The 68301-nt window shown below is 45.0% G+C and overlaps 7 protein-coding genes, 1 long non-coding RNA gene and 1 pseudogene across 12 annotated transcripts; 7 read left to right on the top strand and 2 right to left on the bottom strand.

The window, feature by feature from the left end:
• Window positions 1–9198: 9198 nt before the first annotated feature.
• Window positions 9199–13361, top strand: LOC136453708 (AP2-like ethylene-responsive transcription factor AIL7). The gene is made up of 9 exons (XM_066454263.1): window positions 9199–9335; window positions 9445–10150; window positions 10431–10513; window positions 10680–10688; window positions 10813–10901; window positions 11045–11118; window positions 11249–11299; window positions 11423–11499; window positions 12056–13361. Exons 1-9 carry the CDS (start codon window positions 9200–9202, stop codon window positions 12940–12942), a joined length of 2112 nt encoding a protein of 703 aa, XP_066310360.1. The 5' UTR covers window position 9199; the 3' UTR covers window positions 12943–13361.
• A 1094-nt stretch (window positions 13362–14455) lies between these two features.
• LOC136453707 (extensin-like) lies at window positions 14456–16321 on the top strand. Its single transcript, XM_066454262.1, has 3 exons — window positions 14456–14684; window positions 14871–15854; window positions 16073–16321. Exons 1-2 carry the CDS (start codon window positions 14456–14458, stop codon window positions 15827–15829), a joined length of 1188 nt encoding a protein of 395 aa, XP_066310359.1. The 3' UTR covers window positions 15830–15854; window positions 16073–16321.
• Window positions 16322–19256: 2935 nt separating this feature from the next.
• On the top strand, window positions 19257–24592 carry LOC136450867 (uncharacterized protein At3g49140-like). The gene is made up of 13 exons (XM_066451511.1): window positions 19257–19592; window positions 20593–20701; window positions 20785–21010; window positions 21195–21297; window positions 21388–21452; window positions 22097–22216; window positions 22325–22420; window positions 23008–23164; window positions 23251–23313; window positions 23397–23506; window positions 23582–23734; window positions 24223–24318; window positions 24406–24592. The coding sequence occupies exons 2-13, from the start codon at window positions 20625–20627 to the stop codon at window positions 24502–24504; spliced, it is 1365 nt and encodes a 454-aa protein (XP_066307608.1). The 5' UTR covers window positions 19257–19592; window positions 20593–20624; the 3' UTR covers window positions 24505–24592.
• A 626-nt stretch (window positions 24593–25218) lies between these two features.
• Window positions 25219–29315, top strand: LOC136450866 (protein ENDOSPERM DEFECTIVE 1-like). The gene is made up of 6 exons (XM_066451510.1): window positions 25219–26697; window positions 26805–26924; window positions 28017–28133; window positions 28217–28306; window positions 28804–28911; window positions 29030–29315. Exons 1-6 carry the CDS (start codon window positions 25717–25719, stop codon window positions 29087–29089), a joined length of 1476 nt encoding a protein of 491 aa, XP_066307607.1. The 5' UTR covers window positions 25219–25716; the 3' UTR covers window positions 29090–29315.
• Window positions 29316–32654: 3339 nt separating this feature from the next.
• Window positions 32655–34498, bottom strand: LOC136455410 (uncharacterized; annotated as a pseudogene).
• LOC136453709 (probable methyltransferase PMT19) lies at window positions 34491–45486 on the top strand. Its single transcript, XM_066454264.1, has 7 exons — window positions 34491–35338; window positions 41430–41617; window positions 41723–41933; window positions 42183–42486; window positions 43713–44102; window positions 44210–44287; window positions 44455–45486. Exons 1-7 carry the CDS (start codon window positions 34849–34851, stop codon window positions 44666–44668), a joined length of 1875 nt encoding a protein of 624 aa, XP_066310361.1. The 5' UTR covers window positions 34491–34848; the 3' UTR covers window positions 44669–45486.
• A 1309-nt stretch (window positions 45487–46795) lies between these two features.
• On the top strand, window positions 46796–51307 carry LOC136453710 (PTI1-like tyrosine-protein kinase 1). 3 transcript variants are annotated; one of them, XM_066454267.1, is made up of 9 exons: window positions 46796–46979; window positions 47713–47828; window positions 47983–48233; window positions 48343–48469; window positions 48578–48851; window positions 49705–49837; window positions 50624–50710; window positions 50816–50962; window positions 51042–51307. In XM_066454267.1, exons 2-8 carry the CDS (start codon window positions 47738–47740, stop codon window positions 50942–50944), a joined length of 1092 nt encoding a protein of 363 aa, XP_066310364.1. In that variant the 5' UTR covers window positions 46796–46979; window positions 47713–47737; the 3' UTR covers window positions 50945–50962; window positions 51042–51307. The 3 variants fall into 3 exon arrangements, with proteins under 3 accessions (XP_066310364.1, XP_066310363.1, XP_066310362.1); XM_066454266.1 differs by having other exon boundaries at window positions 46797–46979; window positions 47708–47828; window positions 50816–50963; window positions 51053–51307; XM_066454265.1 differs by having other exon boundaries at window positions 46797–46979; window positions 47708–47828.
• Window positions 51308–51467: 160 nt separating this feature from the next.
• Window positions 51468–58456, bottom strand: LOC136453711 (CMP-sialic acid transporter 3-like). 3 transcript variants are annotated; one of them, XM_066454269.1, is made up of 16 exons: window positions 58302–58456; window positions 58012–58222; window positions 57285–57401; window positions 57020–57076; window positions 56587–56664; window positions 56387–56431; window positions 56016–56075; window positions 55692–55814; window positions 55070–55147; window positions 54881–54950; window positions 54315–54422; window positions 53739–53872; window positions 53585–53655; window positions 52532–52577; window positions 52393–52456; window positions 51468–51954 (listed from the first exon to the last, which is right to left on the bottom strand). In XM_066454269.1, exons 2-15 carry the CDS (start codon window positions 58168–58170, stop codon window positions 52406–52408), a joined length of 1197 nt encoding a protein of 398 aa, XP_066310366.1. In that variant the 5' UTR covers window positions 58171–58222; window positions 58302–58456; the 3' UTR covers window positions 51468–51954; window positions 52393–52405. The 3 variants fall into 3 exon arrangements, 2 of the variants coding, with proteins under 2 accessions (XP_066310366.1, XP_066310365.1); XM_066454268.1 differs by having other exon boundaries at window positions 52532–52580; XR_010759063.1 differs by lacking the exon at window positions 52532–52577 and having other exon boundaries at window positions 51468–51957; window positions 52393–52504.
• Window positions 58457–63933: 5477 nt separating this feature from the next.
• Window positions 63934–65655, top strand: LOC136453713 (uncharacterized). Its single transcript, XR_010759064.1, has 3 exons — window positions 63934–64056; window positions 65021–65153; window positions 65434–65655. It is a non-coding gene; the product is annotated as an uncharacterized lncRNA (long non-coding RNA).
• Window positions 65656–68301: the final 2646 nt, after the last annotated feature.

Raw genomic sequence — 68301 nt, forward strand, 5'->3', positions numbered from 1 at the left:
TGGTCGTACGGGGTCTGCCATCCGGGACCTGTTGGGATGACGAAACTGACACGCAGAGACCCCTACCTGGCGCGCCAACTGTCGGTGTTTCGGACCGGGGGGTCCTCAACCAACTAGTGAATTTGAACTGCGTTCTTCCAATTCCGGATGGTGATGCAAAGAGACACAAGGTTTATACTGGTTCAGGCAGTCAATGCCCTACGTCCAGTCTGAGAGATCGATCTTGTATTCCTTGCACCAAAGTGCTCGTAGTAGGGGGTTACAAGCTAGGAGAGAGAGGGAGCTAGTCCCAGGTCTCGGCAAGGTGTCGTGTGGGCCGTCTGAGCCGTTGCTCTCAGGCGGCTGTGATGTGTGCGTGTGTTATAATGTGTTCCTCCTTTTTTTAAGTGGCCCAAGTCCTCTCCTTTTATAGTTGAAGGGAGGGCATGGACAATACATGTGTTAACTATGCAACGTCGTGCCAACAGGGGCGGCATGTCCGAGCCCTGTGGCCTGTTCCTGTGGCGGCGTGGTCGTCGGAGTGGTCCGTCCTTGGAGCACTAGGGCAGCGTGGTAGTCCCATTCGATCCTGTGCGTCGTGGGAGCCCTAGGATTACCTTGGAGTTGGTGCGGCGGAGGACGTGCAAATCACTGTGGATGAACTGTGCGTGGGGCCGAGGCTTGATCGACGCCGAGGCCGCACCGCAATGGAGGGGTGTCGGTAGGCACGAACCCCAAGATAGCCGAGACCTTGGTGTACAGTGCCGAGGCCTCGAGTGGGCGGCTGATCCGGTGCGTCGGCTTGGAGGCGGTGATGACCCGGGCCAAGTTGTCTGTGCGATGTTGTTTTCGAGGCGGGGATCGCGGGACACAGTGTAGTGTGGGCGCTGATCGTGGGCACAGCGTCAGAACACAGTGGCCGGTAATCCCCGCCGTGCCCTGTCCCAGCCGGTATGGCGTTGATGCGACCTCAGGTCCCGTCGGCCATTCTGTGGCATCGAGCCATCGTCCGGCTGAGAGTGCGGGAGTGGTTGAAGTATTAATGAGACATGACGTGCTGTCGGGAAGGTCGGCCGAGGTGGGGGGGCGACGGGCCGCGGACGAACCGGCCTTGAGCGACACGGAGAATGAGGCCTCGCGCGAGACGGAGATCGGACTCCTTGCTGAGGCCTTCCGTGAGAGGCCTCGCGCGACACGGAGAATGCACCCCCTGCCGAGGCCTTCCGTGGGGAGCCTCGCGCAAGGCGGAGATTGCGTTCCCTGCCGAGGCCTCCTGTGGAGAGCCTCGCGCGAGGCGGAGATCGCGTCAGGACGCCAAGACCTCCTACGCGAGGCTCGAGGCGAAGCGGAGGGCCTGGTGGGCTCGGACGTGGCGGGTGAGGGGCCCACTGCTTACCTTCTTGCTTTGTTTCTTGATGGGACTTAAGTGACCTCTTTGATGTTCGCTCGGGGTACCCCGTTCTAAGGTACTCGACAATTATTGTTTCCCTTCCATGCATGATTGTTTCCTTCCATGCATGATTATTGTTTCCTTCCATGCATGTGGCCTTAGATGATCGATTTGTTTCCTTCAAAGCAGGCAGGGATTGCAAGCTTGGAGGAGGTCCCACCTGCCAGCGCCGCGGGATGACAGGCGTGGGCAGACGGACGAACAAAATCAAATGTCGCACCAAAAGATATCCACGCTTTGTTCTTTTTAGTTGTAGGAGATTAGTTAACTACTACTACGTGCATGCAGTGGTAACCCTTGGTTTGTTTGCATCTCAAACTACCTAATAAGCCAACTTGGAGGGACTAATTGTATGGTAGGCCGGCACACGGTTCAATGGAGTGATCCATCTGTGGATGCTTGACACTGCAAGTATATCGCAGCATGTACTACTAACTACATATATAAGTAATCCTTTCTTCTCGCTTGTTCCCTACTAGAGTCTATACTAAGTACGCACAGGGTTGGAGTACATGTTCCATGACTGAATATAATGTAGCACTACACAGTTTTAACAACACAAGTACACAACAAACACCCCACCAGCTATTTGGAATGTGTTAGAGGTTATCGAAGCTATATATAGTTGAGTTGAAACTCATCTCTTGGAGCTCAAGTGCTATGATTAGAGGCCGCTTTAGCTTACTCTAGGTTTAGGCAAAGTGTTTAGTAAAGTTTACAGACCTCCAAACTATTAGTGCTTGCCACCGATAGTTGTCCACCGGTGTTGTATAAGGAACGAGAGCTAGGGCGGGTCTCTCTCTATTCAAGGGTATTCAGCTAAATACCCTTTTTTTGTCAAAAAAAATTATACATATAATTTATATAGGCATATGTACAAGAAAAGGAAGGAAAACATAGCTAAAATAACAGGGTAGTCATGAATTGAGGACAAAGCAATGGCCTCCTGCTACTTTCTCATCCATCTCATTGACCCAACAACACCCAATGGCCCAACTTCTCCAGCTCCCAATCCGTAGTCTGCTTAGCGTCGACAACTCGACATAGAGTGTACCCCTCGGTGTATGCGTCCCAGTCTTCCATCACGACTCATGTACATGCATTCCAAACCCTAGGTCCACCCCGAGGCGGCAGATCGGTAGCTCTGCACTCGGCTTGCCCTGGGCAGTTGCCGCGCTGAGCACTTGCAAGCAATGGCTAGCGGCTAGGCGGGCAGCAATACAGTGCAAGGACTACGAATATATGAAATCTTGGTCAATTATGTCATATCTACTATATATTATATAGTTACAACTACGTGCATCATACATACTAACTATTAGGTTTTAGGTTGCCAATTTTTTTGGGCATCTTTTCATATTTTAAATAACCGAAACCAATCTAAATTTTTTTGGCCTACCACTGAACGAGAGGCCCACTGTAGTTTGGCTGAAGTTGTCTATAGTTAAGACTGCAGAGAGCAGTCAGGGAGAGGTCACATGGAGACTCACTTGCGTATGGGGAAGGCCCATGCGCTGTTCATGGAGTTACCTAACTGGAGCTTGTGGTCCTTGCGAGGGCAAGCGTGAGTGTAGGTGCGAAAAGTGACTGACAAGTAAATATTTATAGTTTTGCCGTGCGTTGTGATCGGATGTGGCCTAGCACGCGACGACATAAGATTTATACTAGTTCAGGCAATGTGCCCTACGTCCAGTTTCAGTCGGTCGGTGACTTTATTCTTGAGCCTAGGTGCTCAAAGTTTGATGTGGGGTTACAAACGAGTAAGAATAAGAAGGGGGTGTTAAAGGCCCGGTCGGACTCTGAACCGAATGGCAGAGAGTGACAGGTGCTCTAACGTGCGCTAAGTATTAGAGCGTATCCTCTATGCTGCTATCGAGTTCTAGAGCTATTGAGATGTTCGAGTCCTCAGGTCATTGAGTCCTTGAGTCGTCTAGCCTCTCTCAGAGAGCGCATCCCCTTTTATAATTGAAAGGGGTGGCCTTACAAGTCAGAGAGAAAAAGAGAGAATATATACGTGTGCTACCTAGTCTTGTTGCCCACGCTGTCGGGTACGAGACGGTCATCGACACCCACAATACTGTTTATGTTCAGACGCATTTGGCAGGCTCTACCATGTTCACCTGGTACGACAAACGTCGGCGCCTACAATATTGTTTGTGTTTTGACACATCCGGAAGGTTGTATAGTGCCCGTCTGGCATGACCTGGTGGCACTGTCCTGCACGTGCACAGGGCATGGTAGGGTATAGTCCTCGGTATTGGGGTTGACTTGAGCGCCTTACCTTATCTACTCCGCCAGATCCTCGGGCCCTCACCGAGCGGGCGTCCCCGGTCGGTTGTTCCTAGTCGGTCGGGAAAGAGCAGCGAGCAGAGGTCTGGCGTATCCTCAGTCGGAGTAGGACTACGGTACCGCCTTGGCCAGGCCTTCTGGTCGAGGACCAGATCGTTGTCTCGGCTTGTCATTATGTATCTGGGTCGGCCCAGGCATGCGTTGTTGCTGCGCCGCTAGCTAGGCCGGATTTTGCAGGGAAGCGGGTCTAATGGGGACCACGGGTTTATGAACCCGACAGTGAGCTTTCTCATACATTGGGAAAAACATCGACGCACGCTTAGGGATCAGAAAATGACAATGACTTCAAATTCACCCTCTAACCAATTCTTCGGATGACCCGGAGGATAGCCCACCCGAGTCCACTTTTGTATGAACCCAATGAGCTACAACTACATAAAGGGCACTCGAACTTGATACCTTAAGGCACTCAGATGCATAAAGTACTTGCCCCTCGACTATATAAGGAGGGATAACAATCCCGTAATAGTAATCCGAATAGATTCTCAACCCATAGACGCACATTTGTGATTTCTTATTCACAACCGATCCCATCACATGGCACACGAGGAATAAAAGCAACAACATACACTAGACATAGGACACCCCATGTAGGAACTAGCTTAAATCTTTCTGCCATGCGCTACCCCTATGATCTACTGCATGTGACATCAATTATAAGTCGGAGGTAAAATACGATAACACATTTACATTTCCGCTTTCACTTATTTCATACCTTTGTACCTTCTTAGTCTAATTTGTTAGGTTAGTTGAGATAGGATTGGAATCTAAGGTGCAAAGCTATTTTATGTTAGAGATAACAATACTTTAAAAAATACTTTAAAAAACCTAGTGCGCATCTAAATAGATATTGTTTAATTTTTAAAATTTGTGTGGCCTTGGTTTTTAAGCTAAGTGACCTGCTAGGGCCTGTTTGGTTTGTGCCTAATTTTACCATGCATGCACAATTACAACAATCAACCAAACACACGTTTAAAATATTGTGACACGCCTAATTTGCAGCATGGTAAGTTATGGTCATGAACCAAACAGACCCTAATTCAACTCCTTAGACGCCACGGTTCCTTTAGAATTGCGTTTCACGTACCCATACTCCACCACCTGAAGAAAATTCTTGTTGGATATATGGGCACACAACAAGAAAAACTTTCCAAAACTCTTCCACCCTCCACTATTTGTTCACCTTTTGTGTTGGTTTATAGTACGTGGAAGTTCATATGACACACTAGCAAGACGTGAGATCGAACAAAGTGGCGAGCACGTGGTTCATGTCTCCAAAGTCACCAAGGAGACAGACTTATCATCTACTAGTATTGCATTGCACATCCAAGAAGACGCACACGTGTGAGTGTCCATACTAGCCAGCGCCCAGCGGTCGACTTGCATTGAGTAGAAACAAAGCATGCATGCACATGCCAATGGACGCACACATGCACTTTATCGTTCCAAGAGAAGATTGGACAGCGATGGTGGACTGAGATCAGTGTGTGCACGTCAGAAGCGGCATAAAATCTCTCCATCTCTCTCTCTAGTGCACTCCATCAGTACCATTACCATATATACTATATACATCTCTGTTTCAGAATAACTGAAAAGGTTTTATAGTTTTATAATAAGTCAAATGTTTTAACTTCAATCAAGTTTATAAAGAGAACTATTAATATTTATAGCATTAAATATGTACTCATTTTAAAATGAGACAACTCATGACACTCATAACTTTGACCACTACTTTATGAAATTTTGGACTATGACACTGTATCAAATACCTATATTAAACATATTGTCGGGTTCATAGACCCGGGGTCTCCCAATGGACCCGCTTCCCTGCAATACTTGGCCCAGCAGGCGGCGCAGCGACAGCGCGCGTCTGGTCCGGCCTAGATACACAATGACAGGCCGAGACCACGATCCGGTCCCCGACCGGCACCTCCGGCCAGGAGACCTGGTCGGAGCCCCGACCGGAAGGCCTGGCCGTGGTGGGACCGCAGTCCGACTTTGACCCTGTTCCTCCGACCGAGGATATGCCGGACCTTTGTTCATCTCTCTTTCCCGACCGACATGGTCGGGGCCGACTGGGAACGACCGACCAGGACGCCTGCTCGGTGTGGGCCCGGGGAGCATGCGAAGCAGATAAGGTAAGATGCTCAAGTCAACCGCAATACCGAGGATCGTACCCTGCCATGCCCTGTGCATCTGTAGGACGGTGCCGTCAGGCCATGTCAGACGGACACTATACAACATGCCAGACACATCAGAGCACAAACAGTATTGTGGGCGCCGTCGTTTGCCGTCCCAGGCGAACACTGTGTAGCCTGCCAGGTACAGCAGGTCATGAACAGTAAGGTGGGCGATGGCGGCTTAAACAGTATGGCGGGCGATGGCATGCCGTACCGACGGCGTGGGCGACAAGACTAGGTAGCACCCATACACACTCTCTCTCTTTTCGTCTTTAACTTGTATGGCCATCCCCTTCATTTATAAAAAGGGACGTGCTCTTTCCTAAAAGGACACAACCTATACGCTCTCAACAACGGATAAGCTTGGACACACAGAGCATACACTCCAATACTTAGCACACGTCCATCACTCTCTTCCACTCGGATCAGAGTCCGACCGGGCCTCTAACACCCCCTTCTCATTCCTTACTCGTTTGTAACCCCACAGCAAACTTCGAGCACCTGGGCTCAGGAATAAAGTCACCGACCGACTGAAACTGGATGTAGGGCACGTTGCCTGAACCAGTATAAATCCTGTGTCATCGCGTGTTAGGCCACATCCGATCACAGCGCACGGCAAAACTATAAATATTTACTTGTCGATCACATTTCGCTCCGACACATATAGTTTTAAGCATTATCTCTTCCATGTATATTTATAATTCAATACCAGTATTCTATTGTGAAAAAAGATTAGGCAAATCTTTATGTGTTCATGTGCTTCGGAAACTAGACGGTATTTTGAAAGTATTTTTCAAAAATATGCCTGGAACCATATAAATGAAGACGCCATGTTTTTTGATAGAGGATCAGAGTAACTTTTCATCACTTATTGACAGGGCCATATCATCAGCAGTCTCAAAGCGTAGCTGGGGTGGCAAGGCCCGGTGGCTGGGACCTTGCCGGCCAGGGACCGAGCCCCAGTGGCTATGATTTTCTGGTGTCTCACCGGGGTTCGCCCCCAAATAACTCTGTTGCCTCTCGCGCGTGGAACCACAAAGGAAATGCGACGCACCTCGTCGTCTACGGATCCATGGACCCTGTGATCTCACAAAGGACGCGATCTTAGAATCTAGGTGTAGTTGTAGGATCTGTTTGTGTACTTATGGTGTGAGTGAGTGTGGTGTGTGTGGCGTTGGTGTGTGTCTGTTCACGAACAGATACTATAGATGAGAGGCGCAAAAAAAAAGTCTCAAATGGCCTGGTGAATATAGATCGTCGACATCCACACACTACCGAGGTACTCCGGTTAATTAACTGAACTGTGTGAAGCTAGGTTAATTAACTGAACTGTGTGAAGCTAGTTCATGAGTTTGATATTAACCAGCTTTTACCGCGTAAGTATGAACAGGTAACTGTAGTTACTTGTCCTCTATTAGTTTGAACCCTCTCCAGGTAGACCTCTCTAGCTTTGACGGTCAAAGTTTTAGGCCAGGGGAGGAGGGGAGGCCAGCGGTGCAGTTACCGAGATAAAAACACACGCGCCCTATCTTAACCTCCACTTCTCCTTCCCCCGTAAAGAGAGATTAAAAAAGGATTAGTTCTTCCGTACTAACCTGGCGTAGAGGAGAGAGAGAGAGAGAGAGAGAGAGCACTCTTGTTAAAATTCTCCCCTGGAGGATCCTATGCGAGGTTTTTAGGGTGTTTTTTGCTCACTTCTCTATGTGCGGCGTCTGAAGCTAGAAGATGGACTTGCCTGGGAACGCCAAGCTTTTCTATGGCCGGAAGACAAGGGTTCGTGTCCTCTTCTAGGATGCAGGTGGCACGTCCTCTCCGTCCACCATGCATGAACTTGATCCTCTTCTTTTCATCTTTTCTGCCTGTCGACCTTCATCTTTTGAAGCAAATTAAAGAGTAGTATTTCTTTTTTGAAGCATGCATGACAAGCAAGGATTGTCGTGCACCCCCTACAGTACTCCATTGAGAGTATGTGTGACTATTGATTGCATTGAAAGAATCATTCATATCTCATAGTATCATATATAATTGGATACAGACTAATTCATTTTACGATAGCTAGGGTTGGAATTCTGGTTTTAGCTAAATCGTGATCATGACTACTGTAGATTTTTGAAATGGCTGTGTATATCTTAGAATTACTACTGTTGATAAATGAAATATATTTAGGGTATAATAATTGTAGTACTAGTAGTTATCTTAGAATGATCACTATTTGCCCATGCATGTATGTTAACCCGTTTGTGTGCAATGTGTGTTTGTGTTAGAGGTGATGCGAGCCTAGGGCTTTTTGTGTAAAAACATGTCAGATATTCAGCTTCTGCAGGTGTCTGTGAATGGATTTAGGGTTACTGTTCATATGCTTATTTCAGCAGGCTTGAACAGTGTTTTAGCTCATATAGCCGGAACAACTTAATTATATATACCACTAGTTGGAGAAGCGTATCCATGCATATGTCAACTGGATGTGCATAAATGTCCAGCACTCATGTACTGTACCCGTGTGCGTGCATGTGCATGTGCATCCTTCATATATTTGAAAAAAAAATCATACCAGAACATCTGCTTACTCATGGAGATCCTAGACAAATAGAACAACTCTTAGATCTTGAGTCATTTCTTTTTTTTTCTTCCAAGAAGGATTCAATATCTTAATCGTTCTTAAGAGCAAGTTTCCAGTCAAATGACAGTGACAAGGTATACTATTATCGAGTAAAAGGTCGTGACTTTAGTAGTACATGTACATGCATGCGCAGATACATCATCAGGTACTCATATAGGCACACATCTAGACATGTTTTGAGGAAAATGAGACAAAGTATAGTGGAGACTTCCCCAGAAAGCAGAAGAAAAAAGTGGTTTCTGTTCAGCTAAATCATACTACAATGTTTTTTTATTAAAATACAGTACTCCATTTTTTTTTACTCAAAGAAACTTCCCCTACTTATATCATATACTCGATCCAATTTATATATAGATTATATATAGTAGTGTAGAGTATCTCGCCATCACATAGTAGTGCCACTAATCTTCTGGAGTGTGCTAGTTGTATAAATATCTACCGGTACCAGCACTGTTGCTTAATGCTTCAAAACACTCTGCTTGACTTCCCCTTCTCTTCCCTAACCTTTGCACTGTCCAAAATGGCTTCCTGATCTCCGCACTTCCCCCTATCAATCTAAGAAGAAACATAAGTCGAAACCATTAGGGGCAAGTAAATCGCTGCTCTTTCAGATAATCAACCATGGCTACTGTGAACAACTGGCTCGCTTTCTCCCTCTCCCCGCAGGAGCTGCCGCCCTCCCAGACGGACTCCACCCTCATCTCCGCCGCCACCACCGACGACGTCTCCGGCGATGTCTGCTTCAACATCCCCCAAGGTATGTGTCTATCGATCGATATATGTACATACATAAGCGAACATATATATCTGTAGTTTGTGGCCCGAATGCGTATTGAAGCTAGCATGAAATGTCGTCGTTCTTTCAGATTGGAGCATGAGGGGATCAGAGCTTTCGGCGCTCGTCGCCGAGCCGAAGCTGGAGGACTTCCTCGGCGGCATCTCCTTCTCCGAGCAGCATCACAAGGCCAACTGCAACATGATTCCCAGCACTAGCAGCACAGCTTGCTACGCGAGCTCAGGTGCTACCACCGGCTACCATCACCAGCTGTACCACCAACCCACCAGCTCCGCGCTCCACTTCGCGGACTCCGTCATGGTGGCCTCCTTGGCCGGCGTCCACGACGGCGGTGCCATGCTCAGCGCGGCCACCGCTAATGGTGGCGCTGGCGCTGCCAGTGCTAATGGTGGCGGCAGCATCGGGCTGTCCATGATCAAGAACTGGCTGCGGAGCCAACCAGCTCCCATGCAGCCGAGGGTGGCGGCGGCTGGGAGCGCGCAGGGGCTCTCTTTGTCCATGAACATGGCGGGGACGACGCAAGGCGCCGCTGTCATGCCACTTCTCGCTGGAGAGCGCGGCCGGGCGCCCGAGAGTGTGTCGACGTCGTCGGCACAGGGTGGAGCCGTCGTCACGGCCCCGAAGGAGGATAGCAGTGGCAGCGGTGTTGCCGGCGCCGGCGCCCTGGTTGCCGTGAGCACGGACACGGGTGGCAGCGGCGCGTCGGCTGACAACACGGCAAGGAAGACGGTGGACACGTTCGGGCAGCGCACGTCGATTTACCGTGGCGTGACAAGGTAAGGGTCCGGTATAAAATAAATCGTCACTTCGTTAGAGAACTAAACTAGCACAAATCTGTAATGAATCAAGTAATCATGAAATTTAGAAAAGCCATTAGTAATGCAAGGAGCTATCATGATAGATTTGATTGCATCTAGACAGTTCTGAATCAAATGAGTAAGGCAATGTGTAGCCTTTGATGATCTCGCTGATTATTAGGAGTGCCATTGTATTGGGCATGATTGTGGTATAGCAGTAGACAATTAACAAAAGGCTACCACTTTTGAATTATTTTAGGCATAGATGGACAGGGAGATATGAAGCACATCTGTGGGACAACAGTTGCAGAAGGGAAGGACAAACTCGCAAGGGTCGTCAAGGTACCAATATATTGCAATACACCGTATTTAAATATATATATGTTTTTCTGTAATTAAGTTTATACTTTCATCAATGTTGTTATTATTAACTGACATTACTTCGCATTATCATTTTTGGATTTGTCGTCATGATTTGTGGCATTGAAATCAACTCTTGAATCTACAGTCTATTTAGGTACGCGATTTCACTTGATTTGGGTCCAACTAATTAATTCAGTTTGTTTTCCCCTATAACCATCCTTTTTTCATCTGTATTCTCATCACCTCTCTTATTTTTTTCCATCTTGTACAACTGATAGGTGGCTATGATAAAGAGGAGAAAGCCGCTAGGGCTTATGATCTGGCTGCTCTTAAGTACTGGGGTCCCACAACAACAACAAATTTTCCAGTATGTATATGTAGAATGCAGTTTTACTTTACTGAAGATCATATTGTTGCTAAATGTGATCTGGAGTGAAGGTTCTGTATTTTTTTGTTAATTATGTACATTGCTGGAATTGTACTTAAAGGTATTTGTTTTTGTATTTCTAGGTGAGTAACTACGAAAAGGAGCTGGAAGATATGAAGCACATGACAAGGCAGGAGTTTGTAGCGTCTCTGAGAAGGTCGGTCTAACAGCATTGATTAATCAGTGCCAACTCTACTGAATAAACATCTACTCTGTTAATTGTTAAAGTTTGAGAAAGATCAACTGCATATTAATTAGATCTTATAGACCACTGTATATGAATGCAGGAAGAGCAGTGGTTTCTCCAGAGGTGCATCCATTTACAGGGGAGTGACTAGGTATGAATTCATATAATGGCGTCAACAAACACACATACACTTGTTGGATTGAGGAGGCAAGTAATGCATGTATGGATTGAAAATGTGTGACTGGTGTTTTACTTGAACTCTCTGTAATTATAGGCATCACCAACATGGAAGATGGCAAGCACGGATTGGACGAGTTGCAGGGAACAAGGATCTCTACTTGGGCACCTTCAGTAAGTATCAGAGATGTTTTTTTCATTGTATGTAGAGTACTCCCGTATATATATTCACCACACACAAGCAAATTACTGTCAACTAACAAGCTCAACGCAATGAGAATTGAAGCAAGTGTTACAGCTGATAGTACACATTTGTAGACCTGCTGCATATGGATGTTATATATGATGACTATTAAAAATGTGACCATTGCATCAAGTCATGCAAAGTTGCATTGCAGTAGTACATTACTTAGTGCATGCTCCTCAAGTGGCTTTTTCAAACCTGATCCCATGTCTGGTGCTATTGTTGCCTCCCATTCACCCCTGCATCAGGTCAAAATAGTACTATGCCTCAATAAGAAACAAACGAGCATGCACTGTCAGCAGCAGACTAATCAAGTTCCAGCATTTACTAATAAACTAATTAGGCTACAGCATCCAAAAGATTCTACCCATTAAGCTACAACTTGTTCATGCATGCATGCATATACCAGGATACCACCATGCTTGCACCATGTTCGTGCTTGGGATATTTGAGCTGAGCCGAGTGTGCAACCTTGTGTGGATGCAGGCACGCAGGAGGAGGCAGCGGAGGCATACGACATTGCGGCGATCAAGTTCCGCGGCCTCAACGCCGTCACCAACTTTGACATGAGTCGCTACGACGTGAAGAGCATCCTGGACAGCAGTGCGCTCCCCATCGGCAGCGCCGCCAAGCGCCTCAAGGAGGCCGAGGCCGCCGCGTCCGCGCAGCATCATGCGGGCGTGGTGAGCTACGACGTCGGCCGCATTGCGTCGCAGCTCGGCGACGGCGGCGCCCTGGCGGCTGCGTACGGCGCGCACTACCATGGCGCCTGGCCCACCATCGCGTTCCAGACGACCGCGGCCACGGGCCTGTACCACCCGTACGCGCAGCCGATGCGCGGGTGGTGCAAGCAGGAGCAGGACCACGCGGTGATCGCGTCGGCGCACAGCCTGCAGGAGCTCCACCACCTGAACCTTGGTGTCGCCGCCGGCGCGCACGACTTCTTCTCGGCGGGGCAGGTGGCTGCGATGCACGGCCTGGGTAGCATGGACAATGCATCACTCGAGCACAGCACCGGCTCCAACTCCGTCGTCTACAACGGGATTGGTGACAGCAACGGCAGCACCGTCGTCGTCGGCGGTGGCTACATGATGCCGATGAGCGCTGCCGCTGCGACGACCACCACGGCAATGGTGAGCCACGAGCAGGTGCATGCACGGGCACAGGGGGACAACGGCGAAGCCAAGCAGGCTGCACAGATGGGGCACGAGAGCTACCTGGTGAACGCGGAGAACTATGGTGGCGGGAGGATGTCTGCGGCCTGGGCGACTGTCTCAGCACCACCTGTGGCGACGGCGGCAAGCAGCAACGACAACATGGTCGACGTCGGGCATGGCGGCGCGCAGCTCTTCAGTGTCTGGAACGACACTTAAGCGACGTATGCCGGCCTGGCTCCGATCCGTCGAAAAACGTACACTGACATAAGTAACACTTAGGGTTCCTGATGGAGGTGACCAGTAAGTTGTTATTTGTCATATGCTTAAGTTCTTAATTTGTAGCTGGAAGGAAAGCTAGGGTTTCTTCTGAAGGGTGGGGTGATGGTTTGTGAAGAGTGCCATGGGGGTTTCTCCATGACGATACCTTCACTTGCTGACATTTTGGGGTTCAGGCTCAGAAGATGTTTACCAAGTAGTTGTATTAACCAAGCAATATTAAATTAGATGGGTAGAAAATGGAACCAGCAAGCCTGCTTGTAAATGGTAGCTAGGGTGGATGACCTGACATGAGGTGAAAACTGATGTGGCATCTTAATGGTCTAGCATTTCCATTCAAATGATCAAATTGAAGCAGGGAAATCAAGCAAAAGTTCTTTCATTATTTCATTTGCCTTTTCTGTTTCCCTTTCTGTCCATCGTCCATCGTCCGTCGTCCTTCATACTCTCCGATTGTTTTTGGGCTCAGTTCTCTCTCCTTTAGGATATAATTTTTTATGGGCCCAGTTTAATGCATTGTGCAGATTGGGCCCAACCTGTTCGCCTGAATTGACTTTGGCTCCCACCGACCAAACCAGGTGCACTTCCTTTCTTTTGGGCACCAAAAAAAGTCACCACCATATTCCAGCTGATTTCTTTGTTCTGTCGCGAAACCAGAGGACAGATTAAATAAAGAGCATGCAAATGAAACAAACGAGCAAGTAAACAATCATTTGTTAGTTAAACCTACTCTTGCACGGAGATGGAGCAGGACAGTTTTGTTAGACTGAACCATTCGAGCTGACCAAGAGCGGCACCCTTTTGGCTTGAGATTAGCCCCTATCCTGTGGTCAGTGGGCTATGTGTTTGAGCAGAGCAGTTGAAGCTACACACACCATGCTCCATGCATACCTTTGACAGGGATGAAAAAGTGAAGCAGTTTAGCTCCATCTCTAGTAACCTTTTTGTGTTCCCAGCTACAAATGCTGAATATCAAACATTTACATGTTCAATAACTGAAACTGCTGGAATTGAGTAGCTAGATGACCAAAGAAAATTTGCTCCGAGAAGAAGAGCATTGTAACGCAGCAGGTGCCTGAAGAAATGGCACCGCAACACACTTTCAGTGAGTTCTGGGGGTACAACAAGATGACTAGGACATCCTGACCAAATTCATTTTCATACGATGGCCTGCCATAGCATGTTTCTTCTAAATCCTGTCAGTTTTTTTTTCCTTGACGGAAACATGCACAGCAGTGAAAAAAAAAACATAGGCATCGATTTGGTATTCAATATACAGTGCAAATTTACAAGCAACTAGAACAGGATAATGTTGACCCACTTCACTCCATCGCCTACCTGCTCTCGATCCCTCAAACCTTGCAACCATGGCAACTATAAATAGCCATCCACATCTAAAGCCAAAACCATCCACATCCTCTCCTGCTCTCACTTGGCAAAGCACTATCCAGCTATGAAAATGAGCATGACAGGCCAGCCAAAGGGTCACCTATGGCTGGTCTTCACCATGTTGTTCGTCACTTCTGCAATGCACATCGAGGGAGCGGGCAACTTTGCACCACCTTCTCTTTCCATATCACCAACATATGATCCTGTTATTAAGGTGATTGGGAAGGTGTACTGCTACAGATGCTTCAATGAGGCACACCCAGACGAATCACATGGGAAGATGAACCTGGAAGGTGAAATTTTGTGCCTACCCCTGTTCTTATGATCTCATCATGCTAATGCAGTCAGCTTGGAAAAATATCAATGCCCCTGTTTGCTAGTAGTAATCTTCCTTAAACATCAATGCTGACCTTTAGCATACTATCCCTAAATGTCCTTCTGTGTTTCATATTTATCTGTTTACAATGATCTGGACGCAGGAGCCATGGTCAAGGTCACTTGTCAGGCAAATGACCAAGCACTAGTGGCATTTGGCTACACCAGAAGCAATGGCAAATACAGTGTGATCCTTAAGGGCTTGCCAATTAGCAACAACTATGGGGCTGACTCGTGTAAGGTTGAGCTCCATGGAGCACAAGGAGGATCAGACTGCAATGTGCCAATTGAGTTAAATTTGTCTGGGCTCAGTGTTTACTCCAAATCAAGCGAGGAGCTGGTTTTTAAAGCAAACCAGATAATGGCATTTGCATCAAAGAATACATTTGGCTGTTCGAAACCACAGACGCAACCACCAATGCATCCCTACAGTTCCCCACCACTCCCTTACCAGTATCCCTCGCCTCCGGCTACCCACAAGTCTCCACCATTGCATTATCAATATTCACCACCACCTGCTAACCAGCTTCCACCCCCAGCATACCAGTACCCATCACCTCCGCAAAACTACTATATTTCGCCACCACCTTACCAACAGTCCATGCTTCCGAATAGCTACCAAACTCCACCACCTCCACAAGGCACCAAGTCTCCAGTACAACCCCACAAGTATTTACCACCACCATACTACTACAACTCTCCACCACCACAACACCAATACAACCATGTGCCTCCACCACTACCTCCATACATCCAGAAGTCACCACTTGTACCATCATCACCAGCGTCTCCATACCACTATAACTCTCCACCTACATACCAGTATTCACCACCGCCATATAACTATCAATCTTCACCGCCACCTGCCCAGTATTCCCCACCATTACCTCCGAATGCTCCAAAACATCTACATCCAAATGTTCCCCATGCAAAATCTCCACCAGCATCTCCACAACCTCTTTACCAGTACAACACCCCACCACCTCCCAAGGATGTCATGCCATCGACGATGCCACCTCTGCACTCCTACCAATCCCCACCGCCAACGAATCAGCTATCTTGAGCATCAGCACTGGTGCTATTTAAGTGTAAGTTTCCTTTTGTAGTCAAATACACCATCTGAAACTTTACATAGATGATATTGTGCGTTGTCTTCAAAAATTAAATCACGGTTTTGTCAAGTTTGAACATTCTACATGACTTTTGCAAACTCAAAATACACAATACAATAAAGAAAGCAAAAAAAAAAAAATCTCAAGGTGTGGTCGTATGCCATGTTAACCATATGACTCTGGTTGCCTTTCAGGACCAGGCATGAGCAAATAAACGAAACAAGCTTGATGCCCATGTTGAGTCTCAAGAGGAAGGAGTGTCATAGCTGGAGCCTTCAGCTTCCGTCAGTACTCTATATGTAGAGTTTGTCCATTGCATTATCTAGAGTTGTTGCAGCTTTCATTTCTTGCCTATAGCTATTTCAGCAATGTAATCATAAGTTAAATGAGATTTCTTAATAACTCTATCAATCCAACATATGGTGTGTACTCGTTGCGGCTAAAAAAAAGACTTCTTGCTTATGCCCTTACTTGTCAGTTGTCAAGAAAATGGAACGAATCAGAAATTCAGAATTCACTTGTTCCTCTCTTTTTTAATCCGATAATTCACTTTGTTTTTGGTTTATACTGTAGCATCTAAACGAGGTTCAGAATCCAGAAGAGATATCTCCTCTGTACGAGAAGATTAAAAATGACTGACATTATTTACCCGCCATCAAAAATAAAATAAAATAAAAATCGTTGTAGATCAGCAACCCCTGGGCACACACCACACAGGCAACACAATCTTCACGAATCACGAAAAGCTTCAACACACTAAAATCGTTTCATCTTCTTCTTTTTCGCGCGAGAGAACAGAGAAGGAAAAAACAGCTCTCTGCATCGAACTTCGATGGTCAAGTGTGCAGCAGCACACGAAACTTTCAACAAAAAAAAAGTGTGCAGCACACCGATCAATGCGGCACCACTCCATATCCAGCACATGGACTCATGGAGACACGATCCGTCGCACCATTCTTCATGTGGACGATTCTCATCCTCGGCGGTTCAGGACTTCAGGTGTACCGGCACCAAAAACATGTTATCCGAACTCTGAAGAAAAAAAAAAACCTCCATGCGTCTCAGGAGTCAGGACTTGGAAAGCGTAACGCAGCGCATGGACCTGTAGAGCCCCATGTAAAAACTGTCGTGCCATCGGTCAGAGTGTTGTTGTCTTCACCTCGGCGAGTAGGCGAGGTATGCAGAGGCTCCGAGTGCTCGGCCATCGCTCTCCAGAAAAGGGTCCAAAGTGACGACTGAAAGAAAAGCGGCAAGCGGACGAACCAAAACTGGGTGAAAACAAACAGAAACATGTCGTCCGTTTTTCGTGAGCCGAAGCCGATCATGAGGCTGCGGTCGGCGTTGCTCGCAGGCCCTGCGGAACTTTTTTTTGATGCCAACGGAATCTGGGTGAGATATTCCCTGCCTGTGCACGCAAACGACCATCCAAATTTGTTCCAATCCAAACTGCCAGTCAGGTCTCAGGTACGAGCGCTACTCCTCATCTCTTGTCTTCTCCCTCGCCCAAATGCTATCCATACGTCTCCAATCCTTTTCACCTGCTGACGGCAGCCAGCGACGTTTCCCAAGCCCTCGTTTAGTTGGGCTCAAAACGTTGAACAATGAGGCTCAAAACGTTCGTCTCGCAAAGTACAACAAAACTGTGCAATTATCTGTCTGACCACACCATTTAAAATACAAGACCTATTCGTACTTTGGGTAGTGTTACAGGTAAAAGGTTCAATACCTATTCGGCATCTTCTCCAACAACAAAACTCAAAAGAGAATCATTTCTGCAAATGAGTTTCCAGGAGAGAGGATACCCATATTTAGGTTGTGTCTCTCAAATAACCCAAAATAAATTTTTCATATAGATACTCTATTGAAAGCTGATTTTAGATCTCTCACTATGCATTTTGAATTTGGATCGACCGTCTTAAGCCCTGTTTAGTTCCTCCTCAAACCCAAAATATTCTGGATTTTGGCCCAGCATTCTGGGAAATGGATCTAAACACCATACAGGATTTTTTGGAAAAATATACCCATTTTGAATTCTGGATTCTGGAGTCCAGAGATCAAAATAAGCCCAAATTTAGCCCAATTGCACGTGCTCTCGCACTCAACTGCTCGCCTGCTCGCTCGCAACTCCCCGGTCGCGAACGCTGTCTCCGGGCCGCCGCCGCCACGCTGCTTGCTCGCAACTCCCCGGCCGCGAACGCTCTCTCGCCCACTCTCTCGCACGCTGTCTCCTCTTCTTCTTCCTCTCCCCCTCTCCTTCTCCTCCCCCTCTCCACCTACACCCACTGGCGGCGCCGCTCAAGATCCGGCAGGGACGGGCGGGGCGGCTCCGAGGCCTGCGGGGACGGGCAGCGGGGCGGCTCCAGGGCAGGGCACGTTCGGTGGCGGGCCTGCTCCGGGGCAGCGCGTATCCGGCGACGCGGGGCCGGCTCCGGGGAGCGCCGGATCTGGCGGCGGGGCGGCTATGGGGCAGAACGAGGCCGGCGGCGCGGGGCCGTCAACGAGGCGGGGCGGATCTAGCGACGGGGCCGGCTCCGGCGGCGGTGTGGCGCGGGGGCAGCGGCGGGCGACGCTGTGGGCGCGCCGAATCGGGCGGCGGGGCAGCTACGTGGTGGAGCGGGAAGAAGCACGGAAGAAGAAGAAGCTGGTGCCTGGAAGAAGCAGCAGCTGGTGCCATCGACTGTGCCTGGAAGAAGAAGCAGCATGCATGGCAAATCTGTAATATTTGTGTTCCCATTCTTGATTTTGGGTGGAGCTAAACATGTGCATGAGATTTCTTGGATTTTGGATTTGGGGTTTCCAAAAAGTTGGAATTCTGGATTCTGGAAATTGGGAGAAACTAAACAGGGCCTTAGCCGTATATAGGGAGTGCATTGCAGTTCTCTACCACGTCTACGGCTCACGTACATTGGTCACTGCACGTGTTATCATTCAAAGTAGGAAGCGAACTGCAACCATCGTCATCATTTTTTTGGTTGTACATATGGGACCAGACTAAGGACCAATAATAAATGCGGAATTTACCTCGAGATCCAACTTCACCGACTCCAAAGAATAACCTTCACCCTGTTTACTCTACGACCCTTATAAATCGACTGATGTTATTTTGTTGTAAAAAAAAATACTATATCATGACCGGTAAGCATGCTACCATCAAACGAACATGGTGCTTACCATAGGGCTAGCACGCTCATACCGTCACACGGTACGGGAAGGAAAACCCCAAAAATGATGTGCTCGTGTGTTGGGCATGATTAAGCCAAACCATGTTTATGTTCATGTTAATTACAACATCTTCCCCTTATATTCAAGATATTTTTTAAAAAATAAAACGAAATTTGAGAGAAGAATCTGCAGCTCAGGAGCGCAGCAAACCCTGCGCTGTGCGTGCAGGAGCCAGGAGGCGCAAAAATTACCAAAAGGGCCCTTCACTACTGGGCTGGCGGCTAGTCTCTCGTCGGTCCCAACTCCCAAAGGGGGAAGAGGGGAAACCGGGCGCAGCGCAGGACACGGAGAGAGAACTCGCCAGCCTAGTCTGCGCGGTGATCCGTCTCCCCTGGGGTGTTCCGCCGTGTTGCGGGCTGCGGCAGAGACAGGAGGTTGCCGTTCTCGCCGCCGCACGCCGCACGCCACGGTTCTGCTCCGCTTGATCCTGCGGCGGTGCGGCCCTGTTTTCTTTTCCCCTGTCGTTTCAGGTGGCCAGCCTTGGTTTTGCCGGTGAGTGCCGCTGACCTCGCCCTTCCCCGTATCCAATTCGATTGCGCTTAGAATCACTGCTGCGACTACGAGGATTGGCGTCCCGGTGATGTCTGCTGTTTCCTTCTAAATGTCCATACTGATGCTTAGCTTGAAGAACATAGGAGACCTGTTCCGTGATCACCGCAGCATCTAATTCGTGTGCGATTGCTCACTGGATCATCTAGTCTTGATTGATTGGAGAATTTGGTTGAATCGCTTTGGTATTACTAGTTTGTTACAAGTGGCGTTTGCAGTGTTCTGTTAATTGCAACGGCTTCAGTTGGTAAAGTGCTCTGATCCACAGGGTCCCACCGTTAATACATGGTGCTGAGGAATTAGGCCGAGCGTGAGTATGAGTGGCAGTTTGCACATTCACAACTCACAAGTGTCTCGTTTCCCTCATGGGATTATTCCGGTTCATCTGACTAGAACTTCATTATGTTTGGCACTGTCCAGGGCATCTCTTTCCCTGTTTCACCCCTGATATGCACAATTGCAGTTGAGGGAAATAGTGATATGCCTAACTTCTTTGAAGGAAGATGTTCGTGAACACCCAAATTTTCTTCCATCTGGTCATCTGGATGCATTTTACCATGTTATGTGTTCTAATCCGCTGTATTTGATTGATAATCAACACAATAGTGCACCGGGCTCAATGTTGGAGTATTTGCTATGCTCCCTCCCTTTGCTAGATGAATTAGCCATTTGTTCTTTTTTCAGAAAAGGCAATTGACCCTTTGTTTTGTGATTTGTCACCATTTGTTTTGGTACCCTCTTCTGTAGCATTTTCTTTGAGAATACCAGTAACCTCTGTTTTGATCTGGTAAATAGACGCATATTTAAATTGTGTCAAGAGAAATACCATCCATGCGGAATCATCCATGTTATGTACATATTCCTCGAAACGAGTATTTACTAAGTACATGTGCCATCAGCATTTTCTTTTTTGGGCCTAACAATTATGTTATTCTTTTTGCAGAACTCATTCCGTGGCCTCTGCTGTAGTGTACAATGGCGGCAGGAGCCACCTTAAACTGGGTTAAAACCCCATTCGACACCCGGAGATTTCATGACCAATCTAGTTTAAGGTCCTTCCAATTCTCATTGTGAGCAGTTCCTCTCAATGGCTTTCTTGCATTTTGAAACTAACACCTGCAACCATTTCTTGCAGTTTCCGATGCCGATACCCTTTTGGATCAATTCAGCCCTGGTGGCTGCCAACTGATCAAGACTCATCCCTAATCAAAGTTCGTGTGGCTGCTGATTATTCAGACTCAATGCCAGATTCAAAGTACACGAGAGATCGGGGTTATCACCCTCTTGAAGAAGTTAAAGAACGTCCAAAGAAGAAGGACCTGTTGCTGACAGATGTCGAAACAGCTAGAACAGTAGTAGAGGTATGGTAACCTGGTGCAACTAAATACTACTTGTGTTTCTTATGCACCAAGCTATTTAATGTTTCATAGGTATGGTTATGGCCTGTAGTATAGAGCTCCTCAAACTAATCCAAATATATGTTGTAAAAACTTGCACAAATTCCTCCAGGCGTAGGTAACGTTTACAATCTTCCATCTTGTCTAGGCCAATAGCAAGGGGTTGCTTGTATTTCCTGCTAGGGTACACAATGAACCTCATGGACATGTTGCTTGGTCAGAGTTTCAATATGTTGTTGATGACTATGGAGGTAATGCCTTAATGCATAGGAAAAAAATATACAGTAGAGCCTTCACAGTGCTCATCTTGTGCAGCTAACCTGTTGGTAACTTATGTACAGACATTTTCTTTGAAGTACCTGACAGCGAGAACATCTTGGAAGATGATACTGCAAACAATCCTGTGGTAAGATGTGCTACTGTGCTCACCAGCACAATACTAGTTAAAAACTAGATAATAATAATTTGCTTTCCTTGTTAGTGGTTTAGTTTTCTCGTAGGTGGATATGTACTCCATCCATTCCAAATTATAGGTTTATTTTGGCTTTTTTTAGATACATGTTCTTACTTTCTATCTAGACAGACGGACAAGTTTACATAGCTCACATATTATTCCTTAGGGCTCAAGTTGGGTAGTCCTGATGAGTGACCTTGTATCCATTATGAATAAGGCTAAAATTTAAATTATTCTTCTCTCTACGAAAAGTTAAAGTCATCTACTCATAGCAGTCTAGACTCCATAGTCTATCTGCCAGGGATCATCTGGTATTTATGTTGCATGGTAGTTATTCCTTTAAGGGCCAATGTTCACAATATAGTATCATTTGTCCCTTTTTTTCTCTATCTATGTAGGTTAGCGCAGATGCATTCTATGGTCAGTAATGTGATGTTAATGGGTTGCCCTTGTTAAGTTTTTTCAGCTCGCAAGTTTAGTGCTGCAGTCAACATGCTATAAAACAGTGTTATTCTGAATTAAAAAAAATGGGCACCAGTGCTTGGATGGATGATTTACTTGCTTGAAATGATGATTTAATAATTGCACTATTGCAGACAGTTTTGATTGGAATGGATGGACCCATTATTGGAGAAAGTAGTGTGGCGATTACTGATTTTAGTGATTACATGGATGGTGAAAATTTAATGGACGTTCCTGATGAGCACCACACCAAGGTTTGCTAACAAGCTATCTTTCCTGCTTTCAGCAGGTGCTATGGGTCATTTTTGTTATTAGCAAGAAGCACTATCATTATTGATGTTTCCTTTGTGAAATGTCCCCAGATTGATACAGAAATAACTGATATTCTCATAGAGTGGGGGATGCCTGCAACAATGCGTGCAATACATCCAATTTACTTTGCCAAATGTTTGACAAAGGTAAGCGATAAATAGTTATTGAAGAGTGCAGACACCACAAACCAGCAGCCCTTGAAATAGTGAAAATGGTCAAGCTGATAAAGATGCTATTAACGATTCGTTGAATTCGCATTACATCATGCACGATTTGAATGCACTTTAGATTGCAGACTCCAGACCACTTGGGTTGCCACATATCAAGTTCTGAAAAAAAAGCAAAGTTAGAAAATCAAGATTGTCTCTCGTTAGCTTCAGAATATGGTATGTTTCAGCAGGGACAACAAATGTCAGTAAAACAAAAGAAAGAGCGGCAGCAGTTTGATGTCTTGCTCTGAGTATCCCTTTTCTCATCAATTAGTATTGGATAAAAACTCTGCTAAAAATGGAATATATTTAAAGAACATTGTGGCTTTTATATATATGTCAATCTGCACTTTTTTTATTTGTTTGAACTTTCATGTGCCGGTTTGTTGTAGAGTAAAAGCTTCACCAAAGCATGTCTCAAAGCATGAGTGGTCACAAGAGCACAGCCCTAAATGTGTCTCTCATCAAATCACTCGAGTTGCAGAGAACTAGGCAATCACGTTAGCTGCTCTTTTACTATACAGGCCATTCATAATAATAATGGGGAGAAGATGGATAGTCCATCAAATGGTCTCTCTATTGTAGGATATCTGAGACCTGCTTTCATAGAGGAAGAATCTTACTTGAGGAGCTTGTTTCATGGTGAATGCAACAGTGATGATTATTCATCTGACCGGAAAGGTACTCCCATAGCAAAATTGGATAAGAAGACGCTTCTTTCCTTCTCTCAAATCTTATTCGTCAATCCAATGCCATTTTGGATGTAGTAAATGAAACAGATGAATACAAAAGAGAAACTCGGCCAGTTTCTGGAATCAATCGCCTCATTGGTAATTTAGTTGGTTGAAATCTTGCATGTCAGCTATCCACTTTACTCCAATTTTTATTTGACTAGTATTAAGCAAATATTCAGATGGTGATAAATCAAGATTTGACTTCAATGATGCTGAAACTAGTACTGATTCAATGATCTACAAGCTGGAGATAATGACAATTGAACTGTTTTCCATGTATGGCAAGCAGGTAAGTATATCATATGACTACTTGTTCTCAGTATTGTGGCCATTACAGTTTCATATATTCTGTGGATCACTGCAGTTTATGATTGATCCACAAGATTTTCAAGATTCAGAACCAGATATCCTTGCAAATTCTGCTTCAGCGATTATAGAACGGATCAAAGAAAACAGTGACCAATGTGCAATGGCTCTCAGGTCGCTCTGTCGCAGGAAAAAGGGCCTTACTGTCGAGGTGTGTTTGTTACCACTGATGAGTTATTTTCACGTTCACAATCTCAAATTATCATTCCTATTCATGGAATGCTCTTATTTTAACCATATGTCCAAATTCAGTATTTCACTGTGAAAAGGGTATAGTCCATTTTTCAACCGCCAACTTTGGTGGTAGCTCGATTGTCAATCTTGAACTACGAAATCGAGTACCAAACACCCTTCGACTGTCAAAACTAGACAAATTTGGTCCTCTTCCTGGTTTCAAAGGTAGTTTTCTATTTTCTAAAAATAATAAAAATCTGGATCTATCTCTAAAAATTCATAACTAATTTATTTTAAATCAGAAAATATGAACCTAGTACCAATTTTTTTCCCCTAAAAATCTTATCTTGGAGGTTGAAAAATGCACTTTACCCTAATTAAGCATGATGTTCTCACTGTTGCATTGCCAATAGGACAAGCACTCCTTTAGCATAAGCTTTGTTTGCAATCTGATATGTTCTGTAGGAGGCAAGCTTGATTGGTGTTGACAGCCTTGGTATTGATGTAAGAGCCTTTTGTGGCTTGGAAGCTAGGACCGTTCGATTTTCATTCAATGCACAGGTTAGTTATTGGGCTTCATAAACTTTTAAAATTACCTCGTTTCTTTTAATGGAAGCTAGAACAATTCCTTGTAAACTTTGGTTTCAGGCGCTCTCTGAACGTTCAGCTGAAAAGAAGATCAGGCGAATGCTTTTCCCCCGTTACCAGCGTAAAAACGTGAAAACCTCTACTGAAGATGTGTCTTAATCAATCAACTGATTTTTCTTAGAGAGCATGTAAGCACCTGGTTGAAAGGCAAGGGTGTCAAGGGAATCAACCACAATATTAATGATTTGGTCTTATGCGAGTTTGCTAGGACATAGCGCACAACCTGTCGACTATGAGGATGACCAAAAGCATCAGAATACCTGATTGAGGTTTTGACCTCGCTGATGAAGGGTTGGCCATGCATGGTCTCTAACATGCTTCCAAGAATATAGTTTGGTTTCTGACAGATAATAAAAAACAAATAAGGTGCCAATTCGTGTAAAAGACGCACTGCAAGAGGAAACTGATTAGCTGACCAAGCTTTGTCAGCTACAAATTCCCAGTAATAACGAGCTGCGAGAGGAAAGGGCAGAGTAACAAGGTCTCGTTGGCCTGAATCAGTTCATCTTACCCCAACTTGTAACTACAGTAACTTTGTTGTCTCTTTCATGTCTAAATAAATGTTTTTTTTCGATCAATATGTCTGAATAAATGTAATGTAACGCAACTGTGATTATGTCGTTGGTGAACTATACAAAAACGAAAAATGATAAAGTTTCGAGTGCTTTTAGCTGTCAGAGCCTACTGTGCTCGACTGTACTCGTGTACTGTAAGAAAAACGCCGTGCAGCTTTTTTTTAGGTAAATTTACATAACAAAGAAACCCTATATGCAGGCCCTTACTTGAGCCACGTAGCTAAATATAAGTGCCTAGGCCAAAAACTTAGGTCCGCCCCTAATGGAGCCCCCAATTTAGGAGTCCGTGCGGCGCTCGTGGTGAAAGCTTGAAAATGTCAAGTGAGTCCCAATGGTCACTATCTATTAAGAGAATTTAGAGGCTTTGGTTTAGGGGTTTCTGCTGGAACAAATACAAAATAGAGAGCCAGCACCTAAATCGGAAATCGGGGTTCTGCTGGAGTTGTTCTCAGCCCATTAACCTGACTCCTTCCGCGCCGGACTGCAATCCGGCCCAAAGTAAAGCTATGTTTGGGCTTTTATGGGCCATGGTTTGGAAAACAAAGCTAACAACAGAGATTCGGTCCTTCCACATTTCCCGTGCATACCGTTAAGCCCCTCCTCGCCGGCCGGCGGCCGCAATTAAACCCGCTTCCACGAAACTAGCCGTTGTACCCGTCTCTCCCGAAAATCCATCCCGCTTGGCCGCTTCCCCTCGACGGCCACACCCCCTTCGCTCCGCTCCGATCTCTCCGGCATGGCCGCGGCCATGGCCCCGCCGTCGCAGAGCGCGGACCTGATGCCGCCGCCGCCGCCCCCTCCGCCCATCCCGCCGCCGACTGCGCCCCGTCCGCGCCGCCGAGCAAGGGAAGTCAGCTCCCGGTACCTCTCAACGCCAGTCCCCTCGACCCCGCGCCTCTCTACCGCCTCCGCGGCCTCCTCCACGCGGTCGCGCTCCCCGACGCCGTCGCCTCGTGGACGGCAGCGGGCGGCCACGCCCTTCGCCAACGAGAACCACCCGCCCCCGCCGCCGCCGCCCACGGGCACCGTCGCGCGCCGGCGTGCTGTCCAGAAGCTTTTCGAGGAAACCGGGGCCGGCAATCTGCGCGCCTCGGTGGGCTCCAACTCCTCCGCCGTATCCGCAGCTACTCCGCGGCAGCTCCCGCGCTCCACCAGCGGGCCGGCCGCGCCCACCGCGCGGAGGGGGTACCCGCGCCTTCCCACGCCCGCGCGTGCTGGCTCCTGCCCAGCCTCCGCCGCGGTGGAATCCGACACCGCCTCTTGCTGCTCTTCGTCTGATACGTCGTCCACGGCCACTGACTTGTCTGAGGCCGATCGGGCGCTCGGGATGGCCCCAGCCTTGTCGTGCGAGAGCCCGCCGCTGCTGGGCCCAGCGTCCTGCCGCGGGGGGCGTCTCTCGTCAGAGCTCCGCTCGTCGGTGCCGGAGTCGGGCGGGTCCTCGCGGACGTCCAACCCACTGTGCTACCGCTCGCTCAACTTGGCACTGTCGATCTCAACGGCGATGACTGGTAAGCTGACGGCGGCAGGGAGGCCACCACAGCCGCAAGGGCCGAAGGCAGCTGATCTGAAGAGGGCGGCCATCGTGGGGGGCAGGAAGGTCGCGGGGAAGCAGGAAGACGTGCACCAGCTGCGGTTGATGGACAATTCGTACCTCCAGTACAGGTTCCTCAACGCCCGGGCTGAGGCAGCAGGCAAGGCCAAGGCGGCGGCTGCAGAGGTGAGGGGTTGTTAATGCATCGGGCCAGCTGTCACGGGGGTGGCTATCTTGTTCTGGTTGATTAAGGTGCTGACGACGATTTGTTTTTTTTTTTGTTGGGTGCAAAGAAATCCTTGTACGGGCTCGAAGAGAGGATTGCCAGCCTCAGGGTATCTGTTGCTGAGAAGAGGGCAGAGATGGAGAGGATGAAAAGGGAGCATACATTGAGTTCAGTAGTAAATGCGCAGGTAAGGCGAAGCTGGGATTTTCTGAATTTTGAATTGCTGCTGTGTTCAGTGTGCATTTCTTCATAATAGGTGCTAACCAAATTGCTAGATTGTTGAATCTAAGCTACCTAAATTCTTCAATCAGATAAATTATAGGGGATGTTGGGTGTCCGTTTCATGTGAAGAGAGTTAGACACTGATGTGGGAACCTCGCTCTTCACTTAAACCAAAAAAGTTGAGACTTTGAGGAATGTCACTAAATGGATATGTTTGACTACTATATCAACTGAATTCAGAAGTAGAACAACATTATTTAAATCCAGAATAGGGTTAAGTGTCCAGAATTAAATCCAGTTTTCCCATTCCGAAGTTTGTTTAAAAAAAAAGAAAAGGAAAATGTATTACAGTTTGGCCTTGTTCGCTTCTCTTATAATCCGTCTTTTTCAGCTTGTTTTTTTAGCCGAAACAGTGTTTTTCTCTCACAACAAATCAGCCGGAACAGTGTTTCGGCTTGTTTTTTCAGCGAAGCGAACAGGGCCTTTGTGTGGTACTCTCCTTTTTCTTTTTGTTGTCTGTATAAAATAGACAAAATAGGTGAAGCTCTTGAAAGCCATGTATATTTTGATAGTCTGAGTTTATTTGTATCAAATCGGGTACCATGCTTTGATTTATATTTGTTTAGTGGGATATATGGTAAAAAGAATATATATATTGTCAATGTGAATTTTACATGTAACAGAATAGCGTTTAGTATTCAGAACTAAACCAGTTGTCCCATTTAGTTAGTATTTCTTATTTTTCAAAAGAAAATAGAAAATATATTACATGATTTGTGTGTTACTCTCCTTGTTTGATTTTCTGTATAGAATATACAAAATATATAGGTGAAGCTCTTGAAAGCTTATGTGTATTGTGACACTTGAGATTCTTTGTACCAAAGTGGTTATCATGCTTTGGTTTATATTTATTTGCTTATGATAGGTATATAATATATATATGGTCAATATGAATTTTGCATGTAACACCTTTCTGTTGCGTTACGCTAGAACAGAGATGTGAAACTTTCAGGTCTCGTATTTGATTAACTCTAAAAGAGAGATGTGAAACTTTCAGGTGCCATATTTGATTCAGTGGGGTGAGATTGAGGGGAGTCATGCAAGCTGCCTTAGAGGGGCAACAACAGCACTGTCTAACGCCTCGTTACGGCTACCAATCATTGGGAGTGTAAATGTAAGACTTCAATACTTCATTAGACATCAGTTCTGTCATTATGTGCATAAGGCCAAATATCATGTTGTTTGATATGCTTGCAGGCCAACTGCGAGGAACTTACAGAAGTCCTCAAGTCAGCAGCACAACTACTTGAACCGCTTTCACCTTGCATAGAAAATTTCCTACCAAAGGTGAGACTACAGGGATTTTTGAAAAACATATATACCAAAACAGTGTGATGCCTAGCTTTCTTTAGATGCTTCTGGGACATGTTCAATAACTAAAATCATTAAATATATCCGTAAATTCATTGTATCAGATATATAGTTTTAGATGAAATATAGTGAGAATATTTAAACCTTTCAACCTACCACCATATGATTTGCAATTTCTAAGCTATAACTCAAAATCAGATAGGGTGAATAAAATTGCAAATTTAATGAAATAGAAACTTAGTTCCTAGTGTAGTAGTGTTTCTTTTTAATTCATATACCTATCATCGCTTCTTGCCTTAACTAATATTGATGAAGTTTTGTGTTTAGAAATTTGCAAAGTTTTAGATAGATTCAGTGTTGTGGTGAATATGGTGTTCTCATTTGATTTGTTGTACTTATTTATTATGCAACAAAAAATATCCTGTCATGTAAATACTTATTTATGCAACAAGAAAATTTATATTACCATGTAGGTTGAACAAATCGACGATGTGGCCTCTAATCTGGCCCAGGTTATCGCTACTGAGAGAACCTTGATAGAGGAGTGCGGTAATCTCCTATACCAAGCACAGAACCTGCAGGTATGGATCTAAATTGATGATCATCTCACTTGAGTCAGCATATACCACTTTCCCTGGTTGGCATATGACTTTGCCACAAAATATCCAACTGATGCGATGACAAATTCCAATTGCATAGATGAGGGAGTCCAGCTTGAGGAGTCAAGTGATGCAACTGAAACAAAATGAAGCAAAGTAGAAGGAAGAGGGGGGAAAACACGCCGCCAGGTCGTTTGTTCAACACTTCAACTGAGTGAGCTAACTGTGCTCCACTGTTGGATGTCCAAGAGGACGGAAGTTGCCTGATCATATATACATCACCAAAGGCATAAGTGGATTCTACGAATGGCTGATTCTTTTCCAGTACATATGTTATGTAATTTTCTGTGGAAACATTTTTGCCGTCAAGCTATTGGAAAAACAGATACAAGCATAGTTTTACAAACGGAAATTTGTTGATTCTTTGTAGTTCGCGTGTTGCACAAATACCATTGCCTTTTTGTTAGTATCTGGGAAGAACCCAGGTCTGTGTTTGACGAAAAATATAAATATCAGCACACTCTTGTTAAGACGTGTCAGAAAAATATACATATTATTTTTGAAGAAAAAGACAGGAGCTCTGTCACTCAATTAAGTAGAGAAAAAGAGATTTGTGCACAACGGCACTAGGTGCCAAACACAGTGGTCATAGGACCAAACAGATAAAGCACCTGCCCCGTGCTAGTTTGGCTGCACACAAAAATTCATAGCCCTTAGTCTTTGCACTATGTTCTCTTTGGTCAAGGAGGCGACATGCCGCGCCGGCTTGAACGTGTTTTCGAAGATTCTCCTATTTCTCTCATTCCGTAGATTCCACATGATATAAATCACTACTCCGTTGAAGCGTCTGCGGTCTTGCTTCGGCACCCTTCTTGCCTCAAGCTCCCACCAATAGGCCAATGATGCCGGGTCCTGCTGTGGCCATTGCACCGAAATTTTTTCCCGACAACACCTGCTCCCACATGGCCTTTGCGAAGGGACATAGCAAGGATAGATGCAAACCTGTTTCCAAAGGGCCATTACACAATACACAACGGTCTTGGTGTGGTCGGTCTCTTTTTTGAAGATTATCAGCTGTTAGAATTTTGTTGTGGAGGAGGATCCAGGTGTGAATTTTGCACTTATTTTCCGCTCGTGCCTTCCAGATGAGTTCATGCTAGAATTTCCACCATGAACCACGGAACTATATCCTCTGAGCGGGTGGAGTAGTTGCCATCGGGCGTCCATTTTCAGGTAATCGTGTCTTGTACATCGGATTGTAGCTATACACCTTGTAATCTGGTCCATAAACTGACAAACTCCTAGATTTGTGTGGTTGTTGTGATACGCGTTTGCAATGACCTGATCCAATTACCGTTGTGCAATTCCTGGCGAACCGTCCTGTTCTTTCGGCGCACAAGCTTGAATAGGTTGGGCGCCAAATACTTGGGCGCCTCCCCATTTAACCAGGAGACTTTTCCCTGTGTGCCATTATAAAAGATCGTAATCCCCTATGTGCCCCTGAAAAAATTGAGCGGTCTTCAGCGCCACTACTCTAACTTTTTCAGGTCCTCCATGCCACTTCCGTCAGTTCAGCCTCTAACGCCGTCAAACAACAGGTGTGAAAAGACGAAAATGCCCTTAAGTTCAAATATGTTATTAATTTTTTTGAGCATCTTAACGACTTCAAATGAAAAAACTCAAAACTAGAAAGTTGTAGATCTCGTCGAGATCTATAATTTTTATATAAAATTTATTTTCATTTAATTCCGCAAAAAAAATATGATGATTTTTCTAAGATATATTAATCATATCAAATCATATTTTTTTTGCGGAATTAAATGAAAATAATTTTTATATGAAAATTATAGATCTCGACGAGATCTACAACTTTCTAGTTTTGAGTTTTTTCATTTAAAGTCGTTAAGATGCTCAAAAAAATTAATAACATATTTGAACTTAAGGGCATTTTCGTCTTTTCACACCTGCAGTTTGACGGCGTTAGAGCCTGAACTGACGGAAGTGGCATGGAGGACCCGAAAAAGTTAGAGTAGTGGCGCTGAAGACCGCTGAATTTTTCCAGGGGCACACAGAGAATTACGATCTTTTATAATGGCGCACAAGGAAAAGTCTCTTTAACCAGGTGTGCTTCTAGAAGCACTCCCTGTTGCCATTATCAGTGATGACCTTGGAAGCGTTGAAAAGGAGACGGACTATGTCGTTGCACGACACCTGCGTTCCCATGCTCGCTAAAACAGAACATTATTTTGAGAATAAACAGGAACAACTTGGTTAAGGGACACCAACTACTAGTCTACTAAAAACCATAAGATTTTAGCGAGACAAGTGTTTCTCACGAAATGTGCAAAAGAGTCGCTAATGTATTTGGAGAAATTGAGTTGGCAGTGATTAAAATTTTTTTTTGAGTTGGCAGACCTTAAACTTGGGTGAAGAAACCCAACAACTCGAAACTGGGCCGTGAAAGAACCCAAAACTGAGGGTAAAATAATATTGACATTTGTATCTCTAAAAATGGGGAAAAATGGCTATCTCTTTATCTGTATTGTGTTATCCATGTGTAATCTTCTATCTATGTTAAATTATTATTGTTTGAACCACATCAATTATATGTTAAATTATTGTTGTCTGAACCACATCAAACCAAAAGTATCTAAAACCAAATGTAGTATAGAATTTGAAATATATATTTATGAATATGGATAAGAAATGAAAGTGATGAAAACATCAATAAATTACGTTAATCATTTTTAAGAATATTATTTTTGCTAAGTAAAGTAACTATATTTATAAAATTCTAGTACTCCTTCCGTCTACAGAAGAACTCAATTCTCGTTTATCGAGGAGTCAAACAGTTTGAATTTTGACAAAAATTATATAAAAGGGTGATACAAAATAAGTACTATTAGATTAGTTATAGAATATATTTTTGTAATAATAAGTTTATTCATTCAGAGACAAAAATGCTAATACTATGAAGTACAGTATGAACTATGAATTTGGTCAAGCTTGAATTTTTTAACTTCATAATTACATTCTTTTGTATCAGGGTAATATATATATATGGAGGGATGGAGCCCACATGTTTTGTTGCGAATACCTTTTTTCTTGGGAAAGGCGCCCTTTTGTACTGCCGTTGCTCTGATAAGACAGTGACTGGGCTCTGGCGATAATGTTTGCACGTTGGTAGTGGCTGTCGCCGTCCGAAGAGGGGACACGGTGATGCTCCGGCGAACCAGACGACGCGCACGCGCGGCCGCACATCTCTACGCCCGGATTGGTCCCGTCAAAGCTGACGCGGAGTCCCTTGGCGCCATCTCAAGCGGCTCTTCCTCTTCCTTGTCGAGCCAAACGAGAGCCGAGAGGCGGAGAAAAGCAGATTCGGAGCCTGGAGAAAGAAAACGCACTCTACAGGACAGTGTACAGTAGATGTGCAGGCGGCAGGCTAGGAAAGGTCAGATCATGGAGGTCTCCTTTGGATGACAGGGGGCAAATGCCCGTGGATTTCAACACCAAACGAGATTTTGACCATGCACATGACATCCCCTCCCACTCCGGTAACACTAACCCGCGGATGCCAAATTTCCCGCGGTGCAATCTGTGCACGGGAGTGAGAACATGGGCGTGGAAAGTCGTGCAGCTCTGGCGCAGAGCAGAGCAGCAGCAGGTAGGCGACGCCGGTGGCCACTCCGCTGGCAGCTTTGAGTGCAAGCGTGTAGACGGCCGCCCTAGCCCCGCATGAGCCACCACGCGCGGCCCACTGCGCTCGCGCCGCGCCGCCCGGGCTCCGCCGCGGACACGGCAACAGTGACGGCGCACAGACGACTGTGAGGTAGACGAGGAAGAGCGTGGCAGGAGCGCGAGCAGCGCGTCGAGAAAGAGCAACATGAGAGAGTAGTCCAGGAGGACAACCGCGAGGCGTGAGCACGGCCAGGGCCACGATGGTTGCGGCGCGGGCCAGCTCCAGGACGTACCCAGACGCGACGGTCAGCACGGCCCCAGACTTTGCCCTGGGCCGCGCCGAGCGCCGTGGTCACGGTGGCGCGTCGATCTGCGGCGGAGAAGACGATGGAGATCTTGATGGCGGATCCGGCCACAACGGCGGTGAGGAGGCAGCCGGCGGCGGCGAGAAGAAGTCGCTGGAGGTCGAACTGGAGGGCCTTGACGAGATCACGGTACGCGGCGGTGGCCGGGTCGACGCGACTGGTGGCGTCTGCGTCCAGCAAGCACAGCGGCATCCAGTGGCTGCACGAACAGGGCGTTGCTGAGGAACATCGCCGCGGCGAGGGTGACCGTGAGGACCAGGAGCGGGATGAGGAGCACGCCGTTACGGCCCGGGAGGACGGCGCCGTGCTTCAGAAACGTCAAGGAGCCATGGCCATGACGAGGCAGAGACGCTCGGAGATCCAGTCATACATCGAGCGTGAGGGAGAGAACGACGGGGAAAGAGAATCGCGAGTGCGGAATAGTTTTTCTACCCCCAGGAATTGACGGGGATAGAGCTGCAAAGACACGGGATTACGTGGGGGTGTGGTGTATCAAAAAGACACCGTGGATTGGCGAGGCAGCGAAGACACTGGCATTCTCCCCCACACAGATTAGCCAGGGATCCCCGTGGATTGGAGTACCCAAAGGAGCCCGGAGGGAAACCTCCCTCCTCGTCGTTTCCTTGTGACCGTACGGCGAGAAGGCGACGCGGCGCGGAGAAAAAAGTGGCGGGTTGCTAGATTGCGTTGTCAAATCGAGAGCGCGCCGTCGCCGTCGCCGCCCTGCGCGCGCAAGTCTCCGGCGCGAGAGACGCCGGCCACACACGCGGCACGGGCTCGGCGGACCGATCCGTCGCGTCTGACCGCTCTCGTACGTAGCTTGCAAGATACGGGTAGAAAGTGTCCCGACGACGACGACGAGCCGTTACTGCGCCCGCCGCGACGGGTCCGCGGTCCGCGCGGTCCTGTGTTGCTTTGCAAAGTTGCAAGCCAGCGACGCTACGGCTACGATCATGACGAGTCGCCGTCGTTCGTCGAGAACGACGCGCGAGATCGTTGCGGTGAAGGGAGCACGGACAGATGCAGTTGTACGTAAACGTAACGTACGACGGCAGCCGAGATCCTCCTCCTGGATCGTGGTAAAAGATGTGTTGGGTACATGGGTTCGTGGAGTCCTACGGTGGGGTTGTACTGTACGACCTGCCACGGCCTCCTTTGGACTCGTGGTGTGTTGCGCGTTAGCTGCAAAATTGGTTGTCGTCCTACCCGTACGACTCGTTGAGATTAATACTACCGTTGTCGGAATAATTCGAAACCGTGCAAGTGCAAATATATACATTTTATAGGAGTACTAATAATAATTGTACTTTTAAGTGCTGACAAATTAAGCAAATTCCTGTCGATCAGAGCCTTGGTTCACTGACTTTTTTTTTGACAACATTGATTCACTGACATCGACCCTGCTTGTGTACGTCTACAGGCCGGCCGCTTTTCAGTTTGGAGTTTGGAGTTTGGACTGTAGTAGTAATACGTAGTCTACGGTCTTTCTGAAGAACCATACGAGATGCTGTACGCTTGTACGGCATTGCACGGATGAAAAAAACAAAATCAGTTAGGCCATCGCGATTTCGCATGTCGAAGCGACGAGAGCGCACCAGACGAAAGACGGTAAAGCGAACGAGCACGAGCCACGGCTGGCGCAGGCCCCACGAAGCCCCAACGGCCGGGCCCGCGCGGCAGCAACCGCTCTCCTGTCTCCTCTGCTCTTCCCCTGCCTCTTCAAATACCAACACGGCGCCACCACTCTCGCCGCACTCATCACTCGGAGCCGGAGCATCCGATCCCCCACCACTCCACCGTACGCCCGCACCAGCCGTTGCTCCCTGCGCGGCGTACTGCGCGATACGCGGACTTGGCTCGCGGCCTCGCGGGGGCCATGCCGCTCTCGGTGCCGTCGACGACGGCCGTGCTCAAGGCACTGCCGCGGGCGCTCTCCCTCGCGGCCGCGGCCGTCGCGGCGGCAACCGCGTCCCTGCTCCTCATCTCCGCTGTCGTCTCCAACTCCCACCACGCGGCGTCCTCCTCCTCGTCGCCGCAGCTTCCCCCTTCCGCCAGCGCCTCCACCACCGCGGCTGCCCCGGCGCCCGCACCCGATCACCCCGGCCCCGACCCCCACCCCCACCCCCACCCCCCGCCGCCGCCCGTTCCCCCGTGCCCACCCAACGCCACCCACGACGTCCCCTGCCACGAGCCTCCCTCGGGCGAGCGCCACTGCCCTCCACGCCCGCCGCCGCCTCCTCCTCCTCACCACCCGCCAAAGGACCCACCGCCGCACCCTCCGCCGCCTCCGCCGCACTGCCGCGTCCCGCCGCCGCCCGGGTACCGCCCGCCCCCGCCCTGGCCCGCGCGCCGCGACCGCGCGAGGTACGCCTGTTAGAATTGATCTCATCCGTCTTGACCCAACGGTCGAGACGGACCCCTTGACCGCGTCCTGATCGGGGACGTCTAGCCATCTAGTGCTAGTGGGCCCCCGTCGCACAGTGCCTATAAAGAGGAGGTGGGGCAAACGGCTCTGTTCACGAGGTTCACCGCCGCCACAGCCCCACTGTCCTAACCCTAACCCGATCCAGAGGGTGGCACTGCCAGCGGCGGGAAGCGCCACTGCCTTTACCACCACCGCCGGTCTCCACCGCTACTTCATCGCCCGTCGCTGCCCTAGCGCAGATCATCACCGGCGAACTAGCCGAAGACAGTGAACTCCTCCAACCCCTCCGACGGTCAGACGTTCCCACATTTCCCTTTCTCTCTCTGTTTCCTACTCCCTCTGAATCTCTAAGTCACTAATTGTCCCAAATAGAAAAGAACTCACCCACTGGATCCACTACTAGATGATCCAAACATCTCAACAATGGTATCAAAGCTGGTTCTCTAGTATGTGGATTTGGATCGGGGCAAAGAAAAGAAGAAAGAAAAGAAAAATAACGGAGCTAGATCCGATTCGGATCGAAAGAAAAGAAATACAAAGGGTTCGGATGAACCCTAACCCTAACCGGGTTAAAGAAGGAGGGATCGGTTTCTCGTGTATGCCGAACCCTAAAACCGCAGTCCCTTCGGGGAAGATAAACAGTGAAACCTAAAAGAAAAGAAACCCTAACCCTAAAGAAAAGAACAACGAAGAAATTTCAGACAGTGAGAAAAAGAAAGGGCCTGCGGGACGTACCGCCGGCGCCACCGCCGTCGCGCGGGAAAGAGATACCGCGACGCCGCCTCGTCGGCGCGCGGGAAGAACAGAACGGCTCCCGGCCGGTTGTTACGACATCGCACGGCCACGCCTCGGACTTCGAGGTCAAGGACGCCGCCAACGGACCGCTCGACGGCGGCGCGTTCACTCTACGGAGAGAGCGCGCGCACCGGCGAAGGGACCGGCGGCGGCGCCACCACCTTTTCCTCCCGGCCGCCACGGGCGGCATCAGCTCGGTAGCAGCACGAAAAGGGGAGGCGAAGGGAAAGAGTAAGAAAGAGGGCCGGCCGGGGAGCTTGCTCCGGCGGTCTCACCCTCACCGCCGTCACCGACGGTGCGTCGGCCGCGAGCTGTGCGCTGCGAAAAGAGAGAGGAGAAAGGCGAAGAGAGAGAGAGGGCCGAAGAGAATGAGCTTAGGGTTTCCCCAGGGGCGCGCGGCGTCGGGTTTTTACCCTCCCGAAAATGAAGCTCGGCCGTCGGATTCAGATAGACGGCCAGCGTTGTTTTGGGCCGAATAGAGCCCAGGCGGGATGCCACTTTCCCGGCCCAGGCCCAGGTTGCGGCCTGGGCGCGGGTGCGCGCTGCGCGAGCGGCTGCTGGGCCGAACAAGAGATCAGGCCTTCGGGCCAAGGAGGCCTCCGGGCCAAATGAACAAAAAGGAGGAGTTTTCAGTTTATTGTTTTATTTTATTTTTCAGAAGCTATTTTGAATGAATAAAGTTAAGTTTAAATGTTTTATCTCTACTCAAATTTGATCCAACGTGATAATTTGTTTAGAGAACAGATGAGTAAAGTAAAAATGCTTCTGAAAAGTATATAAAGAAATTTTGTCAAGTTTCCGCTGTAAAATTAAAGATGTTATCTTCTTATTAAATTCGAACCAACGGGAGAATTTAATTTGAAGAGCAGTTATAGTTATTCAGTAAATGATGAAAAGTTTATCCTCCAGTTAAAATTAGAATCAGCTGGAAAATTTTAATTGGAGGAATAGTCGGTTGATAGTTAAGATAAATTATGGTATTGTTATTTTCTGACCAACGTTGATGATAACAATATTATAAGTTTATTTATGAGTTTAAGTTTAAAGTGAAATTATGGTATTATTATTTTCTGACCAACGTTGATGATAACAATATTATAATGAGTTTTATGATTAAAGTTTAAATCTCTGATGAATTTTGCATCAAAGTGACCAATTTTCAGAGAATATATAAAGATCAAAGAAATGTATTTTCATGTTTCCGCTGCAATGAAGTTGATTGTCTTCTAATTAAATTCGAACCAATGGGAGAATTTAATTTTGAGGAGCAGTTCTATGTTTTCAAGATTATTGAATTTCTATACGTTAATTCTATTTCTGCCCAACGGTGATGTGGAATTAATGTAGAAGAATGATGTTTTATTCTATTTCTGCCCAACGGTGATATAGAATAGAACATAAAGTTTTCAAAGTTTAATGAGCATTATTGTTGAATATTTTTCAGACAAAAGACATACATGCTTTCATTCTTGAAGGCAGAAAGAGAAATGAGCTGGGTACTTGTGACTCAGATGATGAAATGCCTAAGGGCAAGTTATGTATGAAAGAATGCCATTGGTTAAGGGACTGTGCTCTCTTTAAAGAATGGGTTCAAAAGAAAAGAATTCTAGGATATTGATCCAAGAAAAAGATAGATCAATGAGAGTCTTCATTGAGAAATGTCTTTTATGTACTCTCTGTGGAGAAGAATTTATTTTCAGTTTCACTTATGAGAGTTGTAAAAGTCATATACATGTTTAATTTGACTAACATTGGATTAAACATGTGTGTTAAAAGAATATTCGGATTTATTTCTGAATTTGATGATTGAACACGAGCCAATCCTGGCAATTATGTCCGTTCAAAGGAATATCCCACATGGCGGGAAAAGTTTGAGAAAATACCCGCATGACGGGGTAAAGTTGGCATAGTACATATGTTAAACAATCCTGCATGGCGGGAGAGTTTGGCATAGTACTTATCCCACATGGCGGGAGGAGGATGTGATGATTCATATGCTCTAAAGAAATATCCTGCACATGGAGAGAAGTTTGGGATAGCTCTTATGCTTTTCTAGTATTTACCGTACACTCTGATTGTGTCATGGTCATAAGTACTCAATGAGTTTGAGAACAAAAGAAAGTTGCATGTGAACCAAGAGATAAGAATGATATGCAAGTGTGACTTACAGAAGTATTGATAATAATAGACTATGTTGAGTTTTGAAGTGTAATGAGGAAAATGTACTCCCATACGAATTTTGTTTGCATGATGTAATCATGTGGATGAAGTAAGTAATCAAAGTTTCCTCATTCACAAGAGTTCTGAATGTTTCGAAATTGTGGTAGAAAAGTTCATACCACATTTCGAGGGGGAGAAATGTAAGATTAAGAAAGATACTTCCCCATACTTCAGATAAGCAATGCACACTATGCATTGAAGGTAAAAGTGATCTATAAAAGATGAATGTGATCGTTGATGGAGTAAGACCGTCATAATAATGATACCCCTAAAGTAAAGAAATAGCTAAATTCCTGGATTTTTTATAGTTCCGATGGGAAGATAGCATAGTCGGCTAGTATTCATACTGGACGAGTTCAGAGTCATCAAGGCGGTGCTAAACGCGCCGTATGAGTTTTTTGACAGATTAAACCCAAAATAAGAAATTTGAAGATACACCATCTTTACAGAAGATGGAGTAATCTGGGGGAGCATGGTATGTAGATACCTAAAGCTTGAATAGAAGTGGGATTACATATCCACTACAGTGTTTAGAGCAATAAATTGCTTAATACATGTTGATGTTGTATGACATATACAACACCTGATGTTAGCTCTTAAAGAGGATGAATAAGTAAACAAGGATCTTGTAATACAGGTGGCTATAGAACAATTGCCTTTTGGCAATGAAGAGTAACAATAGCCCAATATGAAAGAAGTGCCACGAGGATCTAGAAGATCTCAAAGAATAAGAAAATCAGATATTTCTGGTGACTAAGAAGTAAAAGTTAAGAAAGAAATTCAAATAGAGAGTGATTCCACCTCATTTGAAGAAGCCATGAGAGACGTTCACTCGTCTAAATGGCAAGAAGCAAAGGAACATGAAATGAAATCAATAAATACCAACGATGTTTGGGACTAGGAAGAAATTCCTAATGGAGCCAAAACAGTAGGCTATAATGGGTCTACAAGACAAAGATGACTCCAAAGAGAATATAGAAAGATATCAAAAGGGAATATTGAAAGCTATAAAGCGTCACTTGTGGTGAAATGATTTACACAAAGAGAAGGAATAGATTATAATGAGCATGCAATGATTCTTTTAGAATCATAATGGTGTTAGTGGCACATTACGATTTATAGTTACATCAAAAGGATGTAAAGACACATTCCTCAACGGGGATTTGTATGGAAAAGTTTACATGGCATAACTCAAAAGGTTTTGTCGTAGAAGGAAAAGAACGTAAAGAGATGTTGCCTAAAAAAAAAAAAAAAAAAAATCCATTTATGGATTAAAGCAAACTTCAAGACAGCGGTTCTTGAAGTTTGACAGTACAATAAGAAAGTTTGGGTTTTAAAGAGAATGTAGAGGACAATTGTATTTATGCAAAGTTTAAACATGGGAAATTTATTTCCCTAATCTTGCATGTGGGTAGCACCTTACTCGCTAGTAGTGGTGTTAATCTACTGTTGGAGAAGAAGAAGTTCTTGTCCTCAAGTTTCAATGAGAATGGTCTTGGTAAAGCATCATTCGTTCCAGGAATTGGAACTTACCGAGATAAAGGAAAAGGGGTATTAGAACTGTCTCAAGTGTATACTTAGAGAAGATTCTAAAGAAATAAAGTATATATGTGAGTAAACTTACGCCTGTTTCTAAAGTAAAGGGTAATAGTTTTCGGAACTTTTAGTGTTCCAAGAATGAATATGAGATCGATCAAAAGGACGTCCTATATGTTTCAGCTGTTGGAAGCTTAATGAATGCTTATAAGCAAGAACTTACCCTGACATAGTTCATGTATCCGGGATATTTTGGCAGAAGTCCAGTCCAGATATAGATCACTGGAATGGAGATGAGAATGTTTTGCAATTGTGCAAAGATTTATAGGCCTCATGGTGAGTAAGAAAGAATAAGTACTCTCAAATAGTTGTGGGTACAAATGTTAAATTTTGGCGAGATGTTTAGTGAAACCCACATAGTAGCTAACACTCGCAGTTGGAGTTTTATTGTGGAAAAGCTCCAAAGAAACAGTTGTGGTGTCATCAAGGATGCATACCCACAGTATAGCTTGATATGAGGCTTAAAGGACAGGCGAAGTGATTAAAAGAACTTACACCCGGAATTGATAATGGTATACAACAGCAATAACCATTTAAGTAGTTCGCTCCTATAACAACGGGTCAAGTGTGCTGCCAAACACATTGACGTTAAAGTTATACGTTGTGAAGGAGAAAGTCTGGAATCATACTAAAAGTATTGAACATAAAAGCAACAAGCAAGTGTTGCGGATCCGCGTACAAAAGGCTTACCACCCAGTGTGTTTAGAGAACACACAGTCGACATGGGTTTATGGTATAGCCTATGATTTCCGGACAATAAAGGGCCCAAAGTTAAAGAATCTGTTTCAGAAGAGAGATGTGTATTGTAGCTGTTAAGTCTATCGGCGATTGACCGTGACGATGAAGCATGCTCTATGCACTAATCTGTGATGGAACAAATAAAAGTAAAAGTGATTAAAGTCAAAGTTTAAAGTTAAAGTATGAGTTGAGATCAAGGGGGAGAATGTTAGAATTGATCTCATCCGTCTTGACCCAACGGTCGAGACGGACCCCTTGACCGCGTCCTGATCGGGGACGTCTAGCCATCTAGTGCTAGTGGGCCCCCGTCGCACAGTGCCTATAAAGAGGAGGTGGGGCAAACGGCTCTGTTCACGAGGTTCACCGCCGCCACAGCCCCACTGTCCTAACCCTAACCCGATCCAGAGGGTGGCACTGCCAGCGGCGGGAAGCGCCACTGCCTTTACCACCACCGCCGGTCTCCACCGCTACTTCATCGCCCGTCGCTGCCCTAGCGCAGATCATCACCGGCGAACTAGCCGAAGACAGTGAACTCCTCCAACCCCTCCGACGGTCAGACGTTCCCACATTTCCCTTTCTCTCTCTGTTTCCTACTCCCTCTGAATCTCTAAGTCACTAATTGTCCCAAATAGAAAAGAACTCACCCACTGGATCCACTACTAGATGATCCAAACATCTCAACAACGCCAACGTGGACCTCCCGCCGGTGCCCCCTGTTAAGGTGGCGGCTGGACAGGAGCAGGACCCCGTTCGCCGTCGCGGGGAGTGGCTGGTGTTCACCGAGGGGGTGCGGGATTATGTCGAGCAGCTGGAGCGCGTCGTGCCACTCCGTGGCGGCGTGGTGCGCACGGCGCTCGACTTCGGGTGCGGGGTGTGTACTCGCATAAAAGTTTTAATAGTTGATTGCCATCCCTTGTCGAGATCGATGTAATTGTCATGTTCCTCCCTGTTCACGTGCCGATGTGTGTCACTGCAGGTTGCGAGCTTTGGTGACTATCTGCTCAACTATGGCATACTCACCATGTCCATTGCTCCGAGGAATAGACTTGGACCACAAGTGCAGCTCGCCTTGGAGCGTGGACTGCCTGCAATGATCGGAGCGCTTGTTGCTCACAGGCTACCATATCCATCGAGGTCCTTCGACATGGTGCACTGTGCGGACTGCCTTGTTCCATGGACTGCTCATGGTAGGACATGCAAGACATCATGCTATTCCTGAATCCCGACCAAACATACTTCCTGATGCATCATCTATTCGCTGTATCTAGTTAATTATTTCACTGATTGCTATTTTCTTCAAATTAAAGTGACTCATTTCCTATTGGCAAATTAAAGTGAACACTGAACAGAACACCTCATATGTCGATGTCAGTACTAAAGTACATTTTTTTTTTGGTCAAGTGCTATTGTTCTCATTCACCTATAGCTGATTCCAGATGGGCTCTATATGCTGGAAATTGACCGTCTTCTCCAACCTGGTGGCTATTGGGTTTTCTCTAGGCCACCTGTCAACTGGAAATCCACATACAACATTTCGAATGAAGCGACGAGAGACATGCAGGACAATCAGTTAGCTATGGATGATATGTTGAATAAGCTTCATTGGACCAAGGTGTCTGAAGATGGCACAATTTCTGTTTGGAGAAAACCTTCTTGTCATCTCCACTGTGACCAAGAAGCAAATGCAAAGCTCTTAGGATCGCCACCACTCTGTACAGGAGAAGACCCAGATAGTGCCTGGTAAGTTTATAATAGCCTCCTTGTCACTTTGCATCTCCAGTCAATTGCAACGAAACATTTGCAAATTTTAGCTTCAGCTATCCTGTTCCACTTAGAAGTTGTGTAAATTTGTAAAAGGATAACACTCATCCTGAATTTTTTTTAAAGACCCAGCTACCCGGCGTTTCATTAATAAGAAGGATAGAGAAATCAATCATCAGCATTACATGCGCGAGTGGCGCAGCCTAGCGCAGAGGCTCTGCGCCGGCTTAAGAAAAACCACGGCATCCTGAAATGTTGTTGTCTTATCAACCACGGCACAAATCCTTTTTTTTCGTTCATGTTATCCTTGCGATATGACAATGCACACAATAGTTTAGCTGGATAAATAAACGTATTTAATTTGATTTTGTGGTTGCTAATCTGACACTGACGAAAGTTAGTAAGTTGTATTCGTTGTTTATTCTAAAGGCCTTGCAGTATGAACTTATTCTAAAACTATATCATCTTCTACCTATGTTCTGTTCTGAATGGGTTAATGTCATGTGCAGCTGTCAAGTTTATTTAGTCAAATATAATACAAGGAACATTTTAGGAGAGTTCACAGTATGGATAGTTCAAAGTAATGTGAGCACAATACTACAATAAAGGTGCACCAGTGTATTCCAAGGAACTTGCTGCCGAACTGGGGGAAAACACTTGTCGAGCCATGGAATAATCTAATATTTAGGCTGCGTTTGGATCACAGGAATTTCAAAGGAATTGGCATTCCTGTAGTTTTAGCTACTGTAGACGTGTTTGAAACAAAGGATTCATTGATTCCTTTTCAAAGGAAAGATTCCTATACCTGTACGTTTTGGAGGAAATTTAAAATCCGCTTCAACCTCATGGTTTCTTTCCCTTTGCGAAGTCCGAGGGAAACTCACTCATTAAGGCACATCGTGCGTCATCTGTGGGAGTAGAACCATGCATGCACCTTGCAACTACTTGTTTAGTAGCATCTAATACATTAGTGAAGCTTTGATATATACTCTTTGTTTCCTGTGTTCCAAACACCCACTTCTATGAAATTCCTGTGTTTTTCCTTTCCTCTGTTTTGTCACTGCATTCCTGTCTGTTTCTGTGTTTCATTCCATTCCTATGTTTTTTATTCCTTCGTTCCAAACAGGCCCTTGCATCAAAGTTTCATTTATCGAATTCTTCCAACATTACAGTCTTGCTAAATATAACTTTTGTTATGGTTGTAGGTATGCAAATATTTCAATGTGTATGACATGTATTCCAAGAGCTGAACCTTTTAATGGCTGTGCTGGTGGTGCCATGGAAAAATGGCCTAAAAGACTTGGTGCAGTGCCACCAAGGATAGCGAGTGGGGAAATGAAGTGGTTGTCCATTCAGAGATATAAAAATGACACTTTGATTTGGGAGAAAAGAGTAAACTTCTATCTAACATATCTAAAATATTTGTCTAATGGAACTTTCAGAAATGTCATGGACATGAGTGCTGGTTTTGGTGGCTTTGCTGCTGCTATGTCCAAGCATCCTGTTTGGGTCATGAATGTGGTTCCTGCAAATACAACAGAGAATACTCTTGGTGTCATCTATGAGCGTGGTTTGATTGGAACATACACTGACTGGTAATGTTAATGAAACCTTTTTTTTTCTTCAAATAATTTGTTCTTTCCAAACTATACAGTCAGATATACGAAATAATTCTCCATGTTACTTGTTAATATATTTTCAGGTGTGAAGCCTTCTCTACTTATCCACGAACATATGATCTGATACATGGTAATGGAATCTTCAGCTCCCATATTCACAAGTAAGTGACCTGATAACCTTGCCCTGTTTAAGCCTCTGAAAAAGAACAACAAAGGCATAGACTGCTTCTCACGAAGCAAATGAACAATTCAAGTAGTACATAATAATCCCTTGCAGTTAAATTAAATCCTAGATCAGCTATCCATCTTGACACGAAGCTATTCTCAGATGTGGGATTATCGACATCCTTGTTGAGATGGATCGCATTCTCCGGCCAGGGGGTGCCGTTATAGTTCGGGACAGAGCTGATGTTGTTCTCAAAGTCAAGAAGGATGCCGACCGTCTACAATGGCATAGCCGAGTTGTTGACACTGAAAATGGACCTCTGGATCCTGAGAAGCTTCTCATTGTGGACAATTCCCTCCCACTCCCAGGGAGCTAAAGTGAGTACTAGCAAGTAGCAAGAACCGAGATAAGCAGGCTCTTCATGTTCATGACGACAGGTTCTAGCTCCTCATGTTTCGAGGTGGCGTGCGACCTTACTACCTGTCAGTACGTCTTTTGTCTTAAAAACATATCACTACATGTACAGACGAAGCGTATACAGGCGACGGGGATGTTATTACCTGTACAGGTGTTCGAGAAACAAAATGTTATTACCTATACAGATGAAGGGTACAAGGCTACTGGCTATCCTACAGTGAGGGATTCAGAATTGCATATCTACATATATGACCAGTCCAATATATTCGAGTCACTGACGACTCCACTGGATGGATGCCATTTCTTAGCTCCAATATGTAGCCTGATTTCTCAAGCTCTGACGACTAGCTGTGCAGCTGTAACCATGCGATCTCGACTCTGTAGATATATTTTCCCTCATTGACTGTACTTTTTTTTTGGGTAAATCCATTGCCTGTACATTTGTATATAGTGTTGTATATATATCTTGTGAGCTGTGTTGTACTTGTACATCAGCACATGCGGGAGACGTTGTGTTGCACTGTTCTGTTTGAGTCTACCTTTGTTTGGTCGCTAAGCAATCTACAGCTTGTACTGCATACGAGTAATCTGTACGGGGTACAGGGGAGGCCAAATTTCACCTGGTGTCCTTGTCCTTCCAACTTTCCCGGTTCAGACATCAGACTGGGGTGCCGAAAGCGGGACGTTTGTTTGGGGTGTTGTACAAGCGAAGTGAATGTGCAGATCGAGTATGGCCATGATTTTCTTATACAGTAGGCATTATCATAATATTCATAATGGCAGTTATTATTGCCGCGTGGAGGTGATGCTCACTTTAGCAGTTTCCGTATATGTTCCAAATGCAGCCTTGCTATCTTTGTTTGATCCCCAGATAGAATTACTTATTGTGACTGGTGCTCCAGCAGGCACTGTGTGAATCTTCAAACGATGCGGGCGATGAGAAAATGCTCAGAAACCCCTACTGGAAATTCTATACTTGCTCGATCCAAAAGATTTGAATAGACCGAGTAAACAAAACGAGGTCCAATCCGCTCCACAAATAGACAAAGTTAAACCAAAACGAGCAACCCGACATCATCCATCTCACATCTCGCAGATACAGCAATCACAGAATCTTCTGAAGTGTCGACAGCTGAAAACATCACTAGGACAAAATTCTTTTGCGTAAAGAAAAAAGGGCATAAAAACATTGTAGTTCGCATCAGGTTAAATTGAGAATACATGAAAAAAATAGAAATATTATACAACACACATATGTTTTAAGCACACAAAAAAACATATAGATTTTTTTTATCTATAACATCTAGGGCCCACATGTTATAACCGACGTGCATGGAGGCACCACGCCCGTGCCTCCCCGGCCTGCTACTCGCGCTGCTTCCTGTTGCTGCCTGCTGCCTCGCCCGGCCCGCAGTCCTCCCAGCCGGCGGCGGACGAGGCGCAGCTGCTGCTCTAGATCAAGCGCGCGTGGGCGCGACCCGCTCGTGCTCGCAGGATGGAACGCCTCGGCTGCGGGCGCACGCTGCGCGTGGCCATATATGACGTCTAGGGCCCGCGCCCGCACCCGGCGCGCCTCCCCGTGCCCGCGTCGGCCATGGCAGTGGCAGTGGCGGCGACGGCGGCGGCAGCGGATCCGGCTCCAGGTAGGCCTCTCCTCCTCGTCCTTTGCGATCTGTGATTTGTCTTTCCATAGGAAAAATTGTTTCTTGTGATCTGTGATCTTGTGATTGTCAGGTAGAAGAAGGGTGGAAGCTGTTGGATCTTAATCCTATGATGCAAAAAAATTCATGTATTGAAATTGTATAAAACACATGGTTGTGTAGTAGACAAACTCGAAAAAAAAGTAGCAAAATCTGAAACTTAACATTTTGAGAACCAGCGATACCCAACAGAAAAACAAAACAAAACAAAACGTCCTCTCTGGCACGGCCAAACTGCAGCCGTGCAACTGGCACGGAGGCTACACCTGCGTGTGGGGCCCACGCGGCCGTTCCACTCCTTCCCTCGCCGGCTGTACGTACCGGAACCGGACGCTCTACCAGCTTGTCCGGCACTCCGGCGTCACAAAAACCGTTGCACCCGGCGACCAAGCAGAAAATAGACAATAAAATAAGAGGCCCGAGAGAGAGAAAACAAAAAGGGAAACGCGCTATAAAATGCGGCCACCGCCCTCCGCCTCCCACCTCTGACCTCCCGTCCTGCATTCGGGACGAAGCCAACGACGAGCTCAGCAGCGCCGACGCCGCAACGAGAGCACCCGCTCCGTCGAGGTACCCCCAGACTCTCACCTGAGTTCCTCCCTGGCCCGAGCTTCTGCGGCCTCTCCGCTGAAATGCGGGCGATCGGGCGGCGAAACCGCGCGATTCGGGGGGAAATTGTAGTGGGGATTGTGGGCGGCGCTTCCGGGTGTAGTAATTGGGCGAGCGTTTTAGGGGAAAGAGGACTGCGCTCCGTTTAGTCATGCTGGTGCCGGGGCTTGGATCTCGGTGTTGCTGCGTGCGCTTGGGAATTTGGTTGCGGTCGAGGTGAGTGATCGTGCGGGACTGCGGCCTCCAGGCTGTGTGCGTCGAGCTGCATCTGAGGTGCGCGGCGAAATGATGTAGGGGTATGTGGGTGCGTGGCTGCTGGCTCTAGAGCAGTAGAGGTTTATCTGTGGTGATTTTCTAAGGTGACTTTTGTAGGGAATTTGTCTGAGGTGATTTTTGTGTTCTGGATTTTTAGTCGAAAATGGTTATGTGCATCCCGTTTGTGCTGTTGCTGACCTTTTTAACATACGTGATGCACTCTAGAATTTGCTGACCTTTTTAACCTGAATCTAGAATTTGCTTGAAGTTGACCATCCCACGTTTTGAAGTTGCTAGAGACAAGCTATAGTATGCACTCTACTGGCACGACAGGCTTCTCTTCAGTATTGTCTGCGTTAACATACGTGATGCACAATGTCCAAATGTCTGCAGTGATAAATGTGTTCTCCTGATGACATATTTCTGGTTTGCAGAATAGGTGTAAATTAGACTAAGAGGTAGCAATGTGGCGCCGCTGTTGCTGCAATTGCCAAGTGGATGAATCCGATCAGCGTGGAAATGATCATGTCAAGGCCACAACCAACGACATTGATGGTATGTTCGTTTAAGTGTACTTGGATCATCTGCTCCTATATTCTTAACTTGCTGCCAGTTACTGAAAATGTGAACCATCTTCGTGCTGCTGTTTTTGAAATTCCCTTTTCTAACATCTACAGAGAATTTGTTGTCATTGTATCCTTTTCTTCAGGGGTGACCAAGGGGTTGAAAGATTCTGCTACTGGAAAAGTCGAGCCGCACAATGCTGCTCCCCCTATCAATATCCCTGTTCTATCCTTGGATGAACTAATAGAAAAGACCGATGACTTTGGTTCAACAGCTTTGATAGGTGAAGGTTCTTATGGGAGAGTGTACTATGCGATTCTTGATAATGGAACAAAAATGGCAGTAAAGAAACTTGATTCTACTGAAAATGAACCCACTACCGAATTCTTGACCCAGGTTGGTGTTGTCATTGATTATTAATCATGGGGGTTTCTCTTTTGTTATTTAGTAGTGCTAATGTGTTATGGGTTCCTAATCGAAAAATGATGCTTACTTCTGATGCTAGGTTTCATTGGTTTCAAGGTTGAAACATGAAAACTTTGTTGACATGTTGGGGTACTGTACGGAGCGTAATCTTCGCATAGTAGCCTATGAATTCGCCACCATGGGTTCTCTGCATGACGTTCTACATGGTATGATTTTGCATATCCTCTGCAATTTGTTGCACAACTCCACACTTAATTGAATACTGTAGCTTCAACTGATAATTTGCAATTTCGTTTTTGAATTCATGTCAATAGGAAGAAAAGGAGTTCAAGGTGCTCAACCGGGCCCAGCGCTTGATTGGATGCAGCGAGTGCAAATTGCTGTTGGTGCTGCGAAAGGACTTGAATATCTTCATGAGAAAGTTCAGCCTTCCATTATCCATAGGGATATTAGATCAAGTAATATCCTCTTGTTTGAAGACTTCAAGGCAACGATAGCAGACTTTAATCTCTCAAATCAAGCACCAGATATGGCTGCCCGGTTGCATTCAACTCGTGTCTTGGGAACCTTCGGATATCATGCCCCAGAGTAAAAATCCTTTTCTTAAAGTAACTATATTTTGTAATATGTTGCTTAACTTCAGTTGTGCTTTCTACTTTTGCATGTGTTGTCTGATTAATATTTTAGTATATCAGCAAGCTGGGTGGTGTTTATTTCTAAGTTGTCTGATTAATTTTAAAAAATTATGCCTTGTTATTTCTAAAGTTGAAGATTTGTTTCATATATTTGTAGATAAGCTGTTTCTAGGACATAAAGGAACACATTAGAAATCAATCATATCCTTAATATTGTAGCTTTCCAACTTTCAGGCACTTCACATGAATAGTTTAATTTCTTTAGCGTTTAGCCTTTGTCCATTGGATAGCAAGCCACATTTTGCCAAGTATATGAAGACCACCTGTGGACCACGTTAGCTATTTCGTTTTGCTGTAGTTCTATCCCAGAAAGTTATATGAAAACCACTTGCTTGGAGCTAATAGTGCAACCTGTCCAGTTCCCGAAAGTATGGTATGGATCCCTTGCGCCAGGTGACTACTCCATGACTGTTCTTGAGACAGACTGGGCGGCAGGCCACCGAGTTTCACATTCTTGCTTAAATTTTTACCTCATTCCATAGGGAAAAATGAGATTATTTTTACATAGCACTCATAGATTAGGAAAAAAATTAACATTACAGCTCAGTCCATGGCAATCTTGAATCTTTTGTTCTATTTTTTGCTGCTACCAGCCAATTACTTCCTGTACTACGAGCAAGCTACAATCTGATACTCTCCAGCTAGCAGCAACTAATTTGATAATAGGCATTGTTTTTTAGATTCTTGATTGAAGTAACGCTATTGTCTGATCAATCTACAATTTGACTTGAGGTTTGATTATGCAGGTATGCAATGACTGGTCAACTAACCCAGAAAAGTGACGTATATAGCTTTGGCGTAGTTCTTTTGGAGCTTTTGACAGGTAGAAAGCCAGTAGACCATACAATGCCTAGAGGCCAGCAAAGCCTGGTAACCTGGGTATGTTCACTTGCTAACTTTCTCCTTTTTTTTCTTTTTGCAGTTAGATGTGAATTTATATCTAATTAGTAGTGTCTACAATAGAGAAGCAACAAATTGTATACGTTTGTAATGGTGTTTCTTAACAAGTTAATTTAGTGCCAGAGGGTCCAAGCTTTGTATCATTTATGGTTTGTGTGTATGGTATCATGTGGGTATTCATCAACTAGATAATAATGTCTTCTGTTAATCCCAAATCCAGAGTTTTTATCAATGGTTTTTGAGTGGCAATAAATGCGATGATGATGAACTTGAACATCATGTATCAAATATCTTAGTAGAATAGAGAGGAAATCTGAAGTATCAGACATGTCTTCAGAGTTAGTGGATCCAATCGCTTTCCAACAGAACAACCCCTTTTTTTTCCTCTCGTACATACAGGAGAGCTGTGTATGATTATTATATTAAGAATAAGGAGTCTAGGCACTCATGATTCATGAACAGCCCTTAACTGTGAGAATATTCTAGCTGTGATCTATGGAGAGTGAACCACTGCTGGACCTGAAGTTCTCAGGCTCCTCAAAAGTGACTTCAGCACAACACTAGTTATTTCAAAGGAGTTTATCTGCTGCATAGGCTGCAGTTCTTTGCTATCTGAAAGAATCTACCAGATCATCATACTTCACATTGTGTGCCCTCAAAACACAATGAAGAATAAAACAGCGCCTCATATGATTTTAAAAGTTTGATATGATGATAACATTGTTCTCACTAGTTCTCTGATAATGCCTTCTTCTGATTCTGCAGGCTACACCAAGGTTAACTGAAGACAAGGTGAAGCATTGTGTAGATCCACGGTTGATGGGTGAATATCCAGCAAAAGGACTTGCCAAGGTTCCCCATACTCTCTCTACACGTGCTGTATGCATAAGCTTGGGGCAGCTAGTGGCCTATTTTCTCTGTCCACATTTTTCTAATCTCTGTTTTTGTCTACTCAAGCTCGCTGCTGTAGCGGCTTTGTGCGTGCAATATGAAGCTGAATTCCGCCCAAATATGGGCATTGTGGTCAAGGCTTTGTCTCCACTACTAGTAACAAAGCAGACTCCACCACCTGTTGTTGACAGTTGATGTACAGAATTAACCTAAGTAAGTTCATCGAGTCCCTTTTCCTATCTCACTCATCATATTTGTTAACCAGGAAGTTGTATTTGATTTGGACATACAGTTCAGTCTCCTTTGCAAATATGAGAGGCAACAGCTTGGATACTACGGACATTTGATTGATTCACCTCTCAGATTTCAATCACTAACTGCATGGAGGACGTCTTTAGTACTGCAGTAACAACTTTGCATCTGCGGTTCTACAGCATGTCAACAATGTTCATATTCATCTCTCTGGAGATGCCAGTATCAAGGACTAGTGAAATATTCAGTGATCGACATTGAAACTGTATTGCAAAGATGCGGAATTAAAGAAAACCCTTCTTTTGGTGTCACAAACAGTAATGGAATCACCCAGTGATTCATATATGCTCGAAGCAAATACTGTAACGGTAATTCATTCCGCTGTGAATCGAAAGACACGCAAAGCAAAAAAAAAAAAAAAAAAAAAAACGCAGCAATTAGTCGTTTCGCTGTAATTCGAAAGACATGCAAAGCTCAGTAATCAGTAAACACGTCACAGTATCTCTCATGCAACACGCAAATACAGGAATGAAATCTCTGGTTGGCACGCACCATCAGAAACGAACTGATATTTACATTGGTGCCGCAAATAAAATGACACTCATAGAACCACGGCTGATGGCTGTATCAACTTACAAGTGAAAAAAAAATGGTGGTGACTTTATTCCTCACTGTTCTTATCACATTAGTTTTACCACCCACTGGCTAGAGGTATCGGCTCATCCATCCAAAGACCATTACTCTATTATAATCTACTTCACGAAGCTCGTCACTCTGCCACCGAATACGCATATATCATTATATCCTCTACTCCGCCAACAGCATGGCAGCAATGTGGCTTTAGAGACAATTAGGTCAAATCTGCTAAAAAATACTCTTTTCCTCTGTGTCATGGAGGAGCCATGTTGTAAGATAGTCAAGGTACATGCTGCTCGGTTGAAGAAACAGTGCGCCTGCTGTCAGAAATGGAAGAGTTTAATTCAGAGATGTTATGGATGTTGTGCACTTGTTAAAAGGATAGCACACATCTTTGTAGCAATCGGCAATTATTTCCTCCGTTCCAAATTATAGTTCATTTTGCTTTGTACTAAGTCAAACTACTCTAACTTTGACTAAGTTTTTAGAAAAATATATTAATATATAAAAGTCCAAATAAATACACTATCAAAATGTCTTTTTGTTTTCCTCTTAACACAGATACACAACTCTCATGCATGTTCAAGAAAAAAATCTTTGGAGAATTTAACAAAACTAATTTGATGTTTTAAATATTGGTGCATTTTTCTATACGCATGGTCAAAGTTAGAAACTTGATTTAGGAAAAGCCAAAGTGAACTATAATTTGGAACGGGAGTACAATCTACTACAGTAGAAAGCAAGGGGAGAACCACCTCTTCTACAAAATCATACAGGAAGAAGTGGCTGCCTCTCGTCAGATCCATGGCGGTGTTTAGCCTTCATGTAGAATGACCATTAGTTATGAAGAAGTATGAAACAAACCACCTGAAATTCTAGGCAGTAGTTATTTACCTCACTTGCCACTGAATCAGGCACATTGACATAACTAGGTTCCTTTCTGCTGAGCATCATAAAAAATGTATGTTGTTAACAAACATGAAAGTCCATTAAATGCAATAAGATGCACTACACCAAGTTTTTGGAAAACAAGAAATGCCACCCGATGGTGGTAGATGACAGAATGGACCTCAAGAATTGTTCCAAATATCTAATTTTCATGGTATGGAAAGGGTGTGAAAACCTTACCCAAAGCACAAACTACTCTAAAAGGCGCACCTGAGCACAAGACTTTAAAGGCTTGCCTTGGATGTACCTAAAAGATAAAGATGCTACTTCGAAATGGACAGACTACCGAGGAACCGCTACTACATACCACGCTGACCAACATACGGCCACCAAAGAGGAGGCAAACCATGTGATCAGCACCACAACATCAGCTACCTGATCAAACTATGAAAGTAGGAATTGTCATCTTTATCCCTTCTATATATCTTGTTCCGACTGTTAGAGATATGTGTGTGTTTGTATATTCCCATATGTATATGGGCCTTTCTGCTATTGTACATGTACACATCATATTGGGCTTCAGCCCCTTCTACTGAATATAGTGTCCATTCAATCCTAACATGGTATCAAAGCCAGAGGTCTCGAGTTCGTGGCAGAGGCTTCATTTCTGCCTCCACCCCCTTTATTTCCATGTTTGCGCCTTCATCTCTGGCTGCACGTGGGCTCATGTTTGCGCCTTCGTCTCTGGCTGCACGTGAGTGGGGGTGTTGAAGTGTATAGGTGGATTTCCTACCTCGTCCCAACGCCTTAAGCTTTTGGGTTCATTTGGTTAGTGCAGTCCACTCTAACATCGACCACATGGATATAAACAAAAAAGCCTACACAAGTCATTGGGTTCACTTTGGCCCTCATGGAAAGGACCTATGTGAACGAGGCAAATGAACTCATTTGGACGACTTAACCAAACTTAATATTTTAGTCAAAGTGACAGACTATAGACCCGACCCGGTGCAGGAGCAAGCACAACTACAGTATAATCGACAATATGATATGACAAACCTGTGATCGTGGGCTTCAGCCATTTCAACTTTGCTGCTAGGCACTTCGTCCTTAATTTGGTTAGAAAGATACTGAAAAAGAATAAATAAAATAAATTTTATTAGTAGAAAAACTTCAACACTATTGAATCAATGCAAGGGGAAAAGCAAGTTACCTGATGCATAGATACGATTACTATTGAAATTCCAAGAACAAAATTAATCGTCAGTGTGTGGCCAAACAATACAGCAGACGCTACTCCAGTGAAGATAGTAGCAATTGTCGATGAGTACTTCTTCAAAATTGTATCTGCATTCACCATTGATTTGCTTAAAGATAAATGTAGTCCACATGCAAAAACTACTACATACGAGTAGCAACCAACACGGAAATGTACTGATTTAGCTTATTCATGTACATGTACAATTTTTTTTCTTCAGATATGCAGAAGAACTGAACACCTTTATACTAAGAAGAAGAATACCATCCATATTACAAACCAAAAAAAAGCAGAACTGCCAGAGATAAGCATGCGTGGCACAAACAGGATATTTGACCAACCACTAATAAATGTGCAATCTTTTACCTCCTAATAAATGTCCATGATGCATGCTCATGCAAGGTAATCTTTTATGGGTACATCCATGCAAGATAACAAGTTTTCAGAGATCCCTGTATGTGATATATACAGTGCCATTTAAAGAACATATTCAATAAGAACTAATGTGTTTTCTCTTTGCCGATAATATACCTGCATACTTGAAGAAAAATGATGACAGTATGCCCTGCGCAGCATTGTTGCAGATAAGAAACATTGTCGCTTTTGAGTGTCCTTCCAGAATGTTAAAGCTACTGGGCCCTGTAAAATGTACAGGACAACTGATTTCTTACAGAACCATCAAAGTACTTAATCACGTGAGAAAATATGTGGGCAACAGTTTCAACAGAATTTTGATATCCTGAGTCAAAGGTTACCAGTTAAAGTTTAGTTTAGATATCTAAGAATTGGATGCCTTATCTTCTAGATATTATATTTACCGAGCCAATACATCAGATCAAGTTGTAAGGGTAATCTCTAAATCATGAAAAACACAAAGTTACAAGGACAAACCAAAATAACCTACCAAAAAAAAAATGATGACATCGAAAACCTACTAGTATTTTTTTATTTATCTAAAAAAACTAGTATTTATATAGCCTTGAGTAATTGACAACTTTGCTCAACTCAATAGAACATTTTAAAACGACTTTACATTAAACTATGCAATAGCCAATAAGCACATTGCTTTCAAGTAGACATGCATTCTCAATAATTACCTTGGATGATGGCAGTGATCACAAGCCCAAGAAAGTTAAATATCGCACCATAACCATACAGAAACAAGTTCTGAAACCATGAGATAAAAATCACGATCAAATGGTAGCTTCACACAGATCATAAAAGCATTAGCAAGATAGCTTAGAATAGAATGCCAGGCCAAGAAAACTAACCAAATGGACACATACCTGAAGGTAAATACTGGTATCAAACTGGCTTTTAAGAGCCTTTTCATTGTAAACTGAAGCCAATGCGGGAACTGTTACCTGGTTTTGCATCAAGTTAGTATGAAATATCAAATGCCAAATTTATTTCTGCTATTTGCAATTTTCAATTTCAACTAAATGAGAAAAAAACACACATTGTCTCTATGTGAAGCAGTAATACTAGTAAATTAGTCCAAGAGTGCTTAGAGCCTATTGTTTCTCTCCAAAGGGCTAGCTAGTTCTGAATCCTTTAGTTGTGAATATTGTTGTTTTGGAAAGAGATAAATGAACTTTGATCAGTTATATGAGAGAATAGAGAATGGCTGGAAGCCTGAAACCTGGAAGTGTCAAACAAAAGGGCTCAACAAAATGTCGAAGAGATGGAATGGTTGCAGAATTTATTAATATTATTACTACAGCTAATGTACAATGCAGATGCAACATTGTGCCGCAGTCAACTGACTGCAAGAGCACCATGCCTATTCTGTACACGAAAAAAAAAGAGCTCACCAAGAAAAATTGAATGTTCCAAATTTCATGGGAGATGTGTTTTACAATGCATCAACATGTACATTACCATAATTATGAGAAAATCAGAACTTACAAAAAATAGTGTATATAGGTAGGCTCCAGCTGCAACAGGAAGACCTAGTGCACTAGAACCTTCTGGCAATGATTTCAGCTGATTAACAGATATTCCGATTAACAAAAGGGCAAGGGCCTCCCACTGTCAATATAGAAAAGGATGATGTCAACTAAATAGGTTGTTGAAGTCACTAAAATATAGTACACTCAGAGATTCCTATATGTTAGATACAAATTGTTAAGTACCAATTACTACAATTGGAATTACCCAATTTCAATAAAAATCTAGGTTTGCGTCACTTTTAAGTAGAAATAGACATAGGAAAACAAAGAGTATACTTGCCTGGATTATGGAAAATTGCCTCCGCATTATCATCTTTAGAAGCACAGCGATTACTAGAACCTGCAAATGTTAGAATTCAGTATAGCATGAATACATGATTAGTGCCATGTGCAGCCAAACTCCAAACAGATGAAACATCAAAACATAAACATGTATCAAGGTGGTGGCTAATAGATAATTTTAAAGCAGACGAAACAAAGAGTGCATGCCCAAGCCACCAAGTGCATATGCATGTACATACAGGCATTTGGCGAGTTGCATGCCCATGTCCTAACGTATGCATATTTGCAGGCATTCAAGTGCGCATATTCTAATAATCCTAACATTTTTTTAAGAAAAGGTTAACATAATAATTAACCATAGTAGCGTACCTTGAGATTACTCAGCATTTTCACGCTAGCAGGATTAAAATATAACTGCAAAAATCATAGGACTGGTTGTTAGAGAAGATGTACGAGATCCAAGTTAGGTCAATACAACTGTTAGAATCCACTACTACAGACAGATAAAGAACAGTAAAACCGGAGTACACCAAGTTCTGACCACTGGTGTGCTTAAAAAGATGTTTTACCTGCATTATGAACTTCAAATAGTTGTTGATAGCATAGAGAAAAGCAGGTACTGTAAGAAGAACATTATTCCGAGCAGCCTGGCCAGTGAAGAAGGATGGTTAGTGTGGCAGACATGATCACTAACTTTGTATGGTAATATTTCAGAGCAAATCAATGGCGACCTATGGACTACAAGAAGTAGTAAAAGATTCACTGTACAGTTTCTGTATATAAGTTTAAATGAGCTTTCTAGTAAGCTGTGATATTATGCATCAAAATGACAGCATATGGCCAGGTAGTCAAGGTCCTATTCTCTTCAAAACTAGCACATATTTCCAACATATGGGTTTTCCAAGACCAAGAGAACAATAAACTCAAGATACAAATCAGGAAAGAACTGATCATATCCAAACTATAAACATGGCATGGTTTCAGTCTTGCAAATCATATTACCTGCATAAATATTGATACTGTGAAGAATGGCTTGTCTCCCACCTTTAGATGTCTAGCCTACAAAAGAAAAAACCAACTCAGTAAGAAAAGCAAAGATATCAGTGATAGCAGAAGTCTACAACACTCAGTGCTGAAATTAAATGTGAGAAATTTTAACATAACACTACACAAGAATAGCATTACCATTGCTATCGTTTCAGCTGCATCCAACAAAACAATATGAAAACGAAAATGAATAGAAAGCAAAGAGCGGTAATGGAAATACCTGGATGAATAACATGACAATGGCAAAGATAATTTTTGTAATCTCTGTCAAGAAATTCACACTGATTGGGCTAAATTTGAATTTCCCATCCACTTTTGACATGTACACTAATATAGGCTACAAAAAAAACGAGGTAGAACTGTGTCAAGCAACTTTGAAAAAAAAAAGCACAACATAGCAAACAGACAGATGAAAGAACATGGTTATTATTTTGCAAAAAATACTAGGGCAGAACCACAGAAGTACTCCGTCCCAATATCCAGACATATGGTACTCAGAAAAATGGGGACTAGAATGAATTCACTATGATTGATATCATGTACTCCATATTGATCATGATAATCAAATCCTCTCCTAGCAGTAGCAAATGAAATTAAGACCAGTGCTCAGGAGGCACATCCAAATTTGGGTGTGTATTCTAACAAATTCCGAAAAGAGAAAAAAAAAAGTCTCTGACCATAACCGTCTGCAGCATCCGCACAGCCTGGTAAAAACACAGTCCCAGAACAATCATAGGCCCTGAAGCTCCAGACAGTACAGCTAGCCAAATTCACCTGGCTACAGACACATTCGTGGCATTATACTTTCACCTTGCTGCTCAATTCGCCTCCTCATGCAGTAATCGCACCTATCAGGTGAAGTTCAACAGTCCTATGCAACACACGGCGATTCGACACAGAACGCACTGATCAAAACCAACCAAATGCAGATGGGAAGCAGCCTTCACCTGGAGGCCAGCGAGGACGCAATCGCCGGAGACGAGGAGCACGTTTAGCGCGCGCTGCCGCGACGACACGGTGCTCCGATGGCTGTCGTACGCCTTCGACACCGCCGGCGGCACCGGCACCTTCGCATGGCACACGCTACATTCCACCTCCCCGTTCATTCCTGCCGCCTCCACCGCCTCAGGCTCGCCAAAACCCCGCGGTTCCAATCAGCTGCGCCAAAAAACGGCAGGAAAATCAGAGGAGAATCAGCAAAAATCGCGGGAAAAACCAGGAGCGAACCGGGACAAACCAGGAGAATGGTGGGAACTGGGGACCCTAGCCTCTGGTGCGCGCCCCCACCATGTGAGCTCGCGGGGACCGAGGCGATCAGGATTCGAAGCTCCTCGAAGGCGCGGTGGGAGAGGCCGCGAGGGAGAAGGGGCGAGGGAGGGCAATGAGGCAATGGGGAGCGGAGAGGGGAGCTGAAAATGTATATACAAAAATAATTAAATTATATTCCTATGGAATATGCCACGAGAACGGAAGAGTGGAGGGCTTTTCTGCAAGATTTCTTTTTCCAAATAAGCCCCTGTATTTTACTATATTTTAAAAATATTTTTTTTATCACTGATGGTCCTATATAGCACTAGTTTTTTTTTGTCATGTTTTATCCCTGCCCAAGCATAATGTAAGTGAGGCTTTTTGGATACACAATAGATTCTAGAAGCTAGTTTAAAAAGTTGAATTGATAGAAACTAGATTATAGAAGCTAGAGCGCGGAGTTGTTTGGATCCATAGATTCTAAGAGCTGAGGTAGACTACTATTTATCATGAAATTACCTTAATACCCTTACCCTTTGGTCTTCATGCTCGTGCATTGTAGTACATTGGATGGTGGGATAGTTAGGTTTCTTCAGCTTCTCATATTGTCGATTTTGCATTGTGTATAAGTTGGGCATGTTTGGATCCCTAATTGGATTTTGGAAGCTACTTTTCCACAATATACTGGAATCCAAACAGACCATGAGCCTTCAAGTGTCACTAGGGATACAAGTCGAAGTGCCAACGAGCGCAAAGATAAGCTATTGTAAGTGTGGTTGTTCTTTGTGAAACCTGCTTAGAAATGACCTATGTTCGGGTTCGCTAGCACTTCCATTTGCGTCCTAAGTGTCAATATTTATCATAAAACTAGTATTGAGAAGATGACCACCAACATAGCGAGCTTATACAAAAGAAAAATGCAAAGGTTTGTTTTATATGGTTCAATAAAAAGACACTTGCTTTGTTGGAGTCAAATAACAATTATCACATATTCTCATATGAGTGGAGACTATTATTAAAGTGAGTAACCAACTATTCTAAGCCATTTTCATAGTTCACTTCTTTTTCTTTTTGTTGCTTTGAAATCCAAACTAATTTCATTGTAATATGTTTTGGTCCACCTTTTTCGATAAAGGGAGATTTTATTAATTTTTAAGAATATTACATCGAGATGATACAAAGTTTTGAAGATAACTCCCTGACTTTGCTTGAATAAAGCATACAACAACAAAAATAGAACATCACGCAGACATGCACACTCTGGACTGAACCAGAGATCACTCATGATCTGGTTGCATGCAACATCCCTTCTTGGTATATACTGTAGTAAGTTATACACAACATAAACCTTCAAAATTATCAAGTTATTACTTATATGGCTTTGATCCCTAAAACTTCACACTAAGAAGTCATCTCTACCCTAGGCATGTATCATATAGTAGCATGATTCATAGTACTTCCATACACACGAGCGCTTCGATCCCAATCCCCTAAAAAACAGATTATGTTGCGATTGCATCCAAAAAATCAAGAAACCACAGGGTCCAAACATGCTGATGATAGAGATCGCTGACTTTGCTGATGATAGAGATGACAAAGTGGAGACCAGCGAGACAACGGTCGAAAATCCAGAACTACCCCCGACCCCTTGGGCCGTATTTGCGCGCAGCCCTTTGAGGTGCTGGAGGATAGGAAGGGTGCTCCCGGTATTGGACATGAGTTTGGTGTGGCCACGCCGAACTGGTTAGGGGAAGATCATCTCGCTTTTTCTTTTGCCTATGATTCCTACTTTTCAGTGAATGAATAATATTTTTCTTTAAAAATAAATCAGCTAACAGTACTTACAGTCATAGCTTATCAATTAAACGAAAGGTGAGTCTAGAGCTCCACATGCAAGCTTCGGAATCGTCGGGCCCTGTGCGGGCGGCACGTGTGCTGCGCTTGCGGACCGGGCACAAGTGGTGGTACTCACTACTCGTCGACACTGAGCGATTTTCCCCCTCTTACACTATTGACTATCTAGCGTCAACGTCCAGCAGAGCAAATGCATCGTTAGTGTGTGAGATCTATAGAGATCTTTAGGGCTCTACGGTGTCATCAGATGTTATACAGGAGTGTCGCATAGGTGTTCGGATACTAATAAAAAATAAATTACAGAATCCGTCAGTAATTCACGAGATGAATTTATTAAGCCTAATTAATCTGTCATTAGCACATGTGTTATTGTAGCACCACATTGTCAAATCATGGACTAATTTGTCTCGCAAATTAGTCGCAAAACCGTGTAATTAGTTATTTTTTAATTTATATTTAATACTTTATGTATGAGTCTAAATATTCGATGAGATAGGGAGTAAACTATAGAGCGAGGAACAAAAAAGGCCTTAATCCTGCTGACTCCTACTGTTGATCAATAGTGTCCTCCTGATTTATCCTCACAGATTCCTGTTCATTCCACAGTGCCTCCTTCCTGTCCGTGCGATCGCGGCTCCAGGCAACGGATGCCCGCCACGTATGCCTCCGCACCTGCGGGCCCTTCTCCCACCACTGCACTCTATCCCTGCCCCCCACTAAAGATGGCAATGGGGATGTACCCGTTGGGTATCACCGAAATGTTCTCTTCCCCGCTACGGAGAATTCATCCCGTCTCCGTCCCCGTTAACTGTGTTGGATATAGATTCTTGCCCATCCCCGTACCCATCGCGCATTGGTCGGGTAACAGATACCCGATGGGTACTACATACCCGATAAACAAGGACACTTAGGGTCGCAGCTTTGCAATCGGAGACGTTTCTTCTTCACCCGGGTATAAGCGTCGAAGTCTCAGAGATGCCGAGGAGAAGGAGCGAGGTTGCGAGGAGGACAAGCAAAGGTGGTAGAGAGACCAAACTGAGGAAACGAGGGGCACGAGCACTTGTGAGGCAGGCGTGCTTGTGCTGCTGGCGGAGATGGTGAGGAAAAATTAAACTAGGGTTCCTAGAACACACAAATTATATATATGATTGTTCAGATTTGGGCCAAAATACCTATGTTGAGCTTCTTTGGGCCTAATACTCGCATGATAGCTCAAATAGTCCGGTTCCCCAATGGGTAATGGGGACGGGTAAACATGGAACGTTCTCGTACCCGCTATACCCATCGGGAATGGATTCTTGCCCATTTAGATACCCACGGGTAAAGATATGATCCCATCCCCATCCCCTAATGGATCAAATACCCATCGGGTATCGGGTATTGGGGCCCCGTTGCTATCTTGACCCCCCACAGACATCACGCACCTCGCCCGGAGAAAAGGAAAAACAAAACACGTCAGTCCTCAGCCGTCATCGATCCGTACGGCGCCGCCTCTAGCCCACCGCTGTCCAGCTCCTCGGCAGCGCACACCCGCCTCAGCCTCGGCGGCGAGGTCCCGTGGCCCCTGCCCCTTCGTCCTCACGCGCTCCTACACTGGCACTGCACCATCATCACCGAGGCACGGTGGCGGGGCATGGCCACGCAGCGGCGCCGGCCCACATCGACTCATCTCGGTTGCCACGGCACAGGCCCATGGCAGCGGCATTCCCTCACGGCGCTTCACCCTTGCTCGCTCCTGCAGCGGCGGCTTTCACATGGTGAGTGGACCAGCAGCGTCCCCCTTTTTCTCCTCTATTCTCATTTTTCGATGTTATGTGCAAATGCCAATTTAGTGCATGTGCATTTGTACGAGCATACCAACCTCCTAAAGATTCATCATCTATTAGTAAGTGTCCTATTTTCATTACCAGTGAAGCAACATTATTTCCAATGCTCTTAACAAAATCCAAGCGGTAAGAACGTACGAACCTCTAACAGATGTCTATTTTAATTGCTTCTCAATAATCTGATGCCATGGATTGAGGTAGCAGATTGAACAAACCTAAAATCCTTATATAACTTCTCATTCAATGTTAAGAAGACTTTAGGATCCTTGCCAATCATGCCACAGAGAGGCAGACAAAGTTAGTACTCATTTTCATCATACTATGAATGTTTGCATACTTGATATTAGACACCAGAATGAGTTTGTTAATTTGCTCTCCCTTTTTTTCCATGCCCTCCATCTTATTAGTTTCTTTTTTGCGCTGCTCATACAAGGCTGTGAGTTGCGATTGATTTGTTCATGAACACCAGGCCAGCTACGATTGATTTGTTCATGTACACCTGTGTGCTCTAGACATGCCTCCCTTTACCATTCCATTCTACTGCTCTGATGTTGAGTGCCCAACTACACAGCTTAATTCCTTAAAAACATACTTTAGGCACGTTTTGTACCAAAAGACGAGGCAGCAACCACCTGATTGCTTATCGGCCCCTGGACAAACAGCATCAAGATCCCAAGTACGGTATCTTCAGGCACTTATGCATCGTTCTACTATGCTTACTGAAAGTATGCCGAGCTCCAGTAATGCCACCTTTTCTCATGGTATTTGTACTCCTCTTGCCAGCTATGCATATACGACATGTGCAACATGTTTGCCTACATTGTACTGCACAGTTATTCAGTACACTGATGCATGCTTATCCTTTTTCTCAGCGTCCCCACCATCTGAGCCATCCGTTGCTATTTGTAGGGAAAAATCAGTGCAGACTCATGCCTTAAGCTTTCGTATCATCCCCTACCAAGCACTGATAGTATTGTGTATACTTCTTTTTACATGTTACCCTGCACTGAACCAAACACTATGTTGTGCAATTTTTGCAATAGTTCTTGCTGCCTCATTTACAGAACGATTGCATGAATAAAAGACAATGAATCAAAACCAGTGATCTGCAGGTTAATGCCATGATTAATATTTGATAACTCTGGATTGAGATCTGTCCAAGGGTACATACTATACTGTTACCTTGACAAGCATGTTATATTTTTTTTGGGTTAATCAGTTTAATTTTAGGAAACCAGCGTCTGTCTTTTTTCCTATGACAGTGCTTTAGCACAAAAAAACTTTTGGCGATAAAATGTTGTGTTTTTGTTGATCTCTTTTACTTTTACTACCAAGTTTCAAGCCTCCTTTTCGATCTGTACACAGGTATCAGTAGCTTCAAGCAGAAAGAGAGTACGTTTCTGCACTTTTCGTTCAACACATATGCAAGATCAGCATCTCCCCACCATCAGCAGGTGTCCATCGATGGTTTGTGCACAAGGTACCCCTAATTGTATATTTTCTCTTCTATGGTTTGTGCAAAGGAATTGATGAATCTCAGTTTACAAATAATTAGGGCTCCTCTCCATGTTTTGATCTGCTAGGTTATTTTCCTGTTGCCTATACAGTACTAAGATTTGGGATAATTTCCTTTTATATATGTGGACACCGACTTTCCTTCTCTCCGGTCATATTGAAACAAAAAAAGTTCGACAACCATGACCAATTGACCATAACATAGTAACAGGTCAACTCTCTACTTGATAATTTTATATGAGACGATTATATTTCCATATTTCTTATAGGATACAGGATACTACATGCTCTGTTGTTTCTCTACCCTTTTGGAGAATGGGTAACCTTCCACCTCAATTTCATTAAGGTTTCAGGAATTTACTGGATTATGTGTTGTCTTACAGGCAGCCGCTACCTATTGAATATTGATAGTTTGGTTGAAGAAAACATCATGCGAGTGGTCCCGAAACTCTCTAACTGGTGTATGGATTTTGTGATCTGCAGAGCCATGGCATGCTCATAGAGTGTAAGAGCTGAACAAGGAGTCACCTGATCCCTGAAAGAGCCAAGGTATTGTTGGTGTCCAATCATACACATAGTGTAATTCACCCTATAATTGTATGATTGTTTTCTCAGGTCGGTTTCTTTATTACTAGACATAGTATTATGCGGCAAAATATTTTGATTTTTTTTTTCAAAAGATTCAGTGTAGTTCACCCTATTATTACTTCTATAAGTTATCCCATTGGAATGCTTTTGCCTTACCGTTTATTCCTTCCACTGAAAAGATGAAGTGGAAGAGGTAGATGCTTTACATAAAGAAATTGTGACTCGATTTGCTACACTACACAGGGCATGCTTACCCTGATGTTTATGAAAAACACATGCTCAGATTTTCCTGATAGTAAGTAGGTTGAAATGCCTGAGAGTAAACAACACACCATGTTTACTAATTTAGTTTCTCATTTTTCCCTTCTGTTGGAAAATTTATATCCTTTAATCTTTCTCCTAGGCTGATTGTTTTCCAGCTGCCTTTTGACATAATGTTTCAATCACAATATGTCTGATTATTTACTTGCATGATGGATGTTTCAAGCTAGATTGGTCACTGTATCAATGATGCCAGCTAATTAGTTTCTTTGGTTACCTGTCCATTACTTACTTGTCTGATGGATGTTGCCTTCGGGGGATAGAATAGGACAATGTTGGTAAAATGGTTTTATTGGGTCAGTTTGCTCAGCCCTTACGACAGTGATGATTATGATAGACCCTTAATGTTCTTTTAAATTGTCATGGTTACGAGTGCTAATTTTTACGCCCAAGAAAAAAATGTACCTCAACCTTTTTCCTTTTACATTTACCTTCTGAGCATTTACCTATACTTCTTTAATTACTTAGACCTTAGTTTTGTGAGCCAGCTTTGTTTCATGGTGTCTAGGATGCTTTCTTTTATTATTATTAAAAAAACTAAAGTTTTTCATGTGATTGTTGCTCAACCATTATAGCTGGTCCTAATAGCTAATGTTTCGTACAGCCATGCCAACTACACTGTCCGTGCCGCAGTGCCCTTAAAGAAATCTGACACCAAATCAAGGACATGCAGGAACAAGAGAGTTCTCATCTCCCTCATATACGAAAAGCTTCCATTCAGAGCCATCAATGTTTGGGTTAGTTGGATGTGGCCTTCCCATATTTGTTCCTTTCCAAGGAGATCATGAACGCGTACATTTAGTTTGTTAGAATCAACGTATTATAGAGATTATTAATTTTCCCATACCACAATATTTTCTTCTAGAACATCTACCTACAATTAGTTGTTCCCTAACACAACTCTTCCTATTTCAGCTTTGACCTAAGGATTGCATACACTATATGCTCTTTTCAGATAACTGTTTCTGCTGCATAATCCATATCAAGTTTTAAACCTCCTTTTCAATCTGTACACAGGTATCAATTGCTTCAAGCGGAAACAAAGTACATTTTTGTGCTTTTTGTTCTGCACATATGCAAGATCAGCATCTCCCTACCATCAGCAGCTGCCATCCAAGCACCAAACCTTCTTACTTTTGTAGTCCTATTCTCCCTGTATAAAATATGCCATGATTTACCTCTGTTTGTACATGATACAAAACGAAATGTTATATTTGAATCATGGTTGGCTGATACATATATGCCACCTTTGCTAATTCTCCTAAGTCTGTTCTTTGTTGGACACGGCGTGTTCTGTTGCCTACGCGAAGCGTGGGTTTACCTGCTAGTCTCATCTTGGAGTGTGGGTAATGGACACCGGGGAGGCCCATATGTGTTGACGATTCTCGCCCGGATTCAATTGTAAATTGCATTATTAGCTGGTCACGCCTTGCGTATACAAATGGAGATACCGCGACACCGATGTGCGTGGATCCTATCAGCTGTAGAAATCTGTCATCCCATTGGGTGGATTCATGCATGCATATGGGAACCATTTTCTGCAGTCTGGTGACGTATTCCCTGAGGCGTTGGATCTGTTAGCGATAAGTCACGAGGCTAACACTCCTAGTGGTTCTAGTTGTAGTATAAATAAAGTTATCCACGTAGACTAGGAAGTCTTGAGATTATTACTCAAACAATGCAAACTATCATTACTTGTGGTTTGCAAAGAAACTTTTTCCTTTTGTTGAAACTAGCGGTTTCAATCTGCGTGGCGAAGACCGAGGCCTCCGCCCGTCGAACGGTCGGCCTCGGGCGGAGGCTTGGGATACGAACGATAGGGGGGAGAGTGGTGAGTAAGGGAATGACACGGAAAACTATTGTTTCATTAACTCGTTCACCAACCAGCCTCTACGGTTACAAGTGTCCCCTATTTATAGGACTCAACTACCACATAACAGAATTTATTACAATGTCCCTCAACTGCTACAGTACATTCCTAGAATATTCTGCCGCTAGCCTCTTGTTCGCGGGGCAATCCTGCCATACCGTCTCCAAGTAATGGGCTTACACGAGCAGTCGGCCCACTGTAGCTTAGTCTTCGGCCCAAAGGCCTGGGTTCCCGGCGCTGGCCTTCATCCCGAGGCGCGCCACTGCCTCGGCGGGTCTCCGCCGGACGGTCGGAGACGTTATCCGCGGGTCTCCGCCCGGCCGTGCGGGGGCCATGGTTCTCGCCGCTGGCCTCCGTGTTCAGAGGTGCGCCGTTGCCTTGGAGAATCTTCGCCGGTCCGGGCGGAGGCATTACCCGTAGGTCTCCGCCCGGCCGCTGGCCTCCGCCGTCAGGGGCGCGCCATCGCCTTGTAGAGTCTCCGCCGGTCCGGGCGGAGACATCATCCGTAGGTCTCCGCCCGGCCGCGCAGGGGCCATGCTGGCGCGCTTGTGCGGACTGCGAGCGCCTGCGCTTGAGTACCTGCGCACACTTAGGCAAGATCGTTTGTTTGATTAGTTTAGAGATAAGGCGGCCTCCACCCGTAATACTGGAGACGCCCGCCTGAGCGGTTGGCGGGATGCGTGCCTGGCCTTGACGGAGTCCACGATGAAAAGGAGATTAAGCACCCCTCGAGCATAGCCGGGAGATTTCCTTTGGTCAGCGCCGGGTCTCCGCCCTAAGACGGTCGAAGACGCCTTGGCGACACCCCACTGCCGGGGGCCTTCGCCACCCGCCAAAGCCATGTTACAACAGTTCCCCCTTTTGAGACCATGGTTCGTCGGAGCGTGCCGTGAGCTCAAAACGCCTTAGCCGAAGACGTCCGCGGGGGCGGAGGCTGCCTTCGGTGTCTTCGAGCGAGGCCCCGCTACTTCCCCCCTGGCCCGCTCTGGCGTAGCCGTTGGTCTCATCGAGAGTAGCCGTTGGGCGGCAAATCTAGCCGTTGCCCTACGTTGCGGCCGTTTCCGCTGTGTTAGTGTCCGTTGCATTCCCTACGACTTTTTCAGAGGTAACCGTTGTGCAGCGGGCGAATCTTCCAGAGATGACCGTTGTCTGGCAAGAGTCGGACCGCCTGCCCGCTGCCTATATAAGGGTGCTTTTGGCGGCGGGGTCCCCCCCACACTGCTCACTCGCTTTCATTGCGTTCGAGAAATCGCTCTCTGCCCTCTTCGCTTTCGCCTCTTGCTGCCCTCGTGCGTTCTGTCTTTCTGTTCGCGTCTCGCGCTTAGGTTGCTGTCGCGGTGGCTTTCCTTTCCGCCTCCGCCCAAACTCGCCGGCCCGCCTTCTCCGGACCCTACCGCCACCTTCTCAGCGTTAGGGCCGTCGGCTGGGGTGCACGCTTTGAGGAGTGCATGCTTGCCTCTGCCTCCGTGTTGGAGTTGGAAAAGCTGGTGGAGGAGGATTTGGGGAGTGTCTCCGCGTCTATCGGAGACCTGATCACCGCGGACTCTGGAGACATGGCGATAAAGTCTTGGGACTTCGGCCCGTCCTCTATTACTGAGGAGGCAATCGCGGAGATGCTGAAGGAGTCATGTTTTCCTTCTTCTAGGGTGAAAATCCCTCCGCCGGGTCAGACTGTTCCGGAGCCGGAGGAAGGATACGCGGTGGTCTTTTGGGACTTCTTCACCTGCGGCCTTTGGTTTCCTTACATTCCCTTCCTTCGCCGGGTGTTGGAGACCTTCAATGTTTAGCTGCATCATCTGACTCCCATTACTTTCCTGACACTTAGCAAATTCTGCTGGGCGTGCGTCTCTTACGGTGCCGAGCCGGATGTGGACACCTTTTGCACGTACTATGAACTGCAGAAGCAGCCAAAGAAGAAGAAGGAGGTGCGAGATGGCAAAGAGGTGGAAGTGACCTATCAGTACGGTAGTTGCACTTTCATGTCTAAGAGGAACCAAGGCGTGGACCGCTTGGAG

The sequence above is a fragment of the Miscanthus floridulus genome, chromosome 5 (genome assembly GCF_019320115.1).
Source record: "Miscanthus floridulus cultivar M001 chromosome 5, ASM1932011v1, whole genome shotgun sequence".
In the NCBI taxonomy this organism is placed as follows: Eukaryota; Viridiplantae; Streptophyta; class Magnoliopsida; order Poales; family Poaceae; genus Miscanthus; species Miscanthus floridulus.

What these genes read in the sequence shown, in the direction of transcription:
- LOC136453708 (XM_066454263.1), top strand. Translation starts at nt 9,200, where the DNA reads ATGGCTACTGTGAACAACTGGCTCGCTTTCTCCCTCTCCCCGCAGGAG. An exon ending in ATTTACCGTGGCGTGACAAG is followed by an intron (nt 10,151 to 10,430) that starts GTAAGGGTCCGG and finishes GAATTATTTTAG; the next exon opens with GCATAGATGGACAGGGAGAT. An exon ending in TTTGTAGCGTCTCTGAGAAG is followed by an intron (nt 11,119 to 11,248) that starts GTCGGTCTAACA and finishes ATATGAATGCAG; the next exon opens with GAAGAGCAGTGGTTTCTCCA.
- LOC136453707 (XM_066454262.1), top strand. Translation starts at nt 14,456, where the DNA reads ATGAAAATGAGCATGACAGGCCAGCCAAAGGGTCACCTATGGCTGGTC. An exon ending in TGGGAAGATGAACCTGGAAG is followed by an intron (nt 14,685 to 14,870) that starts GTGAAATTTTGT and finishes ATCTGGACGCAG; the next exon opens with GAGCCATGGTCAAGGTCACT.
- LOC136450867 (XM_066451511.1), top strand. Translation starts at nt 20,625, where the DNA reads ATGGCGGCAGGAGCCACCTTAAACTGGGTTAAAACCCCATTCGACACC. An exon ending in TTGCCAAATGTTTGACAAAG is followed by an intron (nt 22,421 to 23,007) that starts GTAAGCGATAAA and finishes TTTACTATACAG; the next exon opens with GCCATTCATAATAATAATGG. An exon ending in TTTCCATGTATGGCAAGCAG is followed by an intron (nt 23,507 to 23,581) that starts GTAAGTATATCA and finishes GGATCACTGCAG; the next exon opens with TTTATGATTGATCCACAAGA.
- LOC136450866 (XM_066451510.1), top strand. Translation starts at nt 25,717, where the DNA reads ATGGCCGCGGCCATGGCCCCGCCGTCGCAGAGCGCGGACCTGATGCCG. An exon ending in TAGAAAATTTCCTACCAAAG is followed by an intron (nt 28,307 to 28,803) that starts GTGAGACTACAG and finishes ATTACCATGTAG; the next exon opens with GTTGAACAAATCGACGATGT. An exon ending in ACCAAGCACAGAACCTGCAG is followed by an intron (nt 28,912 to 29,029) that starts GTATGGATCTAA and finishes CCAATTGCATAG; the next exon opens with ATGAGGGAGTCCAGCTTGAG.
- LOC136453709 (XM_066454264.1), top strand. Translation starts at nt 34,849, where the DNA reads ATGCCGCTCTCGGTGCCGTCGACGACGGCCGTGCTCAAGGCACTGCCG. An exon ending in ATTGGAACATACACTGACTG is followed by an intron (nt 44,103 to 44,209) that starts GTAATGTTAATG and finishes ATATATTTTCAG; the next exon opens with GTGTGAAGCCTTCTCTACTT. An exon ending in TTCAGCTCCCATATTCACAA is followed by an intron (nt 44,288 to 44,454) that starts GTAAGTGACCTG and finishes AGCTATTCTCAG; the next exon opens with ATGTGGGATTATCGACATCC.
- LOC136453710 (XM_066454267.1), top strand. Translation starts at nt 47,738, where the DNA reads ATGTGGCGCCGCTGTTGCTGCAATTGCCAAGTGGATGAATCCGATCAG. An exon ending in CACAACCAACGACATTGATG is followed by an intron (nt 47,829 to 47,982) that starts GTATGTTCGTTT and finishes CCTTTTCTTCAG; the next exon opens with GGGTGACCAAGGGGTTGAAA. An exon ending in CTACCGAATTCTTGACCCAG is followed by an intron (nt 48,234 to 48,342) that starts GTTGGTGTTGTC and finishes TTCTGATGCTAG; the next exon opens with GTTTCATTGGTTTCAAGGTT.
- LOC136453711 (XM_066454268.1), bottom strand. Translation starts at nt 58,170, where the DNA reads ATGAACGGGGAGGTGGAATGTAGCGTGTGCCATGCGAAGGTGCCGGTG. An exon ending in ACCTATATACACTATTTTTT is followed by an intron (nt 55,148 to 55,691) that starts GTAAGTTCTGAT and finishes ATGCAAAACCAG; the next exon opens with GTAACAGTTCCCGCATTGGC. An exon ending in ATTTTTCTTCAAGTATGCAG is followed by an intron (nt 53,873 to 54,314) that starts GTATATTATCGG and finishes TGGTGAATGCAG; the next exon opens with ATACAATTTTGAAGAAGTAC.